This window comes from Chlorocebus sabaeus, chromosome X (genome assembly GCF_047675955.1).
Source record: "Chlorocebus sabaeus isolate Y175 chromosome X, mChlSab1.0.hap1, whole genome shotgun sequence".
Taxonomy (NCBI): Eukaryota; Metazoa; Chordata; class Mammalia; order Primates; family Cercopithecidae; genus Chlorocebus; species Chlorocebus sabaeus.
Window position 1 is genome coordinate 4,849,177 of NC_132933.1, and position 72,089 is coordinate 4,921,265.

Sequence of the window (72,089 nt, forward strand, 5' to 3'; positions counted from 1 at the left end):
TCTTGGGACCTATTTGTAGCCACAATGGAGCTCACCATTGGGTGGAGCTTGACAGAGATAATTTTACTGAGACAAAGTATAAACACAATGATACCAATAGATTCTCAGTAGGATACTTTTTTCCTTTTTTTTTTTCGCTCTGTCGTCCAAGCTGAAGTGTAGTGGTGAAATCTCGGCCACAATCTCGGCTCACTGCAACCTCCGCCTCCCTAGTTCAAGCGATTCTCCCACCTCAGCCTCCCAAGTAGTAGCTGAGATTACAGGCATATGTTACCACACCTGGCTAATTTTTGTATTTTCAGTAGAGACAGGGTTTCACCATATTGGCCAGGCTGGTCTTGAACTCCTGACCTCAGATAATCCGCCCACCTCGGTCTCCCAAAGTGCGGAGATTACAGGCATGAGCCACTGTGCCCAGCCATCAGTAGGATACGTTTTAATAGCATTGCTGTCCTAGGCTGAAGCTTCATAATGTGTAGAACCAAAGTCTCTCTCAACCAGAGGGATTGAGTCCAGCTAGCTCATCCAGTGAAGAATCTTAAGTAAATAGAGCCTTGAGTAAAATCTTTTTGCAACCAGCTGTGTGGAGTGGTGAGTACTAAATGCTGCCAGCCTAATTATATTCACTGACATCTGGGACATAATCCCAAAATTTGGTCTAAGCCCATTTCCCCAATGGCATTCCCTACTGCAGCACTTTCCAAACTTTTTTTTTTTTTTTAGCCATAAAGTCCTTTCTTTAAACAAAATGTTACATGGAGGCAGAAGATGAACTCAGAGCCTGTCCCATTGGAATTGAGTGAGGGTAGTGTGAAGGCCTAAAGCACCTCACACTGACTTTCGGGGGCTCCTAGGAACACAAGCTTAAGACTATCCCACTCCTTCCCAGCTGTATTTGCTGACCTGTCTATCAAATCTGCAGGCCTACCTCTTTTTTGTCTTTAAACTAACTAAACAAATAAATGTTTCAAAATAGTAACAAAATAAAAATTTAAGTAATTTTTTAATGTAGAAAACTTGGTGAGATAGAAGGTATAAGAATGAAATGAAAAATCATCCATAATCCTGGAATCCAGAAATAACCACTATTAGGGCCAGGCACGGTGGCTCACGCCTGTCATCCCAGCACTTTGGGAGGCTGAGGTGGGTGGATCACAAGGTCAAGTGATCAAGATCATCCTGGCAACATGGTGAAACCTCATCTCTACTAAGAATACAAAAATTAGCTGGGCGTGGTGATGCGTGCCTGTAGTCTCAGCTACTTGGGAGGCTGAGGCAGGAGAATCACTTGAATCCAGGAAGTGGAGGTTGCAGTGAGGCAATATCGCACCACTGCACTCCAGCCTGGTGACAGAGCAAGACTAAAGAAATAGCCACTAATAATATTTTTCTGAATATCCTCCTAGTCTTTTTACCAAACAAGTATAGAAAGAGGTAGAGACACACAGATACAGGTACAGATAAGACACAGATACAGGTGTAGACATAGGAAAAGACACAGACGAGGCACAGAAACATAGATACAGATAGAGATGCAAGTAGAAACACAGATACAGATGCAGATACAGATAAAGATAAGATACAGGTATAGAGACAGATGTAAGTAGAGACACAAATACACAAACAAATAGAGATAGAAGTCTAGTCACAGTAATGGATGCAGACAGAGATACAAGTAGAGACACATATACAGATAAATATAGAGAAACAGATACAGATACAGAGAGAGGCACAGATACAAACAGAAACACAGATATAGGCACAGAAAGAGATACAAGTAGATACACAGATACAAATGAGATAGAGGTAGAGAAAGCAATACAGATAGAGATAGAGATACATGTTGAAAACAAAAATAATAAGAGACACAGATACAGATACAGGTGCAGGTGCACAGATAAAGATATATGTGCCATAGATACAGATACAGGTGCAGACAGAGGTACAGGAAGAGTCACAGATACAGAAACAGGTAGAGACAAATGCACAGATACAGACATAGACACAGGTAGAGAGGCACAGATAGAGATAGAAACACAGATATAGAAACAGGTAGAGACGCAGATATAAATATAGATAGGCACGGATACAGGCACAGATAGAGATATAGGATGAGACATAGATACAGATACAGAAAGAGGCCTAAATACAGACAGACACAGATAGCGATACAGACACATGTAGAGCCACAGAGGTACAGATAGAGACACAGATACAGGAAGAGAGAGATACAGGTAGAGACACAAATGCAGAAACAGGTACAGGTAGAGACACGGATACAGATAAAAATACAAATACAGGTAGAGACAAAGATACAAATACACATATAGGAACAAATCAGATATAGATACAGATGGTGACACAGATATGGGTACAGAAAGATATACATATTAAGACACATACAGGCGCAGATACAGATGCAGGTAGAGATACAGATACACATAGAGACACAGGTACTGCTATAGACACAGTTAGACACAGATACAGATACTGGTAAAAACATGAATACGGATAGACACAGACACAGACATAGACACAGGTGGAGCCAAAGATAGAGATACAGAGACGCAGACATAGGAGCAGAGAGATACAGGTAGAGACACTAATGCAGGCACAGATACAGGTAGAGACACAGATAGAGACATAGATACAAGAAGACATAGATACAAATATACATACAGGGATAGATCAGATTAGATACAGATGAAGGCATAGATGCAGGTACAGACAGAGATATATATTGAGACATAGATACAGGTAGAGACACAGGTATAGACTGAGGTAGAAGCACAGGTGGAGATATAGGGAGAAATACACAGACAGTCTACACTATGACCATACCATCCTGAATATACCTGATCTCTTCTGATCTCAGAAACTGAGCAGGGTTGGACCTGGCTAGTACTTGGATGGGAGAAATACACATACAGATACAGATGAAGACACAGATACAGAAACAGATAGGGGTATAAGTAGAGACACAAATGCCAATTCAGATACAGGTAAAGACACAGACCAGGTAGAGATAAAGATAAAGATAGAGACACAGACACAGATATAAATACAATAGAGGCACAGATACTGATACAGATAGAGACAGAAGTAAAGATAGAAACAGAGACACAGATACATATGCAGGGAGAGACACAGTCCAGATGCAAATGGAGACAGGTACAACACAGATACAGATAAAGTTAGATACACTGGTACAGATACAGATAGAAATACAGATTTGGGTACAGAACCTACATGTAGAGATATACATACAAGTAGAGACACAGATACAGACACAGTTAGAGACACAGACACAAAGAGAAACACAGATATCGGTAGAGACACAGATACATATACAGATACAGATATAACTGGAGACACAAATACAAATACGCCTACAGGAAGAGATATTGATAGAGGTAGACAGATACAGATAAACTTACATGTACACACAAAGATCCAGAAAGAGATAGAGACAGAGATAAAGGTAGCAATGCAGATTCTGATATAGAGTCACAGATAAAGGTACAGAGAGAGATATAGGTAAAGGTAGTAACACTAATACAGGAAATTATATAGACACAGTACAGAAAAGATACAGGTGGAGACACAGATGCTGATACACATACAGGCACAGATACAAATACAGAGAGAGGCATAGACGTAGGCATAGATAGAGACAGAAACACAGATTCAGAAACAGACACAGACAAATGGAGAGACAGATACAATACAGATAAAGGTAGAGATACAGATACAGGTATAGACAGATATACAAATAGAGACACAGATACAGATGTAGATAGGGACACAGATACAGACACAGACACATAAACTGATACAGACACAGATACAAGGACAGATACAGGTAAAAACATGGATGTAGATATAGAGACACAAATATAGGTACAGACAGAGATATGGATAGAGACGCAGACACAGATATAGACACAGGTACAGAAGAGATACAGGCAGAGGTACAGATGCAAGTTGAGACACAGATACAGATGCAGATAACTGTGGAGACACAGATACATGTAAAGATGCAGATACAGGTACGGATAGAAACACAGATACAGGTACAGACAGAAATGAAGAGAGAGACATATACATACAGGAAGAGACACAAATATAGGTAGAAATGCAGATGCATGTATAGGTAGAGACATAGATACAGATAAAGACACACATATATGTACAGATACAAATATAGGTTAAGGACATACAGATACATATACAGACACAGATACAGGTGTAGACACAGATACAGGTACAAACAGAGATATAGACACAGATACAGGAACAGACACAGGTAGAAACACAGATACAGATAGACACAGAGAAACAAATACAAGTAGAGGCACAAATACAGGATTAAGTAAAGACACAGATACATGTACAGACAAACATAAGGAAGAGACACAGACAGATGCATAAAGATACAGATACAGATAGATTTAGAGACACATACAGATAGAGGTATAGATACATATACAGATATTTATTCAAGGAAAGACAAAAATACAGATACAGATGCAGGTACAGGTAGAGGCAGAGATTCATAATCAGGTACACATAGATAGACACCAAATACAAATAAGACATAGATACAGATATAGATACAGTAGAGACACAAATATAAGTATAATTGCCTTAGAAGTAATAGCAGAAAAAAAGAGAAAAAAATTTAAAAACAAATACAGGTACTAGTATATAATCATATATAGTTAAAAGTAAAGACACAGATATAGATACAAATAGACTCACAGATACAAATGGAAACGGATACAGATATAAATACAGGTAGAGACATAGACACAGACTTAGATACAGGAACAGACACAGATACAGATAAAGGTAGAGACAGATATAGCCAGAGACACAGATCTATATCTACAGAGAGACACAGATACAGGTATAGGCAGAGAAACAGAGACACAGATACACGTACTGATAGAGACAGATACACATATGGGTGCAGGTAACTACAAGGTAGAGACAGATACAGATACAAATACACAAACAGGTACAGATAGAGCTAGAGGTAGAGACACAGATAGAAATCTAGAGAGAGACACAGAAGCAGATACAGATACAGATACCGGTGGAGACACAGACCAGATACAGAGAGAGACACAAATATAGATACATGCAGAAACACAGATACAGATGCGGATGGAGACACCAACCAGATACACGTAGAGACAGAAAAACACACACATATGGAGAAAGAGAACATCTAGAGACACAGATACAGATAGAGACACAGATGTAGATGCACATAGAGACACCAATGCAGATGTAGACACAGATACAGATCCAGGTAAATACATAGATACAGATACAGATGCCAGCAGAGACATAGACCAGAGACACACATACGGGTATAGACAGATAAAGAGATACAGAAGACATAGGTACAGCTATACTTTTTCCTCAATATTGACTTCCGATCCAAAACTAGGTTTAGTGGCACATGGAAAATACCAACTATTAAGAACTCTCTGGAACCATTAAAGAGATCCTGGTGACTGCCCAGTCTGTGGGCTGTAATGTTAATGGCCACCACCCTCATGACATCATAGATGACATCAACAGTGGTACTGTGGAATGCCCAGCCAGTTAAGCACAAAGGAAAATATTTCAATATTTCAATAAAGGATCGTTTGACACATACACACACACACACACACACACACACAAAGAATTGACAGTTTCATCAACAGCTTTCAAAGATGGCTTTTAGAATTTACTGTTAGCTTCTGCTAAATCACTTGCTTCTGGTAATGGGAATTGTAAAACTAATTGGCTTTCCCATTTTGGTTTGGCAGCCTGGAAATTCAGAGCCAACAATAATCCTTAACAATTACTCTTAACTGTAGCCCTGATGTTCTTCATATTCATACAGTTCTTTACCTGGTCTTGATTTTTCACTGCTGTTTCTATTTTCTTTAGGCCTGATTCTCTTTTCCTCTTCTATTAAATTGTGTTTTATTGTAAGCTGCCTGAAATCCGTTGTGGAATGAGACCAGGTGTCAATCAATGAAATAAAGGCAGCTGTATACTATAGGGGTTTCATCAGACAGACCAGGATTCAAACCCTAGCTCTGCCACTTCCTAGTATGTTACTTTGGGCCTTCATGTTCCCTTGGTAGGCCTCAGTAGGCATCAGTAAAATGGGGATAATAATACCACATTCACAAGGTTGTTTGAATAATTCAATAAAATACCATATCGTATATACATCAAAACACCAAGCCCCATTCCTGAAATACAGCATGCAGTCAATAAAGATTTATATTCCTTTTTTTTTTTATTTTTTATTTTTTTTTTTTATTTTTTATTTTTTTTTTTTTTTTTTTTTTTTGAGGCGGAGTCTCGCTCTGTCGTCCAGGCTGGAGTGCAGTGGCCAGATCTCGGCTCACTGCAAGCTCCGCCTCCCGGGTTTACGCCATTCTCCTGCCTCAGCCTCCCGAGTAGCTGGGACTACAGGCGCCCGCCACCGCGCCCAGCTAGTTTTTTTTTTTGTATTTTTTAGTAGAGACGGGGTTTCACTGTGTTAGCCAGGATAGTCTCGATCTCCTGACCTCGTGATCCGCCCGTCTCGGCCTCCCAAAGTGCTGGGATTACAGGCTTGAGCCACCGCGCCCGGCCTATATTCCTTTAAAGGAGGTATTTCATTTAGAAAAAACTGTTTGCCATGAGCTGCATACTTGAGTGGAAGAAAGAAGATTCCGGGGGAGAGGGCAAAGGTTAAGGCTGATTTGTGATTCCAAGTGTATTAGATAGGGTTCTCCGTAGAAATAAAATAGAATATGCATACATACAAATACATATCTATATGTGTGTATATATATACATACACATACAGTCATGCATCACTTAGCAACAGAGATATGTGCTGAGAAATGCATCATTCGGCGATTTTGTTGTTGCAAAACATCCTAGGGTGCACTTACACAAACCTAAATGATAGAGCTTACCACACGCCTAGGGTGTATGGTATAGCCCATTGCTCCTAGGCTACAGACCTGTACAGCATGTTACTGTACTGAGTACTGTAGGCAACTATACCACAATGGTGAGTACTTGTGTACCTAAACATATCTAAACGTAGAATAGGTATAGTTAGAAAAACAGTATTATAATCTTAAGGAACCACTATTCTATATGCAGTCTATCATTGACCAAAACATCATTATGTGGTACATGACTGTACATATACATACACATAAATATATACATATATGTAGATATAGTATTGATTATATTTCTATAATAAATCTCATTTTATATATGTATATGTGTATGTACATATAATGAGATTTATTATACAAGATTTACTCACAGGATTATGAAGGCAGAGAAGTTCTAACATCTGCCATATGCATGCTGGAGACCCAGAAAGCCAGTGGTATAAATTCTCATCCAACTCCAAAGGCCTGAGAACCAGGAACACCAATGGTGTGAGTCTCAGTCCCAGGGCAGGAAAAAATCAATGTCTCAGCTCAACCAGTCAGGCAGAGAGGAAATTCCTCCTCCTTCTGCCTTTTAGTTCTATTCAGGCCCTCAACAGATTGGATGATGTTCACCTGCATCTGCATCACCCAGTCCACCAATTCAATGAGCCCAGCCACACCTGGCTAATTAAAAAAAAAAAAAAAATTGTCAATGCCGACAATGCAGTCAGTATATAAAAAGCAAAGCCGGCTGGGCGTAGTGGCTCACGCCTGTAATCCCAGCACTTTGGGAGGCTGACGCAGGTGGATCTCCTGAGGTCAGGAGTTCAAGAGCAGTCTGATCAACATGGAGAAATCCCATCTCTACTAAAAATACAAAAATTAGCCAGGCGTGGTGGTGCATGCCTGTAATCCCAGATACTTGGGAGGCTGAGGCAAGAGAATTGCTTGAACCCATGAGGCGGAGGTTGGTGTGAGCCAAGATCGCACCATTGCACTCCAGCCTGGGCAACAAGAGTAAAACCCCATCTCAAAAAAAAAAAAAAAAAAAAAAAATTGTAGAGACAGGTCTTGCTGTGAGGACATAGGCTGGTCTTGAGCTTATGGGTTCAAGCGATCCTCCTGCCTCGGCCTCCCACAGTGATGGGATTACAGGTATTGGCCACCTCGCCTGGCCTTCTTTTTTTCTTAATACTACAAGAAGAAATACATATTTGGCCAGGCGCCGTGGCTCACACCTGTAATCCCAGTACTTTGGGAGGCTGAGGCAGGTGGATCACAAAGTCAGGAGATGGAGACCATCCTGGCCAACATGGTGAAACCCCATCTCTACTAAAAATACAAAAAAGTAGCCGGGTGTAGTGGTGGGTGTCTGTAAGCCCAGTTACTTGGGAGGCTGAGGCATGAGAATAGCTTGAACCCGGGAGGCGGATGTTGCAGTGAGCCGAGATCACACCACTGCACTCCAGCCTGGGCAACAGAGCGAGACTCTGTCTCAAAAAAAAAAGAAGAAATACGTATTTGATGTGCAAGATTTAGAGAATGCAGATGAACAACAACAGCAACAACAACAAAAGTGCCTATCACTCACCAACCACACAGAGCCACAGTTAACATTTTCGATATATCAATATGTACTAATTAAATCACAGGACATGCTGCTTTGGGAAGTCAAAAATGATTAAATATGGCTCATGCTAATCACACATTTAGATGTAAATATAAATACATATATATTAAAATCTAAAATGGGATTATTTATACATATTTATTTATAACATTTTGTTACTTGAAATATATATGAACATAATTCCTTGTTAATATGTATAGAATCTACGTCAGCATTTTTGGTGGCATCTTAGTATTTCAATGTATAGATATCCAATAATTTATTTAACCAATTGTCTATTTTTGATCACTTACTGTTTCAGGTACCTATTTGTGCTAACAAACCACTTCACACCCCAATGCCTTAAAAGAATAGTGATATATTCTGTGTCATGATTTTGCGGGTTGACTGGCTGTCCTGCTGGGCTTTGCTGGGTTCACTCACACAGCTGCTGACATCCCACAGCTGCTGACATCCTACAGCTGCTGACATCCCACAGCTGCTGACATCCTACAGCTTGAATGGGGCTCGAGGGCCCCAGATATTCTCACTCACATGTCTGCCAGTCAGTGTGGGCTGCTAGCTAGGGCTCCTCAGTGCTCTACATGCCTCAGTGTCAGGGGTCTGCAAGACTACCCTCAGGCTTGATGATTCACTAGAAAGACTCACAGGACTCAGAAAAGCCATTATATTCATGGTTAGGGTTTATCATAGTGAAAAGATACTGATCAAAATCAGCAAATGAAAAAGGCCCATGGGACAAATTCCAGGAGACACCACCAGTCACAAGCTTCTAGGTATCTCCTCACAGTGGAATCTCATGGAGACATGCTTAATTCTCCCAGCAGCAATGTGTGAGAACACATGAAAAGTATTACCAAACAGGAAAGCTTACTTGAACCTTAGTGTCCAGGGTTTTTGTTGGGGATTGGTCGTATAGGCATGCAATGCCCACGTTACAGACCTCAGTTACTCAGACTCCAGCCCTCCAGAGGTCAAATTGATACAGCACAGCCCAAAGCATCAGGCATATACAAACACTCTCAGGCAGAAGATTTATATCAAGCAGGCTATTCCAAAGTCTCAGAGGTGTCTTCCCTAGAGCCAAAGGCCAGCCCTTTCTTTGGAGTATGCAGGTTTTGTGCAACTCAAGCCTGATAAATTAACCCTTTATTGAACACTTCTCATCTTCCAGTACTAGGTCTCTTCACAGCATAATCGGCTGGAGATTCCAAGAGGGTAAAAATTGAGACTGCAAGGTTTCTTAAGGCCTAATCTTGGAAGTCACACAATATCACTTCTGATACATTCCATTGGCCAAAGCAAGTCACAAGGCCAATCCAGAGTCAAAGAGGAAGGAGCAGCAGTGTTACATTGCAAAAATAAGACCAGCACGGGGTGGTATAATTCACTGGAGACATTATTGTAACAATCTACCGCACATGTAATTTTTAGAATTATTTACTACTATAAGCAAGGCCATGATAATCATCCTTGTTTGTTTTTCCAGTTTATAATGCATTTACCTTCTTTTTTTGTCTTTTTTTCTTATTGATTTATTTTTGAGACAGGAGCTCGCTTTTAGCCCAGGCTGCAGTGCAGTGGCATGCCCACAGCTCACTGCAGCATCAACCTCCCGGACTCAGGTGATCCTCCCATGTCAGCCTCCTGGGTAGCTGGGACTACAAGCATACATCATCATGCCCAGCTAGTTTTTTGTATTTTTTGTAGAGACAGGGTTTCACCATGTTGCCCAGGCTGATCTCAAACTCCTGAGCTCAAGCAATTCCCCCACCTCGACCTCCCAAAGTACTGGGATTACAGGTATGAGCCACAGTGCCTGATTTTCTTTTTTAAATGTATTATGAAGTATTCCATATACACAAAAAGTATTAAAACAATATAAAAAGCAGGTAGGTATACCAGGTTTAAAGATGTGTAGTCTTATAACTGTGTAGACTTTTACTTTGCAATTATAAGTTTTACATATATAGGATATAGAGCAAATGTATTTATTCTCTACAGAAGTGTCCATTTCTACCACTTAAATATATTTAATATGTAATTTGTATATTTCTACATTCCACAGTAAGGAAATATAAAATGGAAAACCTGTAAATGTTTTACTTGAATAAGTAGTCAGAAGATAAATTAGAAAGAAAATTTTTAACATTAATATAAATGTATTTTTGAATTGGCATATATATATATATATATATATATTTTTTTTTTTTTTTTTTTTTTTGAGAGGGAGTCTCACTCTGTCACCCAGGCTGGAGTGCAGTGGCATGATCTCGGCTCACTGCAACCTCTGCCACCCAGGTCCACATGATCCTCCTGCCTCAGGCTCCCGAGTAGCTGGGATTATAGGCACATGCCACCACACCTGCTTGATTTTTTGTATTTTTAGCAGCAATGGGGTTTCACTATGTTAGCCAGACTGGTCTGGAACTCCTGACCACAGATGATTCACCTGCCTCTGCCTCCCAAAGTTCTGGGATTACAGGCGTGAGCCACTGTGCCCGGCCCTAATTGGTATATTTTTGAAAGCATTATGGAAGCTTGCTTTTAATAAAAATTACCATCTGAATTTTTAAAATTTTTAAAAGAACAATATGATGGTATGCCCTTATATTTTTGCACCTATATGAGTGGCTTTCTTAAAGTACACCCCAAGAGTACAGTATATACACTTTTTTCTTTTCTTTTTCTTTTTTTTTTTTTTTTTGAGACAGTCTCACTCTGTCACTCAGGCTGGAGTGCAGTGGTGCAATCTCAGCTCACTGCAAGCTCCACCTCCCAGGTTCAAGCGATTGTCTTACCTCAGCCTCCCAAGTAGCTGGGATTATAGGCGTGTGCCACCACACCCAGCTAAATTTTGTATTTTTAGTAGAGATGAGGTTTCGCCACATTGACCAGGCTGGTCTCAAACTCCTGATCTCAGGTGATCCACCTGCCTCGGCCCCCCAAAGAACTGGGATTACAGGCGTGAGCTACCATGCCCAGCCGTATATACACTTTTTGAACATTTTTAAACTGCCCTCCAAACACACTATCATAATTTAATGTTGTGCATCCTTCTCAACATTGAGTATCATCATTCTTCTTAACTTTTGCTGCCTTGATAAGTGAAAATATCTTTTCGTTTTAATTTTTATTTCTTTGAATATTGTTTTTTTAATTTATTTAATAATCATCTATATTCCTTATTTTTGTTAACTTTCTTTAAGTTTTTCCCAATTTTATTTCTGCATTTGATCTTTTTCCTATTGCTTTTTGTTTGTTTGTTTGGGTTTTTTTGTTTGTTTGTTTTTTGTTTTTTGTTTTTGAGACAGAGTTTCACTCTTGTTGCCCAGGTTGGGGTGCAATGGCGCAATCTTGGCTCACTGCAACCTCTGTCTCCCAGGTTCAAGTGATTCTCCCGCCTCAGCCTCCCGAGTAGCTGGGGTTACAGGCACGCGCCACCATGCCCAGCTAATTTTGCATTTTTAGTAGAGACAGGATTTCTCCATGTTGGTCAGGCTGGTCTCAAACTCCCAACCTCAGGTGATCCGTCTGCCTCGGCCTCCCAAGGTGCTGGGATTACAGACATGAGCCACCACGCCCATCTCCTATTGCTATTAATAGTTCTTTTTATATCAGGATATTACCTGGTTATCTGCCCATTCAGAACTTTAAAACTACTTTTTCCGTGTAGGATGATGAAGAGAAAAAAGGGGAAAAAAGAACTTTAAAAATACAGTGAGATGCATGATCTGGTACTATCTTCACAAGGCTCCCATGAGAAAGGTATGAAGAGGGTTATTCTTAACTCCATTTTATAAATGTGGAAACTGAGGCTTAGAAAAATATGTGCCAAGAATCGCTTAAACCCGGGAGGCAGAGGTTGCAGTGAGCTGAGATCACGCCACTGCACTCCAACATGGGCAACAGAGCGAGATTTTGTTTAAAAAAAAAAAAAAAAAGAGGAAAGAAAGAAGAAAGAAAGAGAGAGAAAGAGAGAGAAAGAAAGAGAGAAAGAGAGAAAGAGAGAAAGAAAGAAAGAAAGAAAGAAAGAAAGAAAGAAAGAAAGAAAGAAAGAAAGAAAGAAAGAAAGAGAAAGAGAGAAAGAAAGAAAGAGAAAGAAAGAAAGAAAGAAAGAAAGAAAGAAAGAAAGAAAGAAAGAAAGAAGAAAGAAAGAAAGAAAGAAAGAAAGAAAGAAAGAAAGAAAGAAAGAAAGAAAGAAAGAAAGAAAGAAAGAAAGAAAGAAAGAAAGAAAAGGAAGGAAGGAAGGAAGGAAGGAAGGAAGGAAGGAAGGAAGGAAGGAAGGAAGGAAGGAAGGAAGGAAGGAAAAATATGCGCCCATAGTGATAGAGTGAGTTTGTGGAGAAGTTGAGGGCAGAACCCACGCTTCTGATTCCTAGCCCAGAGTGCTTTCTCAACACCACTACACCACTGGGACTAAAGGAGTTGGTTTCCCAAGACCTTCTTGCACCACTGACATTCTAGAAGCAGGGGTGACCTTTTGGAACAATGACTTGCAGCTTTTAGCCCCAACAGGCCCAGTCCTCTAAGTAGAATATGAACAACATCACGGGGAGGGGGCCAGCAGATACTGGCTTTCCCCTCCTGCTGGCCATAGTGAGAGATTGACTTTGAGGAAACAAATGGACTGGCTGAAGGTTAAAGCTTGTAAAACTGAAAAAGAAAAGACCTGTCATTTCTTCCCTCCCCCTAGCAACTTCATTGAGTCTAAGCATGCTTTGCAGCTGGCTTGCAGAGGTCAAAGGGTTTGGAGGAGAGATCCATTTATCTTTATCTTTCTCAAGTGACTGTGGTTAACCTGTCACCAGGGCAGAAGACCTTGCTTGCGCTCCTCAATCAGGACACCTACAACGTGGGAGTGGGGCAGGGGGTGGGTATCAAATCCAGCTTTCAGCGGCTGCAGCCTGTTTGCCCATCAACACCCCACCAGTGTGTGTGGGAGCGTGGTTCTGGCCTCCTTCTTGCCTGAGCAACAGCCAGCAAACATTTGCCCTTCCCCATCAAGACAGCCTTTGCCACATGCTTCCTTGCATGAGAAGAGTATAAAGGGAAGAATGTTCTTCTGTTTTCTCCGTTGTGTGGACAGCAGGACAAGCTCTGCCCTGCCTCCAACTCCACCACTAACATTCTGTGAGACTTCAGGAAGTTCCTGGCCTTCTCCGAACCTCAGTTTTCACCTCTGAATGATAAAGGTTTGGACTGGATACTCTCACAGGACCCTGTCAGTCCTGATATTCTGGGATTCTCTATCTGTTTGCTAACCTGAGTATCCGAGTATCAGATTTGGGTAAAGCCAAGATCCCCTCTGTAGAAAAGTCATGGGCATCAAGAAGGCCTCAGATGGAACAAACAGAGGACAAACACTGTGAGGCAATGCCAGAGGACCCAGTAAGATTTCAGGAATTTGGTAGCAGCAAAGAAACTGACCCAGACAAACCAAAAGGCCTAGGGTAGGGATAAAGTGGGTTCCCAAGGGACCTGGTGGCTGGAATCAAGAACTAGGGCTGAGTTTCATGCTTACCTGCTGAGAGGATCCTGCCTTCCAGGGAGGTGGCAGAGGTGTATTAGAAGGAAAAAGGAGTATTGGACTATATAATGTGGAACAAGTCACTTACCCTCTCTGAGCCTTGATTTCCTTATCAGTAAAATGGAGTCAACAGTCCTGGCCAACAAGTGCATAAAAAGATGCTCAGGGGGCCAGGCATGGGGGCTTAAGCCTATGATCCCAGCACTTTGGGAGGCTAAGGCAGGAGGATCACTTGAGCCCAGGAGTTTGAGACCAACCTAGGCAATAGAGTGAGACCCTATCTACACACACACACACACACACACACACACACAGAGGGGGGGGGGGGTGGAGAGAGAGAGAGAGAGAGAGAATTATAAGGATCACTTTTTAAAAATTTTTTATTTAAAAAAAATTGTAAAAAGTGATTCTCCTGCCTCAGCTTCCTGAATGGTGACATGCACCTGTAGTCCCAGTTACTCAAGAGGCCACAGCAGGATGATCACTTAAGCCCAGGATGTTGAGGCTGCAGTGCACTCCAGTCTGGGCAACAGAGTGAGACCCTGTCTCAAAAAAAAAAAAAAAAAAAACTCATCATTAGGAACATGCAAATTAAAGCCACAATGAGATATCACCTAACACCCAGTAGGATTTAAAAAATAACAAGTGTTGGCAAGAATGTGGAGAAATTGTAACCATCATACATTGCTGACGGGAATATAAAATGATGCAGGCTTTCTGGAAAACAGTTTGGTAGTTCTTCAATAAGTTAAACACAGAATTACCATATGACCCAGCAATTGTAACCTTAGGTATATACAAGACAATTGAAAACATTTGCTACACAAAAACTTGTACACGAATGCTCATAGCAGCACTATTCATAATAGCCCTGATATGGTTTGGCTCTGTGTCCCCATCCAAATCTCACTTTGAGTTGTAATAATCCCCACGTGTCAAGGGTGGAACCAGGTGGAGGTTAAGTGAATGATGGGAGTGGTCTCCCCATGCTGTTCTCCCGATAGTGAGTCTCATGAGATCTGATGGTTTTATAAGCATCTGGCATTTCCCCTGCTTGCACTCATTGTCTCTCATGTGGCCCTATTGTAAGTTTCCTGAGGCACCCCCAGCCATGCAGAACTGTGAGCCAATAAAACCTCTTTTCTTTATAAATTACCCAGCCTCGGGTATTTCTTCATAGCAGCATAAGAATGGTGCAATACAGTAAATTGGTACCAGAAGTGGAGTGCTGCTATAAAAATACCCAAAAATGTGGAAGTGACTTTGGAACTGGGTAACAGGCAGAGATTGAAACAGTTTGGAGGGCTCAGAAGACAAGAAAATGTGGGAAAGTTTGGAACTTCCTAGAGACTTGTTGAATGATTTTGACCAAAATGCTGATAGTGATAAGGACATTGAAGTCCAAGCTGAGGTGTCTCTGATGGAGATGAGAAACTTATTGAGAACTGGAGTAAAGGTTACTCTTACTATGCTTTTGCAAAGAGACTGGCAGTTTTTTGCCCCTGACCTAGAGTTCTGTGAAACTTTGAACTTGAGAGAGATTATATAGGTTATCTAGCAGAAGAAATTTCTAAGCAGCAAAGCATTCAAGAGGTGACAGCATAAAAGTTTGAAAAATTTGCAGCCTGACAACACGGAAGAAAAGGAAAACCCATTTTCTGGAGAGAAATTCAAGCTGGTTGCAGAAATTTGCATAAGTAACAAGGAGCCACATGCTAATCACCAAGACAGTGGGGAAAATGTCTCCAGGGCATGTCAGAGACCTTCGCAGCAGCCCCTACTATCACAGGCCTGGAGGCCTAGGATGGAAAAATGCTTTACTGGGCTGGGCCCAGGGGACTCCTGCTGTTTACAGCCTTGAGACTTGGTGCCCTGCACTCCAGCTGCTCCAGCCTTGGCTAAAAGGAGTCAAGGTACAGCTCAGGCCGTTGCTTCAGAGGGTGAAAGTCCAAAGCCTTGGAAGTCTCCATGTGGTGTTGGTCCTGCAGGTGTGCAGGAAACAAGAATTGAGGTTTGGGAACTTCTGCCTAGATTTCACAGCACATATGGAAATGCCTGGATGTCCAGGCAGAAGTCTGCTGCAGGGGCAGAGCCCTTATGGAGAACCTCTGCTTGGGCAGTGTGGAAGGGAAATGTGGGGTTGGAGCACCCACACAGAGTTCCCACTGGGGCACTGCCAGTGGAGCTGTGAGAAGAGGGCCACCATCCTTTAGACCCCAGAATGGTAGAACCAACAACAACTTGCACTGTGTGCCTGGAAAAGCCATAGACACTCAATGTCAGACGTGAATGCAGAAGGGGGGCACTGTACCCTGCAAAGCCACAGGGGTGGTGCTGCCCTAGGAGGTGAGAGCCCTTCTCTTGCCTCAGCATGACCTGGATATGAGATATAGAGTCAAAGGAGACCATTTTGGAACTTGACTGCTCTTTTGGATTTTGGACTTGCATGGAGCCAGTAGCCCCTTTGTTTTCACCAATTTCTCCCACTTGGAGTGACTGTATTTACCTAACACATGTACCCCATTGTATCTAGGAAGTAACTAACTTGCTTTTGATTTTACAGGCTCCCAGGTGGAAGGGACTTGCCTTGTCTTGGATGAGACTTTGGACTTGGACTTTTGGGTTAATGCTGGAGTGAGTTAAGACTTTGGGGTACTGTTAGAAGGGCATGATTGTGTTTTGAAATGTGGGGACATGAGATTTGGGAGGGGCCAGGCTCAGAATGATATGGTTTGGCTCTGTATCCCCACTCAAATCGTGCTTTGAATTGTAATGATCCTTGTGTGCCAAAGGCGGAACTAGGTGGAGGTAATTGAATGATGGGGGCAGTTTTCCCCATGCTGTTTTCGTGACAGTGAGTGAGCCTCACAAAATATGATAGTTTTATAAGCATCTGGCATTTCCCCTGCTTGTACTCAATCTCTCTCCTGCGGCCCTGTGAAGAGGTGCCGTCCACCATGACTGTAAGTTTCCTGAGGCCTCCCCAGCCATGCAGAACTGTGAGTCAATTAAAACTCTTTTATTTATAAATTATCCAGTCTTGGGTATTTCTTCATAGCAGCATGAGAATGGACAAGCCCCAAAGTGGAAATCGCCCAAATGTCCATCAACTGATGAACAGAAACAGATTGTGGTAAATACACAATCAAAAAAAAAAAAAAATGAAGTACAGATGCATGCTATAACATGGATGAACCTTGAAAACATGATAGTATGTGAAAGGAGACAGAAAAGACCACATGCTGTATGATACCATTTATATGAAATGTCCAGAATATGCAGATCCATAGAGAAAGAAGTCAATTTGTGGTTGCTAGGAGCTGGGGTAAATGGGGGTTTAGGTGAGTGAGAGCTAAATGACAACTAAAGGGTACGGGGTTTTCTTTTTTTCTTAAAATGGAGTCTCTCTCTGTCACCCAGGCTGGAGTGCAGTGGTGCGATCTCGGCTCACTGCAACCTCCGCCTCCCGAGTTCAAGTGATTCTCCTGCCTCAGCCTCCTGAGTAGCTGGGATTACAGGCCTGCACCATCATGCCCTGCTAATTTTTTTGGTATTTTTAGTAGAGACGGGGTTTCACCATGTCGGCCAGTCTGGTCTTGAACTCCTGACCTTGAGTGATCCACCTGCCTTGGCCTCCCAAAGTGCTGAGATTACAGGTGTTAGCCACTGCGCCTGGCCAGGGTTTCTTTTTGAGATGATGAAAATGTTTCAAAATTTACTACAGTGATGATTGCACAACTCTTCATACACCAAAAAGTATTCAGTTGTAAACTTTAAATGGGTGAATTGAATGATATGGAAATTATATCTCAATAAAGATGTTTACTAAGACAAAAGAGTCCTTGCCAAGTCATTCTTACAGGATTGGTCAAGGACTCAATGAAAGCAAAATATTTTTTCCTTGCCCGGACCAAACCATAGTTTTTTTAGTTTGTTTTTTTATTGTGAAATATAACACTTGTACAGAAAAGCGAATAAAGCTGAAATGTACAATTTAACAATTTGTGTTAAAGCAAATGCCACCCTATTCAAGAAATAAAAAATTGGAAGCATCCAGAAGCCTTTCCAAATGCCTTCTTGTATTAGTTTTCTCGTACTTCCATAACAAAGTATTACAGGCTGGGGGGCTTCAACAACAAAAATGCATCATCTCCCAATTCTGGAGACTTTAAGTCCAAGATTAAGGTGTGAGCAGGGTTGGTTCCTCCTGGGGCCTCTCTCCTTGGTTTGTAGATGGTGTCTTCTCCATGTGTCTTCTCATGGTCTTCTCTCTTTGTGTGTGTGTCCTAATCTCCTTTTCTTTCATAAGGACATCAGTCATGTTGGAAAAGGGTCCACCCTAATGACCTCATTTCAATTTAATCAATTATGTAAAGGCTGTCTCTCCAAATACATTCATAGTCTGAGGTACTGGGGATTAGGACTTCAACATATAAATTTGGGGGGGATATGACATAGCTCGTAACACCTCCCACGGTAATAATATCCCTCATCCCCTACCAGGAGTGAACACTACTGTGACTTTTAGAGTAACCACTACTTGCCTTTCTTTATAGTTGAGCCATCTCTGTGTGCATCTCTAAACAACAGAGTTTAATTTTGCCTGTTTATGAACTTTGTATGAACAGAATCATCTGGCTTCTTTCACTTAACATGATGCCTGTGAGATTCATCCATGTTGCTGTGGGTATCTGAAGTTATTCATTTCCACTGTATGAACACACCACAAGTTACTTAGTTATTCTCTTGTTGATAGACATCTGGATTCTTTCCACTTTGGGCCCATAACAAACAGTGCTGCTGTGAAGATGTCTCCTGGACATCACATGCCTACCCCTCTGTAAGGTGCACACTTAACTTGCTAAGTAATGCTAGGCTGTGTTTCAAAGTAGTCATACCAATGTAGATTCCCACGAATTTACGAAGAGCAGCCTGCAAGCTCTCTTTGCTCCTTGTCTTCATCAATGCTTAGAAATGTCAAACTTGTTAATTTTGGTCCTTCTGATGGGTAGCTGATGGTATCTCATTGTGACTAAGTTTTACATTTGTCATTACTGATGAGATTGGACACATTTTCATATGCTTGTTGGCCTTTAGGTATCCTCTTTTGTAAAGTAATTGTTCAAAACCTTTGCCCATTTTTCTACAGGGTTGTCTTTTTCTTATTAATTCTTAGGCACTCTTTATATATTCTGGATGCAAGCTCTTTGCAGTTATATGTTACAAATTTCTCCCACTCGAGGTTGCCTATCACTCTCTTAATGATGTCTTTTAATGAACAGGAGTTCTTAATGTTGATGTAGTACAATTTAGCAGTTTTCCATGGTTAGTACTTGTTTGTGTGTCTTGATTACAAAGCTTTCCCTACCTTATTTTAGGAAGATATCATCCCAACATTACCTTCTAAAAGTGTTCTTGATTTACCTTTAGTCTTGCCTTAGTCTATAAGCCACCTGCAATTTGTTTTTGTGTGTGGTGCCAGGCAGGGCTTTAATTTTTTTTTTTTTATATGACTCTTTAATTGTCCTAGCACTGTTAAAGATTTGAGCACAGTGACACATTTGTCACATGTCAAGTATCCATGCATGCTCTTGGTGGACTCTGGACTGTGACTGTTTGTCCTAACCCCTGGAGGCAGCCACAAGTGAAGCTCAGCCCCTCAGCTGCTTCTTTTCAGGTCAGCAAACCCCAAACAACCCAGGGCAAAGGCATTTCCACTGCCAGGCTCACCTCCCAGGATTCCCTTTTTCTCTCAGATCTTGGTTCGTTATATTTTTGCAACTATCTAGTTAGCTCACTGATGTTTTTAAGGTGATTTTCCCCCAGTTTTTTTAAAAACGGGAGGGTTGGTCCAGATTATCTAGTCTACCATTATCAGAAATTAAAGTATGGAACATGTACATCCTTTTCAATAAAATATGTAACACTTTTATTAAGGGATAACATACATATAGTAATGTATTAGTCCATTCTTAAAGTGCTATAAAATATCTGAGACTGGGTAATTTATAAAGAAAGGTGGTTTAATTGACTTACAGTTCTGCATGGTTGAGGAGACCTCAGGAAACTTACAATCATGACAGAAGGGGAAACAAGGCACCTATTACATGGTGGCAGGAGAGAGCAAGGGGGCAGGGGAAGTGCCACACTTTTAAACCATCAGATCATGTTAGAACTGACTCACTATCGTGAGAACAGCATGGGAGGAACCGCCCCCATGATCCAATCATCTCCCACCAGGTCCCTCCCTTGATAGGTGGGGATTACAATTTGAGATGAGATTTGGGTAGGAACACAGAGCCAAAACCATATCAAGCAAGGCGCATAAAGTTTACTAATCTTAACTGTACACCTAGATGCATTTTATATATGCATACACTCACGTATCCTCTGTTCAGATAAAGACAAAAAATGTTTCAAGCACATCAAAAGATTTCCTCATTCTTTTCCCAGTCAGGACACCACTCCCAGGAATAGCCATTACTGCTATCAATATTTTTTTGTCTGTTTTGAGCTTCATATAAATGGAATCATATCATATGTACTCTTTTTCTAACTTTTATTTAATTTTTGAGATAGGGTATCACTCTGTCTCCTAGGCTGGAGTGCAGTGGTGTGATCATGGTTCATTGCAGACTCAACCTCCCAGGCTCAAATGATCCTCCTGCCTCAGCCTCCCAAGTAGCTGGGACAACAGGTGCATGCCACAGTGTTCAGCAAGTTTTTTTTTTCTTTTTTGTAGAGACAGGGTCACGCTATGTTGCCCAGGCTGGTCTCGAACTCCTCAGTTCAAGTGATCCTCCCACCTCGGCCTCCAAAATTGCTGGAATTACAGGTGTGAGCCACCATACCTGGGCCAGCATGTACTCTTTTTTATTTTTTGAGACAGTGTCTCACTTTGTCGTCCAGGCTGGAGTGCATTGGAACGGTCATGGCTCACTACAGCCTTGACGTCCCAGGCTCAGTTGATCCTCCCACCTCAGCCTCCTGAGTAGCTTAGACTACAGGCCCATTCCACCACACCTGGCCAATTTTTTTTTTTGTTTGTTTGTTTTTTGTTTTGAGGTGGGGTTTCACCACATCCTCAAGCTGGTCTCAAACTCCTGGCCTCAAGCAATCCATCCTCCTCAGCCTCCCAAAGTGCTAGGATTACAGGTCTGAGACACCACGCCCAGCCATGTACTCTTTGTGTCTAGCTTTTTCCATTCAACATTGTGTCTGCAAGATTCACCCATGTTATTGCATATACCTGTATCACATAATCTTTCATTGTTGCACTGTTTTCCACTGTATCAATATACCACAATTTATTTACACTTTGTATTGTTGATTAGCATTTGTATTGTTTGTAGTTTTTGGGCTACTACAAATGTGCCCATTATGACCGTCTTGTTCATGTCTTGTGAGTATGTACCCAATTTCTGTTGGACATAAAAACCTGGGAATGCAATTGCTGCATTATAGGAAATGTAAATGTTGAGTTTTAATAAACACTACCAAGCAGTTTTTCAAAATGAATCTACAATCATACCAGCAGTGTATGAGAGAGAGCTCCACTTGCTCTACATCCTCACCAACATGTGGTGTTGTCTGTCTTTTTTATTTTAGCCATTCTGGTGGGTGTGTAGTGATATCTATTGGAGTTTTAAAATACATTTTCCTATCAGCTAATGAACATCTTTTCACTTGCTTATTGGCCACCCTGGTTTTTTTAAGAGTAGACCTTTAATTTCCTTTCTAATCTGCTAATAATTATTTCTGTCCTCAAGTTTTCTAGTTTTTCTTGGGTCCATATAAGTATTTTATATTTTACCAAGAAATCATACTTCATCTTCTACATTTTAAAATTCATTGCCAAAGAGTTTATAACAGTTTTATCGAGCTATAATACACATACTATAAAATTCACCCATTTTAAATGCATAATTTGATGGTTGTTAGTATACAGAGTTGTGCAATTATCACCACTATCTGATTTTAGGACATTTTAGTCACCTCCCCAAGAAAAACCTGTACTCTTTAGTAGTCACTTTCCATTTTCTCCCCAACTTCAGCACCTTTCAGCTTTAGGCAACTCAAATGCCCATCAGAAAATAAATAATCTATGGTATATATGCACAATGGAATATTATACAGCAGTCAAAATGAATGAACTAAATCAATTCCCACAACATGAATAAATCTTTGATGTAATTTTTTGTGAAAAAATAAACTTTAAAAGGTTGCATATATATATATATATATATGCATATACACACACACACACACACACTGGAATATTATTATTCAGTCTTAAAAATAGGGGAAATCCTGTCATTTGCAACAACATGGATGAATCTGGAGGACATTATGCTAAATGAAATAAGGGAGGTACAAAAAAGACAAATACCACATGATATCACTTATATGTGAAGTCTAATAAAGTTGATCTCATAGAAGCAGAGAGCAGAAGGGTGGTTGCCAGTGGTGGGAGGAATGGGAAGGGAGGGAGGGAATGGAGGTAATCAAAGGTTACAAAGTTTCAGATAGACAGGGGAAATGGATTTTGAGATCTATTGCATCACAGGGTGACTATAGTCAATAACAGGGCATTTTACACTTTAAAATAACTAAGATAGTAAATTTCAAATGTTTCATCATAAAAAATAATAGGTGGCTAGGTGTGGTAACTCACACCTGTAATCCCAGTACTTTGGGAGTCCAAGGTGGGAGGATGGTTTAAAACCAGGAGTTTGAGGCTGCAGTGAGCTATGATTGCAGCACTGCACTCCAGCCTGGAGACAGAGTCTCGCTCTGACACCCAGCCTGGAATACAGTGGCGTGATCTTGGCTCATTGCAACCTCCGCCTCCTGGGTTCAAGCAATTCTCATGCCTCAGCCTCCCAAGAAGCTGGGATTACAGGCGCATGCCACCATGCCTGCCTAATTTTTATATTTTTAGTAGAAACAGAGTTTCCCCATTTGGCCAAGCTGGTCTCAAACTCCTGGCCTCAAGCAATCCACCCACCTTGGCCTCCCAAAGTATGGGATTATAGGAGTGGACCACTGCATCCAGCCAGACCCTGTCTCTTAAAAAACAAAAGATAGGCCGGGCGTGGTGGCTCACGCCTGTAATCCCAGCACTTTGGGAGGCCGGGGGGGGCGGATCATGAGGTCAGGAGTTCGAGACTAGCCTGGCCAATATGGTGAAACCCCATCTCTACTAAAAATACAAAAATCAGCTGGGCATGGTGGTATACACCTGTAGTCCCAGCTACTAGGGAGGCTGAGGCAGAAGAATTGCTTAAACCTGGGAGGCCGAGGTTGCAGTGAGCCGAGATTGCACCACTGGACTCCAGCCTGGGTGACAGAGTGAGACTCTATCTCAAAAAATAATAATAAAATAAAATAAAAAATAAAAAAGATAAATAAGCGAGGTGATGGAGATGATGTGTATATTAATTGACTTGATTTAATCATGCCACATTGTAAACTATATCAAAATATAACATTGTATCCTATAAATGTATACAATTATGACTTGCAAGTCAAAAATAATCTTAATAATACATTCAATTTTTTAAAAATTCAAAGATTGCATATAGAATGGTACCTTTTAATAAAATTAATGTAACAAAAATTGTAAAATGTAGTATTTTGGAAAGTATACAAATGTGTATATATAATACATTTGATAATATTCTATGAAAAGAAAGCAAGAGAATAATAAAGAATTTAGGATGAGGCTTCCCTTGAGTAGAGGCAAACAGGAGGGTAGACTGGTGGGGGAATATCATGTAGGTTATTGTCAAGACCATAGCTTTCCATTTGGTGTGGTAGGGTCATGAGTGCCAATTATATTACTAAAAATACACACATACATAAAGTTGTTCATTTATAGCCTAATGTTGAATGTTTCATGAACCAAAAATTATAAGTAATTCAATTCTGTGTGCTTGAGACTCAATAAAACATAAAATAAAATAGGGAGGGTTAAATAAGGTTAGGTATGTAAAGCACTTACAACCAGGTGTGGCATATAATTAGTGTTCAAAAAAGTGTTTGCTATTGTAAATTTATCTTCTAAAAGCACTTACAAATGCACAAAGATATATGAACAAGGATATTCCCTGAAGAATGTTTAATACGTATTTTTAAAATTTGATACAATCACTGGGCACGGTGGCTCACGCCTGTAATCCCAGCATTTTGGGAGGCCGAGGTAAGTGGATCACAACGTCAGGAATTTGAGACCAGCATGGCCAACATGGTAAAACCCCCTCTCTACTAAAAATACAAAAATTAGCCGGGTGTGGTGGTGCACGCCTGTAGTCCCAGCTACTTGGGAAGCTGAGACAGGAGGATCACTTAAACCCAGGAGGCAGAGGTTGCAGTGAGCTGAGATCACATCGCTGCACTGCAGCCTGGGCGACAGAGCAAGACTCTATCTGAAAAACAAAAACAAAAAAAATCGGTACAACCTAAATATAAGCATGGAGAATTATTTCTAGGCCTTGAAACATAAGCAAGGAACTCCCATTATTTACCTGGCTGAATTTCAGAATTGCTGTGGATCAATGACTCTTTTGTGCCTCCTGTTTTCCCTTCATTTTGAACGGGAATGTCTATAGTGGTTATCCCAACCTATATGACTATTGTATATTGGGAAATAGACAGAAATAACTTGTCTGTAGATGGAGAAGGACTGTACTCCAAGTGCTGTAATTAAGGAACTATAGCCAAGAAGCTTCATCCACACCTGGACCTGGTTAGATAATGAGATTCTGGACTTGGAGCCAATGCTGTAATGGGATGAGAGTTCTAGAGATCTTTGGAGAACTGAATGTATTTTGCTTGTGGAAGGAATGTGAATCATTGCAGGCCAGGTGGCAGCTTCTGACATGGCTTCCAATGACCCCACCTTCTGATGTTTATGACTTTGTGTAGTATTCTCTCCTTGAGCGAGGACTGGACCTAGTAACTTGCTTCTAATGAATAGAATACGGCAAAGGTGATCAGATTTCACTTCTGAGATTAGGTTCCAAAGAGACTGTGACTTCCATCTTGCTCACACACACTCTCTAGATCTTCTCACTTGATCCTTCTGGCTGAATCAAACTGCCATGTTGTGAGATGCCCTACAGAGGGGCCCAAGTGACAAGGAACTGAGGACAGCATCCAATCAACAGCAAGAAACTGAACACTGTATCTGTACATCTACCTCCTGAATCTAAAATGAAAAATAAAATAATCAACAATGAAAAAATAACAATAAAGAAAAAGAAACTGGGCCAGGCATGGTGGCTCACCCCTATAATTCCAGCATTTGGGGAGGCCAAAGTAAGAGGATTGTTTGAGCCCAGGAGTTCAAGATCAGCCTGGGCAACATGGCGAGACCCTGTCTCTACAAAAATAAAAAATAAATTAGCCAGTTGTGGTGACCTGGTCCTGTGGTCCCAGCTCCTCGGGAGACTGAGGCAGGAGGATCTCTTGAGCCCGGAGGTTGAGGCTGCAGCGAGCCGTGATTGCACCACTGCACACCAGGCTGAAAAACAGAGAGAGACCTTGTTGCAAAATAAAAGAGGCTGGGCATGGTGGCTCACGCCTGTTATCCCAGCGCTGTGGGAGGCCAAGACTGGCAGATCACCTGAGGTCAGGAGTTCGAGACCAGCCTGGACAACATGGTGAAACCCCGTCTCTACTAAAAATACAAAAATTAGCTGGGCGAGGTGGTGCACGCCTGTAATCCCAGCTACTTGGAGGCTGAAGCAGGAGAATCACTTTAACTGGGGAGGTAGAGGTTGCAGTGAGCTGAGATCATGCCATTGCACTCCAGCCTGGGTGATAGAGTGAGACTCTGTCTCAAAAGAAAAAAAAAAAAAAAGAAAGAAAAGAAAAAGAAAGAAAGGAAGAAAGAAGAAAGACAAAGAAAGAAAAGAAAGTAAGAAGGCCGGGCGCAGTGGCTCACGCCTGCAATCCGTGCACTTTGGGAGGCTGAGGTGGGCAGATCACGAGGTCAGGAGATCGAGACTATCCTGGCTAACACGGTGAAACCCTGTCTCTACTAAAAATACAAAAGAAAAAAAAATTAGCCTGGTGTGGTGGCGGGCACCTGTAGTTCCAGCTACTTGGGAGGCTGAGGCAGGAGAATGGCGTGAACCCGGGAGGCGGAGCTTGCAGTGAGCTGAGATCACACCACTGCACTCCAGCCTGGGTGACAGTGCAAGATTCTGTCTCAAAGAAAATAAAAGAAAAAGCAAGCAAGAAAGACGGAAGGGAAGGGAAGGGAAGAAGGAAGGAAGGAAGGAAGGAAGGAAGGAAGGAAGGAAGGAAGGAAGGAAGGAAGGAAAGAAAAAGAAAGAAAGAGAGAGAGAGAAAGAAAGAAAGAAAGAAAGAGAGAGAGAGAGAAAGAAAGAAAGAAAGAAAGAAAAAAAGAAAGAAAGAAAAAGAAAGAAAGAAAGAGAAAGAAAGAAAAGAAAAGAAGGAAGGAAGGAAGGAAGGAAGGAAGGAAGGAAGGAAGGAAGGAAGGAAGGAAGGAAGGGAGAAAGATAGAGAAAGAAAGAAGGAGAGAAAGAAAGAAAGAAAGAAAGAAAGAAAGAAAGAAAGAAAGAAAGAGAAAGAAAAAGAAGGAAAGAAGGAAGGAAGGAAGGAAGGAAGGAAGGAAGGAAGGAAGGAAGGGAGAAAGATAGAGAAAGAAAGAAAGGAAAGAGAGAGAGAAAGAAAGAAAGAAAGAAAGAAAGAAAGAAAGAAAGAAAGAAAGAAAGAAAGAAAGAAAGAAAAGAAAGAGAAAGAAAGAAAGAAACTGAACGCTGCCTAGAATCATGTGAGTGAGCTTGAAGCAATCCTCCTCCAGTCAAGCTTTGAGATGACAGCAACCCTGGCCAATACCTTGATTACAGTCTTGTGAAGACCTCAAACCAAGGTCTAAGCTAAGCAATGGATTCCTGACACACACACAGCTGTAAGATAATAAATATTATTTTAAGTCACTAAAATTTGGAGTAATTTGTCACGCAGCAATAAATAACTAATATAGTTTCCAAGAAAGGAAACTACTTGGACTTTCCCGGTAAACACTGTGTTTCTCCTATGTCTTTGTGTGTGCTCTTCCCATTGTTCTTCATTTGGCTAACCCTTCTACCTTTAACAAATAGCTCAGGCATCTCCTCCTCCAGGAAGACTTCCCTAATGGGGCACTGCATAAATTGTTCCACTTCCTTACTATCTAGTTACTATCTAGGAGCCTTGGCTGACTTTTTGTTTGTTTGTTTGTTTGAGACAGAGTTTCGCTCTTGTTGCCCAGGCTGGAGTGCAATGACACAATCTCAGCTCACTGCAACTTCCGCCTCCCAGGTTCAAGTGATTCTCCTGCCTCAGCCTCCTGAGTAGCTGGGATTACAGGTGCCTGCCACCACGCCTGGCTAATTTTTGTATTTTTCGTAGAGACGGGGTTTCACCATGTTGGCCAGGCTAATCTCGAACTCCTGACCTCATGATCCGCCCACCTCAGTCTCCCAAACTGCTGGGATTACAGGCGTGAGCCACTGCACCCAGCCTTGGCTGACTTCTATCAGCACAATTATCACACTGTGTTTTAATTGCCTATTTCACTGCAGCAGTCTATGAATTCCTTGAGGGCCAGGATCATGACACAATGCCACGATTTCCATATCCTTAGCTTCCAGTGGGAGGCTTGGCACGTAGTATGTACTCTATAGACATCGTTCACAGGCTTTGGAGTCAATGGGTATCAGTTTGAATCCTAGCTCTACTCCCAGCTATCTGTGTAACCTTAGACAAGTCACTTAACCTCTGTAGAACCCAGACGTTCTCATTCCTGGAATTGGGAGTTTGGGGTACGAGCAGCATGAGGAAGGGGAATCCATATTCTTGCTCTTCCTGCTTTATAGGCACTGCGCTACTTGATGTTTATTCTACAATCCTGTGGGGCCTCTTAGTCTTAGGATGATCTTCAATATCTAAATTGAGGTAGACGCTTTGGGGATTATGCTCCTCAATCAGCTTCTTTTATTTAAAAAATTAAATATATGCAGAAGAGAGTTATTGACATAGAAATTAAAAGCAGCTACAGCAAAAAAGGATTAAAAAAAATCATGGCTAGCCTAGTATTTTTAAGTGACATATTTCAGCCTTCTGCTAATGTTTCATCACTGAAATATCAGCCCTTTTTCATGTAAACTAGTGAGGGTTTGGAGAGAGGACAAAAGCATCATATGTTCTACACATCTTGCAATGGGAACTGTCAAATTTTGTATTCAACATTGCCACAGTATCGCCGCTGACATGCTTCCAAAAGACTTTTCAAACAAAAACTCACCACAGGCCTGGAACAAAATACGCAGCCTAGAAAAATGTGCATCTCATATTTCCTATGTGGATTGACAAAACCAACTGGGGCCCGGGGCCAATAACAGAAAGGTTATTTGAGCTTTTCCACAAATGCCCCCAGTTTAGAAACAAAAGTGTGAGTGTGGAAGGGGGAATCCCCCTTCTAGCCCAAGGGATTTAATTTCCCTACAGGGAAATTTCTAGCTCTGACACCCTCATAAGATTGTACCATAGCAGACGGATCATACCAGGATGTAGAAGCAGGAGATTTCCCTAGAGGGAAACTCGTGGGAAATAGCCTGAAAATGCACATTCAAATCAAGTCTTAAGAGGGAAAGGGAGATCTGCTTAGACTGACAGCACAAATGGTCTGTGATTCCGAGTTACAAACCTTTCCCTCTGGAGAAGTGTGAACTTGGACCTGCTACTTTTTCTGAACACTGCGCAGCCTGGAGATGATCCCCTCTCAAATCTTCTCCTCTTGGCTCTTTTTTCTTTTTCCGTTTTTTTGTTTTGTTTTGTTTTGTTTTGTTTAAGAAAGAGTCTCGGCCGGGCACGGTGGCTCACGCCTGTAATCCCAGCACTTTGGGAGGCCGAGGCAGGCGGATCACAAGGTCAGGAGACCGAGACCATCCTGGCTAACACAGTGAAACCTCGTCTCTACTAAAAATACAAAAAATTAGCCGGGCGTGGTGGCGGGCGCCTGTAGTCCCAGCTACTCAGGAGGCTGAGGCAGGAGAATGGCATGATCCCAGGAGGCGGAGCTTGCAGTGAGCCGAGATCGTGCCACTGCACTCCAGCCAGGGGGACAGAGCGAGACTCCGTCTCAAAAAAAAAAAAAAAAAAGAAAGAGTCTCACTCTGTCACCCAGGCTCTAGCACAGTGGTGCGATCATAGCTCACTGCAGTCTTGATCTCCTGGGCTCAAGTCATTCTCTCACCCCAGTCTCCCAAGTAGCTGGGACCATAGGCGCATGCTACCATGCCCAACTATTTTTGTTTGTTTGTTTTGTTTTTTGTATTTTTTGTAGAGATGGGGTCTTGCTATGTTGCCCAGGCTGGTCTCAAACTCCTGTGCTCAAGCAATCCTCCCCCCTCGGCCTTCCAAAGTGCTGGGATTACAGGTGTGAGCCACAGCGCCCTGCCAGGGCTTTATCTTTTTGAAAGACTTTACAGGTGAGAAAACTAGACTCTTTTTTTTTTTTTTTTTTTTTTTTGAGACAGAGTTTTGCTCTTGTTGCTCAGGCTGGAGTGCAATGGCTCCATCTCGGCTCACCACAACCTCCGCCTCCCAGGTTCAAGCAATTCCCCTGCCTCATTCTGCAGAGTAGCTGGGACTACAGGCATGCACCACCACGCCCAGCTAATTTTGTATTTTTACTAGAGATGGGGGTTTCTCTATGTTGGTCAGGCTGGTCTCGAACTCCCAACCTCAGGTGATCCACCCACCTCGGCCTCCCAAAGTGCTGGGATTACAGGTGTTAGCCACCGTGCCTGGCCTGGACTCATTTTTAACTTCTCCTTCTTCCTAATCCCCCACATCCAATCCCCCACCAAGTTCTAGTAATCCTTATTTCCTAAATACTCTCTTGCCTTTTTTTCTTTCTGCAGTGTGAATAACTTTTTAAAAATTTTATTATTATTGCACATATTTAAGGTACACAACATGATGTTCTGATACACATATACTTAGTTAAATGATCACCTACACTTAAGCCAATTAACATATCCATCATCTCATATAGTTAACTTTTTTTCCTGGTAAGAACACCTAAAATCTGCTCTCTTGACAACATTCCAGTAAATAATACAATATTATTAACTATAGTCCTTTACTGTACGTTAGCTGCTCTCTAGACATATTCATCCTGTGCAATGCAACCTACTCACCTCACACCTGTTAGGACAGCTATTATCAAAAAGACAAGAGATAACAAGTATTGGGAAGAGCGTGGAGAAACGGGAACCTTTGCAACCTCAATGAGGTATCACCTCGAAATTCTTAGGATCGTTCTTCTCAAAAAAAAACAAGAAACAAGTATTGGCAAGGGTGGAGAAAGGGAACCCTTGTACATTGTTCATGGGAATGTACATTGGCACAGCAGTGATGGATGGAAAACGGCATGGCGCTTCCTCAAAAAATTAAAAATACAGCTATTACATAACCCAGCAATCCCACTTCTAGGCACATACCGAAGGGAAATAAGTCAGTACCTGGTAGGGATGCCTGCACTCCCATGTTCATTGCAGCAGTATTCACAATAACCAAGATATGGAATCAGCCTAAGTGTCCCTTGATCAATGAATGGATAAAGAAAATATGCTGGGTGCAGTGGCTCACGCCTGTAATCCCAGCACTTGGGTGACAGAGAGAGACTCCATCTCAAAAAAAAAAAAAAATGTGGTAAATATACACAATGGAATATTATCCAGTCTTTAAAAAAAGAAAATTCTGTCCTTTGCAACAATATGAATGAAATTGGAGGGCATTATGTTAAGTGAAATAAGCTGGGCACAGAAAGGCAAATACCACATGATCCCACTTATATATGGAGTATTTTTTTTAAATACATAGAAACAGATAATAGAATGGTGGCTACCAGAAGCCGGGGGTGGGGGGTGGGGGGTGGGTAAGTTGCAGTTATGTGGGATGAATAAGCCTCATATCTCTTGAATCTGTCTACTTTTCTGTAACCTCAACGTTGCCATTCTTACACGAGCCCCAGCATCGCTCATCTAGATTCCCACAAATACCCCAATCCCATCTCCCTGAATGGCAGAAACAATGCTATGTGTTCACAAATCCATTTCATTCTCTCCCTAAGCACACAGAATGACCACATCTCCAAATAGCTCTTGCAATTCAGTTGGGGACTATGGGATGTGGGCAAGAGTGATATAATGACATTTCTGGGGCTGGCCCTAAAACCCATTCTACAGTGGCATGAAGGACATGGGTTGAAGATGGTGGCACAACAAAATGGAAGGAGCTGGGATCCCTAAATCACAATGTAAAAGGCTGCCTGCCAAATTTCCTATTGGACTGTAACACTGGTGAGAAGTAAACCTTTTATTGCTTTAAGTCACTTAGAATGAGGATTGTTCTTTGTAGCAGTGGGCTTATCCTGACAGCCTGCTTCCACTCTTGCCCTCCCCATGTCTTCTAATCAATTATCCTCACAGCTACCAGAGTAATTTAACTACAATACATAACTGATCACATCACTATCCACCACTCCTCACATCCCCCCATATGACAATTCTTAAATAAATGCTTTCCGTTGATCATAGGAAAGTGCAAAATTCCTAAGATGGCCTATAATGCCCTGCATGGTCTATAACTGCTGAACTTTCTTTCCCCTGATCTGTCCCTATTTATTCACTCATTTAATCACCTATTCAATAAATATTTCTTGAGCACCAACTGTCAGTAGCTATACTAGTTCTGGGAATAGACTAGTGAAAGGGGAAAACAGGGAAATCATTTGGGAAGCTGTTATATTCATCTGGACAAAAGACAGTAAGGACCTGAGCTATAGTATGTCTCTAGTTGTGACATCCTGGTAAGATGGCACCATAACAGATGTCACCAAGGCATGCATCTAAGCTAGAGATTCCCACGGAGGATAAAAGCCTGAAAATGCAAGTTCTAGTCTATCCCTAAGAAAGCATAAGACGGAGCAAAAAAAAAAGAAGAAGAAGTAATGAAAAAGAAAATAATAAATAAATAAGAAAACATGGGAGCCTGGCTGGGCGCAATGGCTCACACCTGTAATCCCAGCAGTTTGGGAGGTTGAGGCGGGCAGATCACCTGAGGTCAGGAGTTTCAGACCAGCCTGGCCAACATGGTGAAACCCCGTCTCTACTAAAAATACAAAAATTAGCCGGGCATGGTGGCGGGTGCCTGTAATCCCAGCTACTCAGGAGGCTGAGGTAGGAGAATAGCTTGAACCCAGGAGGCAGAGGCTGCAGTGAGCCGAGATCACACCACTGCACTCCAGCCTCATGACAGAACAAGACTCCATCTCAAAGAAAGAAAGAAAGAATGAAAAGAAAGAAAGAAAGAAAGAAAGAAAGAAAGAAAGAAAGAAAGAAAGAAAGAAAGAAAGAAAGAAAGAAAGAAAGAAAGAAAGAAAGAAAGAGAGAGAGAGAAAGAAAGAAAAGAGAGAGAGAAAGAAAGAAAGAAAAAGAAAGAAAGAAAAAAGAAAGAAAGAAAGAAAGAAAGAGAGAGAGAGAGGGAGGGAGGGAGGGAGGGAGGGAGGGAGGAAGGAAGGAAGGAAGGAAGGAAGGAAGGAAGGAAGGAAGGAAGGAAGGAAGGAAGGAAGGAAGGAAGGAAGGAAGGAAGGAAGGAAGGAAAGAAAAGAAAGAAAGCATGGGAGAATTTACAGATGAGGGATTCACCTACACTGACAGCATGAATGAGAGGGGTAGATGCATGATATTTTAGGAAACACAATTGGCAGGGTTTGGGAACTGACTATGAAGGATGAGAAAAGGAAGAGCCAGGCTGGGGTGAAGAAAACATTTGGAAAAAGATGAAGATGATGAGCTTAGGTTTAAACATGTGGTGTTAGAGGTGCCAATGAACCATCCAGGTGGTATGTCAAAGAGGCAATTGGATTTCTGGGTCTGGAGTTCAAGGAAGAGGCCTGGCCTGGCAATGTACAAGTAATGTCCTCACTGATCACAACTCCTAAAGTCTCGGCCATCTTGAAACAAAACCAGGCCATCAACCCCAGCACTTCCAGAGGCCAAGACAGGAGGACCATTTGAGCCTAGGAGTTCATGACCAGCCTAGGCAACATAGTAAGACCCCATCTCTACAAAAAAGTAAAAAAATTAGCCAGGCATGGTGGTTCATGCGTCTAATTCTAGTTACTCAGGAGGCTGAGGTGGGAGGATCTCCTGAGCCCAGGAGGCTGAGGCTGCAGTAACCTGTGATTGTGCCATGTACTCCAGCCTAAGTGACAGCAAGATCCTTTCTCAGAAACAAACACAAAAACAAGAACAAGCAAACAAGCCACCCTGCTTCTGCTCCTCACCCCGTACAGTGCTTCCCCTCCCTCTCTCTCTCTCTTCCACCCCCTTCATGATCATACCTCCTAAAAGTGGTGTCTCCACTCTAGATTTACTCTCCCCATCCCCTCACACTAGAGTCAGGTCTCCATCTCCATATTTTTTTTTTTTTTTTACAAGGCAACACATAATTCACATTCCATAAAATTCACCCATTTAAAGTGTACGATTGTTAGGCCAGACTCGGTGACTCATGCCTGTAATCTCAGCACTCTGGGAGGCCAAGGCAGGTGGATCACTTGAGGTCAGGAGTTTGAGACCAGCCTGGCCAATATGGTAAAACACCGTCACTACTAAAACTACAAAAATTAGCTGGTCATGGTGGCGGGTGCCTGTAATCCCAGACACATGGGAGGCTGAGGCAGCAGAATCACTTGAACTTGGCAGGCAGAGGTTGCAGTGAGCCAAGATCAAACCACTGCACTCCAGACTAGGAGAGAGAGTGAGACTCTATCTCAAATAAATAAATAAACAAACAAACAAACAAACAAACAAGGCTGGGTGTGGTGGCTCACGTCTGTAATCCTAGCATTTTGGGAGGTCAAGGTGGGCAGATCACTTGAGGCCAGGACTTCGAGACCAGCATGGTTAACATGGTGAAACCCCGTCTCTACTAAAAATACAAAAATTAGCCAGGCAATGTGGTACATGCCTGTAGTCCCAGCTACTTGGAAGGCTGAGGCAGGAAAAGAGCTTGAACTCGGGAGGTGGGGGTTGCAGTGAGCCAAGATCATGCCACTGAACTCCAGCCTGGGTGACAGAGTAAGACCCCACATCAAAAAAAAAAAAAAAAAAAATTAATTTAATTTAAAAATGTAAAATTTTTAGAAACTTCAGAGTTGTAAACCATTACCACTAACTATGGAAAATTTTATTATCCACCAAAAAACTCTGTACCTATTAGCAGTCACTCTCCATTTCCCCCCAATTCACTCTCCATTTCCCCCCAATAACTCCAAACCCTAGGTAACCACTAATCTGTTTTTGTTTTTGTTTTTTTGAGACAGTCTCGCTCTGTCACCAGGCTGGAGTGCAGTGGCTCAATCTTGGCTCACTGCAACCTCCGCCTCCCAGGTTCAAGCAATTCTCCTGCCTCAGCCTCCCAAGTAGCTGGGACTACAGGCGCACGCCACCACATCTAGCTAATTTTTGTATTTTTAGTAGAGACGGGGTTTCACTGCCCACCTCTGCCTCCCAAAGTGCTGGGATTACAGGTGTGAGCCACTGCGCCCGGCCTATTTTCTTTCTGTATAGAGAAGTACCTATTATGGACATTTCATATAAATGGAATCATGCAATATGTAATTTTTTGTGACTGGCTTCTTTAGCATAATTATTTCAAAGTTCATCTATGCTGTAGCATGTATCAATACTTCATTCCTTTTTATGGCTGAACAATATTTCTTCATATGGATATACCACATTTTATCCACTCATCATCTGATGGACATTCAGGTTGTTTCCACTTTTTGGCTATTAAGAATTATGTACATGAGCCAGGTGCAGTGGCTCACGCCTGTAATCCCAACACCTTGGGAGGCTGAGGCGGGCAGATCACGAGGTCAGGAGATTGAGACCATCCTGGCTAACATGGTGAAACCCCGTTTCTACTAAAAATACAAAAAATTAGCCTGGCGTGGTGGCAGGCGCCTGTAATCCCAGCTACCCGGGAGACTGAGGCAGGAGAATGGTGCGAACCCGGGAGGCAGAGGTTGCAGTGAGCTGAGATCGCGCCACTGCACTCCAGCCTGGGCAACAGAGCGAGACTCTGTCAAAAAAAAAAAAAAAAAATATGTACATGAGGCCAGACGCGGTGGCTCACGTCTGTAATCCCAGCACTTTGGGAGGCCAAGGCGGGCGGATCACCTGAGGTCAGGAGTTCAAGACCAGCCTGACCAACATGGTGAAACCCTGTCTCTACTAAAGATACAAAAATTAGCCAGGTGTGGTGGCACGCGTTTGTAATCCCAGCAACTCAGGAGGCTGAGGCAGGAGAATCGCTTGAACCTGGAAGGTGGAGGTTGCGGTGAGCCAAGATCTCGCCATTGCATTCCAGCCTGGGCGACAGAGTGAGACTCCGTCTCAAATAATAATAATAATAATAATAATAATAATAATAATTTACATGATATTCATGTACAAGTATTTGTTCGAATACCTGTTTTCAGTTATTTTGGGTGTATACCTAGGAGTGGAACTGATGAGTCATATGGTAATTCTATGTTTAACTTATTGAGAAATCTCCAAGCTGTTTCCCATAGCGATTGCACCATTTTACATTCCCACCTCCAATGTACCAGGACTGTAATTTCTCTACATCCTCACCAATACTAGTTATTTTCCTTTTTTATCTTTTTTTTTTTTTTTTTTTTTTTGGCAAGCAGATAAAGGCTTGTTTTATTTTAATGGCTGATCTATGTAATCACAGAGGTCAGTATGAACAGACAAAAGGGGAGCTTTTATTTCTTGATGTCTTCCTCCTTGGACAAAGTCTCGATGATCTCCTCCATCTTGGCCTGGAGGCGCCTTCACTGCGCTTGCGTGCTTCCTTAGTCTTAGGCCTGCGGGCCTCAGCCTGGTCAGCCAGGAGCTTCTTGTGGGCCTTGTCTGCCTTCAGCTTGTGGCTGTGTTCCATGAGAATCCGCCTGTTTGTGAACACATTCCCCTGCACCTTCAGGTACAGGCTGTGATACATGTAGTGATCAATCTTCTTAGATTCACGGTATCTTCTGAGCAGCCAGCCCAGAATCCTCATTCTCTTCATCCACATGGCCTTCTCTGGCATTCGGGCATTGGCTGTACCCTTTTGCTTATCTATGCCTATGTGCCTGCCCTTCCAAGGGCAGGTGTTTTTCTGGTGTTTTTCTGCCAAGGTGTTTTTCTGGCATCAAGCCCGGGAATGGACCGTCACAGGCTTGGAGATGATCAGCCCATCTTTGATCAGTTTCCGGATCTGCGAATGGAAGTTGGCATTGGCGATTTCATTGGTCTTATTGGGGTCCAACCAGACCTTCTTCTTGCCACAGTGGAGGACACTACAGGGGAGCCTCTTCTGAAGCCTGAGCATACTCATGGCTGTAGTCGCAGCAGCGAAAGGAAAGAGCTCCCTTTTTTATCATTATTATAACCATCCTAGTGGGTGTTCAGTGGTATCTTATTATAGTCTTGATTTAAATTTCTTGATGACTAATGATGCTGAGGATCTTTTCATGTGTTTATTGGCCATTTATACATCTTTTTTTGAGAAATATCTGTTAAGATATTTTGCTCATTTTTAAAATTGGGTTGTCTTTTTATTGCTGAGTTGTAATAGTTCCTTATATATTTTGAATATTAGATCCCTATAGGATATACGATGTGCAAATATTTTCCCCCATTTTGTAAAGGTTGTCTTTTCACTTTCCTGGTGGTACTGTTTGAAGCACAAAAGTTTTTGTTTTAATTTTAGTGAAGTTCAACTTATCTATTGTTTTCTTTAGTTGCACGTGCTTTTGGTGTCCTAAGAAACCATTGCCAAATCCACGGTCATGAAATTCACACTTATGTTTCCTACTAAGAATTTTATAGTTGTAGCTCTTACATTTGGGTCTTTAATCTATTTTGAATTGATTTTTGAATGCACTGTGACGGAAGGGTCAAAATTCATTCCTTTGCACATGGATATCCAGTTGTCCCAACATCATTTGTTGAAAATTATTTCCCCCATTGAATGTTATTTTTATCTCTATTGAAAAATCAGTTGGCCACAAATGTCTGGGTTCATTTCTGGACTCACAATTGTATTGGCCTATATGTCTGCCCTTATGCTGGTACTACACCGTCTTGATTACTGTAGCCTTGTTGTAAGTTTTGGTTTTTGTTTTTTGAGACAGAGTCTCACTCACTCTGTTGCCCAGACTGGAGTGCAGTGGCCATAGTCTTGGCTCACCACAACCTCTGCTTCCTGGGTTCAAGTGATTCTCCTGCCTTGGCCTCTGGCCAGAGTAGCTGGGACTACAGGCATGCACCACCATGCCCGGAATTTTTTTTTTTTTTTTTTTTTTTTTTAGTAGAGATGGGGTTTCATCATATTGGCCAGGCTGGTCTCAAACACTTGACCCTAAGTGACCCACCTGCCTTGGCCTCTCAAAGTGCTGGGATTACAGGCGTGAGCCACCGCACCTGGCTTTGTTACAAGTTTTCAAATCAGGCCAGGTGTGGTGGCTCAGAGGTGTGCTGTAATCCCTACACTTTGGGAGGTCAAGGCAGGAGGATCAATTGAGTTCAGAAGTTTGTGACCAGCCTGGGCAACATAGTGAGACCCTGTCTCTAAAAATAAATAAATAAATAAATTAGCCAGGTGCAGTGGTGCACACTTGTAGTCCCAGTTACCTGGGAGGATGAGGTGAAGGATCCCTTGAGCCTGGGTGGTTGAGGCTGCAATGAGCTGTGATTGTGCCACTGCACAACAGCCTGGGCAACAGAGCAAGACTCCGTCTCAAAAAAAAAAAAAAGTTTTAATAAAGTAGTTTTGAAATCAAGAAATGTGAATCCTCCAACTGTTTTCAAAATTGATCTGGGTATCTCCTGCATCTCTTGAATTTCTATATGACATTTAGAATCAGCCTGATTTCTACTAGAGGAAGCCAGCTGGGATTCTGATAGGATTGCGTTAGATCAATTTCAGTATTGCCATCTCAACAATATTAACCCTTCCCATTCACGAACGTGGAATGTCTATTTCCTTAATATTTTGTACTTTTCCCCATGTAAGTTTTGCACTTATATTGTTCATCCCTAAATATTTTATTCTTTTTGATGTTATTGTAGATATTTAAGAGAATTGTTTGCTTAATTTCATATTGTTCGTGACTGGTATATAGCACTACTAGTTTTTGTATGTTAATCTTGTATACTGCAGCTGATGAATTCATTTTTTAGCAGTTTTATTTGGAGATTCTTTATGGTTATCTGTATACAAGATCATATCATCTACATATAGACATAGCTTTGTCTTCTCAATTTCAGTCTGGATGCTTTCTTTTTCTCTTGCCTAATTGCCCTGGCTAGAACTCCTAATACAACGATGAATAAACCCATGGGTTTTCCTAAACGTCCTATATCAGGTAGAGGAAGTTCCCTTCTACTTGTTTTTGTCATGAAAGTGTTTGTCAAGGTTTTTGTGTCTATTGAGATGATCAAGTGTCTTTTTCCTTTTATTGATATGGTATTCCAGCTTCTTTTGAAAGCTGAAATCGTAGGATGCCCCACATATAAAACAGCAGGGGAGGCTGCTCTGGTTGAAGCAGTAAGGGAAGCTTGGGGCTACCAAGCTGGCTCAATGGCCTTTCCTTCCCAGGTAGCCTTGGGCTCCACAGAAAACTGAGCTGGGAGCCAAGAACAGCAAGCAGTCCCCATAGCTCTCATCCAGAACTCCTTGTTGGGCATGGCTGAGTCAGCCAACTAAGCTCAGACCCTTGGCCTCGAGGAGCCCTGGTGGTCAGGGCTGGCTGATTACAAGTACTCAACCACTTTATCAAACAGTAGCTCGTCAGCATCCTGCAAATTGCCTATTTATCCTGGTCCAGGGCTTCAGAGCCAACTCCTCCTTATGCCTCTGGCCAGGAGGTTGATCTTGGGGCTTTGGAGTCCTTAACACTTGCGTCATTTTGATGGTATCATTCCACTAAATGTTAGCAGTTCAGATCTATGGTTACCACAAAGTTTGTACTTCTAAAACCTTGATAATCAACCAAAAAGTACAGAGGTTCAGTATCTCAAACAGATTGCAGACAGCCCACTGATTACTTTTTGGGAAGTGATTAAGAAACTTTATTACAGAAAATGAATGCATCCAACGTCCCCAAATACATTTGTGACAAGAACAGACACACAGAGACACAGACAATAGTCACTACATCACAGCCTTGTTCTTTCCGAAGGATAAAACGTCATTCAAGAATGGGGTGAGGTGGTTAGAGGGAGTAGGTACTATCCTTTTAAATGGAGAAAGAAAAAAAAAAAAAAGCAACAGGTTGGCATCTTAAGAACACATATAGTGGGCCCAGAAATCAAGCTAAGCCTAAGCCTTAGGTAACATCATGCCACTTACCGCATCTCAGAGAAACTAGGGCATTATTCCATTAGAGGAGCAATCTTGTGACAGTGTGAAAACGTTGAGTAGTGATCTTGCTGCATCAGCTAATGGACCAAGTGGCCTCAACTTGATGGCCTCTTTAAAACTCAATGTTTGCCTAATCAAAGATCATTTGGCCAAACTGCTTCCCCACTTCTGCTTAGCTACTTTGGAAGCACAAAAGTTACCCCTTTCCATCCTTTGGCCTTCCCTGCTTGGTACATGTAGATACGAGATAGACAGACACCACTTAACAAATCACTCCCTTTTGACTACAGGTTGTTTCTCTTCCATATTTGACGAGGCTGGCAACAGCTCCCGAATCTTGGCCCAGCACATCATGAATTGGGAAGCTAAAGCTTTAGCTTAGAATGCCAAGTGACAAGGACATGGCTGAAGCAGGAGGGGCAATTCTGGAGCAAGCGCTTCTGGGCAAACCTCACAACCGAGTTTTTTAAATTAGTGTTCATTTTCTAGAACTAGAGCACACATTCAGGACAAACAGTTCTGATGGGAGAGGGAATGGCTATGAATACATAGAGATCAGGCTGTGACCATGACCATAACTTGTACTCATCCAGGACCCGACAGGGTGGAGAGGACACTACCTCCAGACATGCAAGTTTCTGAACAGTGAATTTTAAGAAAAAGCTGCTTTCTCTTAAAATTAATACCACAAAAACACTCCTGCGTGTCTCATAGCCTCAAACATACACGCCCAAATATTAATGCTGGGCAATAGCAACACTCACCCACAACACAGTACTGTATCTTTCATTGCTACAGACAGTAATGATGTATATACATATCAGCCTTCAAAATGGTAGTGTCACCGCTTGCTACTGTGGCCATCTCCCCGCACCCCAACCTGGATAAAATGTTACACTACCCACTAATATATCTACTGACACACAAACCAAGCTTCTTCCAGTTTAACATTGAACATCAATCTACATTTCCAGTGAATGAGCTAAAATTTATGAGTAGGCCATTCAACTTTTCATGATACATTTAGTGTTTAGAAATGTTTGATTCCATTAGCCTGCCCCATAGCTCAGGTGGCCCAAGATGGAGCCTGTAATCTTCCCTGGGGTGTTTGGTGTTTTGAAGGAGTAAAGTAGGAGCAAAAAAATGGATACTGTCCCCTACGCCCCCACCCCCATCCCACATACCCTCACTGGCATCCAGGAGACCAGCAGCAGGCTCAAGATCCCAAATGTTGGGCACCACAAATAATGTGGTATGTGCCAGGAGCACGGCGGAGGGGGGGGGATAGGGGTGAACGAGAAAAAAAAAATCAGGCCTGAATTTTTGACACACCATACACTCTGAAATTGCTGTTTAGCAATACATTTGGCCCCACAAAATAGGGGGTAGAAGTGGGACAACAGTTAAACCTAGATAGCCTTAGTCCTAATCACCCACGTTCCTATACCTTGGAAGGCTACTGACCCTTGCCTATGTCCTTTTCTTAGCTCCTCCAGACTTCATCTGAATGCCACTCAGACACAAACAAAACCACACAGTAGCTTCAAGTAGCCCTCTCCATCTCAGCCCTAAGTGAGCTGGCCACTGAGTAATAAAAGCAGCTACCACATTTATAGGGAGGCCAGTCTCCAAATACAATGGAATGGGGGTTTGTTCACTGCTGAGTCAGAAATTGACTGTTATAATAGAGAACAGTTTTAAAAATGTAACTGTTTATTTAACTTCAAAAACATTTCAGCATTCTAAACATACAAAAAAAAATAACAGAACGTTGCAAATCATGTTTAAGTACAGGAGGTTCTTGAACTTTCATTGATGCAGTGGCTCTTTGCTTTGCTGACAATGAAGAGTTCTACAGTTTGTTTAAAAACAAACAGTTTAAAAACTACCGCACTTAAAAAAAAAATTCTCATGCCAGCTGACCTCTCTGTCCACAGCTAAGATGGCAGCAGAATGCTATGTCACTATATACAGAAACAAGACAACCTGAAGCTAAATGGATGCCCCCTGCAGAGTCAACAGGTCCAGCCTCACAGTGCACGCCCTGAGCTACAGCCCCTCCAAAAGGCATCTTCCCCACAGCCTCAACGCCGAGCAAGGAGCATCAAGAGTTTGTCTCGGTTGTTTTGTTCTTTTTACAAACTATAGATATATACAGTTGAAAACTCAGGATTTCTAGCCAATAACCATAGTTAACACCACCTTACAAATTAAAAAAAAGCCAGAAACATCTTTAAATGCCTTGTCACACCAACAGCAAAGTGCACAGAGTGAGGAGAACACGAAGAGTGCCTTTTCATTTTAAAAATGTTTGGAAATATGTACAACTTTGATACAGTTTCAGGGTGCTCCAGACACCCATGGCCACTTCATGTAAACCAATGACAATTTCTAGAGCACTTTGAGAGACTACAATATGATCGTGATCAAATTTTGTAATTAAACCTAATGAGGGCAACAGACACTTCTCAAATAAGAGATGAGTCAATTACGGCGCTCCCCTACTCTAAGTATTCACAAGGAGACAGATAAACAGTTTCTTTATTCATCCTCCTCCTCCTCCTCCTCCTCTTCTTCCTCCTCCTCTTCTTCATCTTCCTCTTCCACCTTTTTCCGGGCAACTTTAGCAGGACCCTTTGCACCATCAAACTTTCCTTTTGACTTATAGTCAGCAACATCCTAGAGGAACAGGGACACATTTCAAATGAGTATGCGGCTGTTTTAACAGAAAGCAGAAACATGCAATCTTCATCTCAGGTAAGAGGACAGGAATAGAAATCAAGTTAAGACAGTGCTGCTACCATATATATTTGAAGTATGTTTCCATATATGAATTCGGTTCTTAGCCATTCGAATTTAAAAGTTAATGGGTGTTCAAGGTCCTTCAAGTTACATTAGTAGCACTATCAAATCCTCTGTTATCGGTTTTTTTTCTCTTAAAGAGTAAGCAAAATTTTTCAAGCCTGAAGTTGTTCCCAAAACAAAGACCTGTCAAAAAAAAAAGCATGAACACCAGCACCCAGAGCTACCTTGCAGGGGGTGGGCCCTTGAGTGCTATGCTAAGTACTCAGCCCAGCAAAGCTGCAACATGCCCTGCAACCTACTGATACCAGAGTCACTGCCTGTTCGCCAGTCCAGGTTACCAGCCCCACCTTACCTTCTCATATTTCTCCTTCAGCTTTGCTGCCTTAGTGATGTAAGGCTGCTTTTCACTGTCATTTAAATTATTCCACATCTCACCCAGCTTTTTTGCCACATCTCCAATAGAGATGCCGGGGTTTGTGGATTTGATCTTGGGACGGAATTCTGAACAGAACAGGAAGAATCCAGACCTTGGAAGAATTACATAAATTACATGAGAAACCACAAAAATGTGAGTTTAAGTTGAAATCCCACATTCCTGAGTAGCACTCCCTCCTACCACTATGACTTCTCCCTAAAGTGAAGTAATCTATGATACCATATACAATGCTACAAAGTTGTAGGTTCTCAAATGTATAAGGTTAGAAAAATATATGGTGCTAGGCCAGGTGCAGTGGCTCACACTTGTAATTCCAGCACTTTGGGAGGCCGAGGCGGGCGGATCACCTGAGGTTCGGAGTTTCAGACCAGCCTGACCAACATGGAGAAACCCCGTCTCTGCTAAAAATATTAAAAAATTAGCCGGGCATGGTGGTGCATGCCTGTAATCCCAGCTACTCAGGAGGCTGAGGCAGGAGAATCACTTGAACCCAGGAGGCAGAGGTTGCAGTGAGCCGAGATCACACCTTGCACTCCAGCCTCAGCAACAAGAGCGAAACTGCATCTCAAATACATATATGTGTGTGTGTATGTGTGTATATATGCATATATAATATATATGCGTATATATACGCGCATATATATATATATATATAGTACTGTCTCAGTCCTTCAATTACTGGGAAAGGCATAAAGAACATACTTCAAGGACCCTGACAACCAAAACTGGGGTGTCTCCTTCACAATGGAAAGGCCAATAGACAACCACTGTGAATGTGCACGCACAGCCCACAAACACTTCAGCCTTAACCACAGACAACGCTGGCACTGCATCGTAAAGCCCAAGTACAGAATGGTTTGCAGAGGTATCGCCATCTTTTAAGTATCTTTTAAAAAATATTTCATTTTGAAATGAAATACAGGACGACCAAAAAACCAAATCCTCCAAGCAGAAGAAAAGGTATTAATTGTTATCCTGAATCCTATAGTCACTTACGGTGGCCTTTTGGGAGCATTAGGATCCTTCTTCTTCTTGCCTCCCTTAGCTGGTCCATAATCCTTCATTTCCCGATCATAGCGCACTTTATCTGCCTTTGCCATTTCATCAAATTTAGATTTCTCTTTCCCGGACATCGTCTGCAAAGAACAGGACTCGTTAAATCCCTCGATGCAGTGACATATACCTATTCAGTTTCTTGTGATTTAAGTGGCAGTTGCTAGAACCACTTGCAAAAGGGGGTAAGTAAAGGCCTGAAACCTGTGCAGGGCCTTAAAGAAATAAAAGCACACACACAAAATTCTTAAGCAAAATGATTCTAAGTAAAAGTAAAAGAGGAAGCAAGCAGCCATCTGGGAGAAACTCTGAAGGTAAGTAACCCCAAAGTGAGAAATCCAACTAAGACTAGTTTGAAGGGTACAAAAGAAAAATACCTTCCACCTCTCAGAGCACTTCTTGGAAAATTCTGCAAAATTGACAGGGACCTCTGGGTTTTTCTTCTTATGTTCTTCTCTGCACGTCTGCACAAAGAAGGCATAAGCAGACATCTTGCCCTTTGGTTTCTTCGGGTCACCTTTAGCCATCCTGACTGTGACAGAAGAGAAACAAAGAAATACAATGAGGAAAAGTAAGGAGGAATTGACAAGAACTACAAGATGTACCAAAGGCAGAGCAAAATTAAAACTACACTTGCTGTTAGGAAGTCCCCTTCCCCCAGTGCCCGACACCAGTGGCAGAAGGCAGAGTGGGAAAGAAATCAGCTTCACTGTCGCTTGTCATTTAACTTTTGACCAGCACGAAGCGCGCTGGTTTGCGAGTTACTTCTCAAGAGCGATCAAGTTCTCCAAATGGAGCCGACCCAAGTAGGATACTCAGCGTTACATTTACAGAACTGCTACGTTTTGGAAACTACAATCACAAAGTGGGAAGGACACGGAGAGGACACATTTGGTGGGGGTGATAGAAGCTTGAAATCTATGACTTAAGACTATCTGGTCATCTGCTGTTGCGCAATTAAAAACAACACTCTTACCACTGCTGAACACAAGACCAAAGCAGGAGAACTATATGTAGGGGATATCTGAAATTGTCACTATTTTTGATGCGTTTTGGCTTATTAAAAAATGGCTTTACAACACGGGAGATCTGGAAAGTGAGCAGGTATCCCCGTATTATTAGTTCAATTCATCACTTCATCACTATCTAAAGGCGGAGGCTGTATCAAAAGGGCTAGTCGTGCTCATCTGTAACCCAGAACGCAGGTCCAGCCCAGAACACTTTCTCCAAAGTTTCCAAATAAAAATTCAGCTGCGGCATGTCATCGTCCCTGTCCCACCCCCCCAGCTTCCCGCCATCTTTTCCTTTTCCCACACCCAAGGTCATCATGTAAAACTAAAGCGCTCCCCTTGGCAGCAGCCGCCCGCGAGGCTGCCCAACAGAGCCCCGCAGCGGCGGCCCGGGCGGGGCGGGACCGGGAGCCGGGGAGTCCCGGCCGGCAGCAGGCAGCCCGCCTCGCCCCCCGTGCCGGGTCACCGGGACACCCGTAATTCACCTTCCATTTTGTCAAAAGCCTCCTGATGAAAGAAAGTGCCCCTGAAATCCGCCGCTGTCATCCCCGGGGAACGCGCGGGGCCGGGGGCGGCGGCGGTGGTGGCGCGCGGGGGGTGTGCGGCCGGGCCGGCGGCAGCCGCGGCACTGGTGGCGGCGTCCGCCGCGCCTCGGAGTCCCACTCGCTAAAATGGCTGATCCGCGCGCGGCCGGCGCGGGCGGCGGCGACGGCGGCGAACAAAGCGGCCCGGGCCCCGCCGCCGCCGCCCGCCCGTCGGCCCCCACCCCGCCCCGCCCCGCCCCGCCCGGGCCGCCCGGGGGCTCGGGGGCCCGGGCCGGACCTCCCCGCCCCCCGGCGCGGGGCGCACTCCTCGGGATAACAAAGGCGCCCGTGCAGCCATGACGTTCGGCCGCTCCAGGGCCCGCGGCGGCGCCCCCGGCCCTCCGCGCCGCCCACCCCTGGCCGCGGGCGCCGGGGCCGAGGCCGGAGCCCGCCGGGCGCCCCGCCGCCCGCTCCGCCCGCCTCCCCTGCCCTCGCCGGAGGCCAGCGCCGTGCCAGCCATGTTAGCGGCGGCGGCGGCGCCCGGCGGGCGGGAGGTGAACGCTGGGCGGCCGGCCCGCGCCCCCCAGGGCCGCCGGGCGCTCCGCGACGGCCATGTTAACGCAGAGCCAGCGGCGTAGCCTGCGGGCCCGCGCGGCGCCGGCCCGGGAGCGAAGTTTGCCCGCGCGGCGGCCCCCGGCCGCGGCGGGCACCGGCCGCCCGCCCCCCAGCGGAGTCCGTCGCGGGCCGGGAAGCTCCCGGCCCCCTTCCCGCTGCCGCCGCCCAGCGCCGGGACGCGCGCCGCCCGAGCCCATGAGCCCACAGCCCGCAGCCGCCCCTCTTCTCGCCCCGCTGCCGCAGCCGCAGCTGCCGGAACATCTGGCCTAGGGGGCCGTGGGTTCCCGGCTGCGGCCCCTGGGGCCGACACGGGCTGGCGCCCGCCGAGGGCACCGACCCCCGAAAGCAGGGAGCTTGGGGAACGCGTTGGAAAAGTTGAAACACCTGAATTGCTTCTTCCTTCCCGGCCGCCTAGCAGGAGGGAAGGTGGAGGGGGCGGGAAGGGAGCGGGGAGTAGAGGCAGGGGGAGGCAGCGGCAGGGCGCGCTCGCGGCGGCGCGGGCCGGAAAGTTGTGCGGGCGCTGCGGCGGCGGCGGCGGCGGCGGCGGCGGCGGGAGCGGGCGGTGCGAGACGTACCTGTATTGTTCGCTAGTCTGGGCAGCGCAGGGCACGACGCGCGGCTCAGCGCTCCCCAGCCTCGCGCTAGCTGCCTCCACGAGAGCCGCCTGATTGGCCAGCGGGCTCTGCCGTTTAAAACAGCCTCCTCGCCTGGCCATTGGCTGCGGGCCTCATGCATATTAAGCAGGCGCGGACGCCCATTGGGCGCGGCTGCTGGGATCATTCATTCAAACAGAACGACCCGCCGGCGCCGGCTACGGAGGCCAAACAGGGAAAGACCTAGTCTCGCCTGCCCGCCCCGCCCACCTCGCCAGCCCCCTCCGCGGACAGAGCTGGGATCGCCAAGGGCTTTGAAGAGGTGGCCCTGCGATTCCCGGAGGCCTCGGCCTCTGGCGTGGGAAGGTGAAGTCCAGCGCCTTTGCGCTGCCCTCTGCTCCCGCCGCACCGCGGCCTGGGCGCCCCTGGCCTCCAGTCAGCTCCCCTGCCCGGGGAAACACCTCCGGGCCCACCACGGAGGAACGATGGTAGACCACCTCTACCCGGTTCGGCTGCGGCGCCGCGAGAGAGACGCGGCTGCAGCTCGCTCCTCGATGCCTGGCGGAGGGCAGCTGCTTCCTCGCCAAGACCTCGGGATTTGGCCCTCGGATCCCGCTGCCCACCCGAAAGGCACCTGATTCCGCTTCTGCGGATCGTGCTCAACTAGGCTCTTTCCACTAAATGCCAGAAAGTCTTTATTTGCGCCCGAAATTGCGGAACCGACGGGCTAAAAGAGGAAAACAAAATTTGGCAAGAGCAGAGAATTTGTGAGAAATTGTAGTTTTGTGGGCAAAGAATAATACTTTTCTTCTTACCCTCTTCTCTGCCTCGGTTCAGGCCTTCATTCCCTCTACTCTCCTGACACACCCTAGAGCGAAGAATTAAAGCTTCGCGAATGAATGAGCGAATGAATGAATGAATGGGATTTGACTTGATCTCCACTTTGCCACTAGCTGGTGGTATGACCTTGAGCTAGTCACTTCTTTGGGGATTCAGGCAATGTTTTTCAAAGTGTAGGAGCCGTAGTGTCACTTCTGTAAGGGATGTTCTGAAATTAGTGGGGCCTGTGCCTGGATGACTGGCAGGTGTTGCTGGAATTCAGTAAGAGGAAGAAACGGCCAGGGATACTAAATATCCTACATCGCATAGGACAATCCCACGCAAGGAAGAAATATTCCACTTCGAATACAAGTATCAGCCCTATTTGGAAAGAAAGTATCTGAGGGCTCTTGCCTGGAAAGAATGAAAGGGTGAGAAAAAGAGCAGTTTAAAGATTGAAGGTTGGAGAAAATAATGCAAAGGAAGAGATGTCATGAGTTTGGTTTTTCTTTTCTTTGAAAGGCCAAGAAATCCAGCTATTTATGGGTCCTATATTCAGAAATAAGCCCCACCAGAACATGAATTTTCCAAATGCTGCTTCCAGAAACCGTGGCTGAGTTTGAGGTGTCCAAAGGATCTGGCCTCACAGGGCACCTGCCTCTTCACCCCTAACCCCCTCTTGCCAACTCCTCTGAGCCTCCCAGCCAAGCCTGAGCCCCTGCAGCTGGTGCTGTTGGCTCCCATCATCGGGGTTCCAATCCAGATTAAAAGGCAAAGATAGAGGCCAAGCGCCGTGGCTCATGCCTGTAATTCCAGTACTTTGGGAGGCTGAGGCAGGCGGATCATGAGGTCAGGAGTTCGAGACCAGCCTGGCCAATCTGATGAAGCCCAGTCTCTACTAAAAATACAAAAAAAAATTAGCCGGGTGTGGTGATGCGCGCCTGTAGTCCCAGCTACTCAGGAGGCTGAGGCAGGAGAATCGCTTTAACTTGGGAGGTGGAGGTTGCAGTGAGCCAAGATCGTGCTACTGCACTCCAGCCTGGGCAACAGAGCAAGACTCCATCAAAAAAAAAAAAACAGGCAAAGATAGTGCTGCTTTTGACAAGAGCAGGCAGGTATTGTGTCACTAACCCAGGTCCCCACTACAGACTCAGGAATTCAGAGATCTTAAGGCCACCTCATCCATCCCTCTATCCTGTTAGAACCAGCTGAGTGGTTGCCTGCCTTCTGCTTGCATACCACCAGTCATAGGGAGCTTACCATCTTCCTTCATGGCAGTTCCTTCCATCTTCAGCCACCTCTGAGCCTTAAGGTCAACATCGCCACACAGGGTAATCCCTCACCCTTCAGAGAGTTCATGGCAGGCCAGGCCTTTTCTCCAGACAGCCCCTCCCTGCTCCTTCTACAACCAGGTTTCCAGGGCCTGACCTGCCCGAGCCACTCCCTCTTCCCCTGTCTCCACAAGGCCTAGAGGGGAGCAGGGTTTCCACAAGTGATCTGACCAATACCTGCCCTCTGCCAGAGCACCCTAGCCTCTCAAGGTTGCCAGGCCTTTCTAGACCAGGGATCCAAGTTGGGGTCCAGCTACTGCCCAGCAACTGCCCACGGTGGCAAGTGACACTTGGCACAGTTGGCAGGCACCATGGTGGGGGAATCAGGGTGGTGCGCCCTTGGATGGATGACAAGGGTCACACAAGCCCATGCCAACTCACAAGCAGCACATGTATGCTCGTACTCATGTATGGGTACACCCAGGGCATTCCCAGAGGCAGCAGCTTCAAGGACAAACCAGAGAAATAAGAGCATCTCTCAACCCAAACTGGCACCCAGATACCACCCTCAAGACCCATGCTTCCCCGCCCCACTGCCCCAAAGCTGCCCATTGATCATCTATTTCTCCCCACATACTTCGAATGATGAAAGGATTGCGCTTAAGCGCAGGAAGTATTTCCATCCTCTGCATAGGAAATATTTCGATCTCTGCTCTCGAGAAAGCTACCTCTTATATGGAGCTGAAGCACTTGGTCTGAAGCTAAACTCCAAACTGGTCATTGTCAGAACATGAGCTCATAGAACATGACTATGACATCGCTGAGTGACAGAGATCCAAGATGGCTCCCTGCTCCTCCCCATCCCCCCAGCCACCTACTCACCAATGGAGGTTCCTCACAGCCAGATTTTCTCCTTAATACCCACCTATGTGCGGCAACATGCCTGAGCAGGGCCTGTGGTCCAGTGGGCTCCTGCCTCAGCAGAAACTTTCATGTACATGTATTGCATGTCTACTAATAAGTAACAGAAGGGAGATGAGATGGAGTGGGAGGTAAGGCTGGAAGAAAGGGACAAGATAGAGGCTTTGGGCTCTGTCACTGACTTCCTGGTATGCCTTTTCACATGTCACCTGAGGGCTCCGAGCTTCAGTGTCCTCTATCAAAGGTGATTCCACCTGCCTCATCCACCCAGACCACTGCCAGTCTTGGTGGTGAGGGAGACTGAATGAAAACAGTCTGCTTGTCACCAAAGGCCAACCAGGAAAGGCCTAAAGACTAGTCTGGAAGGTGTAAAAAAAAAAAAAAAAAAAAAAAGAAAGAAAGAAAGAAAGAAAAGAAAAAGTGACAGAAAGCCAGGGATGCCTGGGCACACCCTGGACTCAGGGAGCCCAAGGCAGGCTACCTTCTCTGCAGCAAAGCTCAATGCCCATTGGCTTGAGGGTACCTCCAGCAGCAGCACCCAGGTCAGCGCGCAAGGGCTTGAGGGAAGGAAGGATACTCTAGGCCTCTGCCCTGGCCCTACCTGGAAACAGGCAAAGTCCATCCACATAGGAGAACCTCAAACCAGAATCCCGTAAGCTGCTTGGCTGCTTAGAGAAGTTACGAAAACATTAGAAGTAAATAAGAAATGGGATGAAATGTGGCAAATGCTATTTAAAGAGGTTTTCAGTTCCTGTCAGTTCAAGGCCCCTAAAAGACTAAGGGAAATCCTCATCGTTCAACAAAGATGAAACCCTGGTCCCCTGGCCCACCCCCTACCCACTCCACCCACCCTCCCATAGTCCCCAAAGTCTTCATTTGGGTACCTTGGGCCAGCCCAGCCTCCTTTTAAGAATCATGCCTGGCCAGGCACGGTGGGTCACACCTGTAATCCCACCACTTTGGGAGGCCAAGGTGGATGGATCACCTGAGGTCAAGAGTTCAAGACCAGCCTGGCCAACATGGCGAAACCCCATCTCTACTAAAAATACAAAAATTAGCTGGGCGTGGTGGCAGGCACCTGTAATCCTGGCTACTCAGGAGGCTGAGGCAGAGAATTGCTTGAACCCAGGAGGCAGAGTTTGCAGTGAGCCAAGATCGTACCACTGCACTCCAGCTTGTATGACAGAGTGAGATTCCATCTCGGGGGGCGGGCGGAAGAATCACACCTATAATCCCAGCACTTTGGGAGGCCAAGGCAGGAGGATCACCTGAGGCCAGGAGTTTGAGACCAGCCTGGGAAACATAGTGAGACCCCCATCTAAAAAAATCAATGGAAGTGTAGCCAGAGTGGATATGGGGGGGTAGGGGTGGAATGGGATTGTTGAATAATTTAAAATATATTAAGGGAAGCCAGATGTAGTGGCACCCACTTGTAGTCTCAGCTACTTGAGAGGCTGAAGTGGGAGGACTGGTTGAGCCCAGGAGCTCAAGACCAGCCTGGGCAACACAGTGCGATCTCATCTCAAATATATATATATATATGTGTGTGTGTGTGTGTGTATATATGTATATGTATATATGTATGTTTATATATGTGTATATATATTTATATATGTATATATATTTGTATATATTTATATATGTGTGTATATATTTTTATATATGTATATATATTTATATGTGTGTGTGTGTATATATGTGTGTATATATATATCCCAGATGCAGTGGCTTACATCGGTAATCCCAGCAGTTTGGGAGGCTGAAGCGGGAGGATCACTTGAGGCCAGGAGTTCCAGACCAGCCTGGGCAATATGGTGAGACCTTGTCTCAAAACAAAGAAATAGTCTGGACGAGGTGGTTCATGCCTGTAATCCTAGCACTTTGGGAGGCCGAGGTGGGGTGGCTGAAGCACGAGAATCGCTTGAACCCAGTAGGCGGAGGTTGCAGTGAGTCGAGATCATGCCACTGCACTCCAGCCTGGGGTAGAGTGAGACTCTGTCTCCAAAAACAAACAAGCAAAACAAAACAACAACAACACAACAAAAACCGAAGAAATAAAATAAAATTGTGTATATAAGCATTAAGGGAACTTGCTGTGAAGACCCTACAATGAAACAAGATTTTTCCATCTAGGAACCTTTGTAAATTCGGAGTCCTTGTAAGTGCAGATCTTCAGGGATAGGGGGTCTTTACTGGCTTCCAGGCCTTCTCAGGAACCCTGCCGCACACCGCTTAGCCTCCTGTGAACTACTTCACCACCAGGTGCCTCCCCTCGCCCCTCCCTGTTACCACACCCCTGGTCACCTCCTCTCCCCATCTGCTCTTTGGTGGAAATTACATTCCAGCTCTACTGTTTTTCCCGTAGAGGGGAAAACCTTCTCAGAGGTGGTTCTGTATTAGAATGGATCCGTAGAGCGGCACCGCTGGGAAGACTCTTCCAGGCCCTCCAACCCAGCCTCCTCGTGGCACAGAGGGCCCAGCGGCCTGGAGATTTGCCCAAGTCCCCACATGGGTCAGTGGCTGAGCCAGGGCGGGAACTCTGGTCTCTTGACCTTTACTAAGTGCCACATTTGTCCTCTCTTGATAGCTTAGCTCCACTGTGGGTGCCGCGGCCTTTGGTGAGCTGGCGAGAGCAGCCAGCGCCCTCCAGAAGAGGTTTTCTGGTTCCAAACAGCGGCGAGAGAGACCCGCGGGGAACCTGGCGGCTGAAACCGGCCTCCACTACCTCTCCTGCCCACATCACACAGTTCAGGCCGCGGGTGCCTAAAGCCCCGACAGCGCCTCGGGCCCCAGGCGGCGCGCCCACCACCACGCCGGGGTACCATTTTTTTTTTTTTTTTTTTTTTTTTTTTTGAGACGGAGTCTTGCTCTGTCACCCAGGCTGGAGTGCAATGGTGCGATCTCGGCTCGTTGCAACCTCCACCTCCCAAGTTCAAGCGATTCTCCTGCCTCTCGAGTAGCCACCACGTCCAGCTAATTTTTGTATTTTTAGTAGAGACGGGATTTCACCATGTTGACCAGGTTGGTTTGAACTCCTGGCCTCGTGATCCACCCGCCTCGGCCTCTCAAAGCGCTAGGATTACAGGTGTGAGCCACCGCGCCCGGCCTAATTTTTGTACTTTTAGTAGAGACGGAGTTTCGCCATGTTGGCCAGGCTGGTCTCGAACTCCTGACCTCAGGTGATCCACCCACTTCGGCCTCCTAAAGTGCCAGGATTACAGGCGTGAGCCACGGCGCCGGACCGGGCGTCTGCATTTCACCAGATGGCTGCAAGTCCGTTGCCACTCCCGACTTCCCTCACCCCCTCCCCACCAGACCCCCAAGGCGGCCGGGACGGTGGGAAAGGAGCCACCGGGCGGCTCCCTCCCACAGCACTGCTCTTGCCCAGGGCTGGGACAAACAGGCCGCCGAGTCAGCAAGAGAAAGGAGCGCGCGGAAGCCAGGGCTGATCAGAATGACGCAGGCCTCTTTAGCAGCACCAGCGCCACCACGTCCCTGCTCCGGGCTCCTTTCATACTGAATGAAAAGCGGGAAGTGGGTCAGTGACCAAAGGATTTCCTACGTTTTACTCTCCACGCCAGTGCCTTGTGGGAATACAATCTTAATCTACAAAAGCCCATCAAGGGCCAGTGACGTTCCAGGCCGGCCGGGGCCTGTGGGGAAGATGGAGATGAAACTGAAGGGCCCTTAACCTTCTAGGCACCGGTCTCCTTCAGAGGAGGGGAAGGGAGCAGAAGGGAGGGGACGCTCCAATGGGATATCTCCCACTGGCCACCGCATTACCGAACAGCCCTGCCTTGTCCCGCCTTGAAGTCTTCACCATGCTGCTGGGTTACCCAGTCTAGATTCTCACCTCCAAGCCCCATCCCATCCAGAAGGCCTGCACATGCAGCAGTCTGTAGTCCCCACCCTCCACCCACACAAAGTTTCCGACTGGTTAGTGACTGAGGCCCTTCTGTGTCTACCCCCTGTAATGTGTAATGTAAAGGTACAAGCTGTTTCTCTTTACCTGAACCGAAAGGATTCCTGCGGTGGGGAGAGGAGGAGCCACTCTCTAAATGGGATTGCAGTTGCCATTTTTATTTATTTATTTATTTATTTATTTATTTATTTATTTATTTATTTTTGAGACAGAGTCTCGCTCCTGTTGCCCAGGCTGGAGTGCAATAGCAGCAATCTTTGCTCACTGCAACCTCCGCCTCCCGGGTTCAGGCGATTCTCCTGTCTCAGCCTCCCAAGTAGCTGAGATTATGGAAGTGTGCCACCACGCCTAGCTAATTTTTATATTTTCAGTAGAGGCAGGGTTTCTCCACGTTGACCAGGCTGGTCTCGAACTCCTGACCCAAGTGATTCGCCTACCTCGGCTTCCCAAAGTGGTGGGATTACAGGCATAAGCCACTGCGCCCGGACTATTTTTTTTTTTTTTTTTTTTGAGATGGAGTTTCACTCTTATTGCCCAGGCTGGAGTGCAATGGTATGATCTTGGCTCACTTCAACCTCTTGCTTCCTGGGTTCAAGCGATTCTCCTCCTGGGTAGCTGGGACTACAGGCACCTGCCACCATGCCCAGTTCATTTCGTATTTTTCGGAGAGACAGGGTTTCTCCATGTTGGTCAGGCTAGTCTCAAACTCTGGAGCTCCGGTGATCCACCCGCCTCGGCCTCCCAAAGTGCTAGGATTACAGGTGTGAACCACCATGCCTGGCCTGCAGTTGCCATTTTTAATTCTGGTTTTTTTTTTGTTTTTTTTTGTTTTTTTGAGACGGAGTCTCACACTGTCGCCCAGACTGGAATGCAGTGTCGCAGTCTCGGCTCACTGCAACCTCCACCTCCTGGGTTCAAGCAATTCTTCTGCCTTAGCCTCCAGAATAGCTGAGATTACAGGCGCCCACCACCACGCTCGGCTAATTTTTTTTTTTTTTTTTTTGTATTTTTAGTAGAGACAGGATTTTACCATGTTAGTCAGGCTGGTCTCGAACTCCTAACCTCGTGATCTGCAACAGTTGCCATTTTTAAAATGCTCCTCATTCCCTCTTTCTGGGCCTGATTCCTTTTTTTGTTTTGTTTTGTTTTTGTTTCCCTTTTTTGGAGAAGGAGTCTCCCTCTGTCTCCTATGCTGGAGTGCAATGGTATGATCTCACTCACTGCAACCTCCACCTCCTGGGTTCAAGTGATTCTCCTGCCTCAGCCTCCCGAGTAGCTGGGATTACAGGCATCCGCCACCACACCCTAATACTTTTTGTATTTTTAGTAGAGATGGGGTTTCTCCATGTTGGTCAGGCTGGTCTCGAACTCCTGACCTCAGGTGATCCACCGCCTCGGCCTCCCAAAGTGCTGGGATTACAGGCATGAGCCACTGCGCTCCACCTGGGCCTGGTTGTTATCAATAAAAGGGGAGCAGAAACTACTCTCTGTGGTCTCTTACAGCATCAACATTCCTTTTTTTTTTTTTTTTTTTTTTTTTTTTTTTTTGAGATGGAGTCTGGCTCTGTCGCCCAGGATAGAGTGCAGTGGTGCGATCTCAGCTCACTGCAACCTCCACCTCCCAGGTTCAAGCAATTCTCCTGCCTCAGCCTCCTGAGTAGCTGGGATTACAGATGCCCACCACCACACTAGGCTAATTTTTGTATTTTTAGTAGAGTTGGGGTTTCACCATGTTGGCCAGGCTGGTCTCGATCTCCTGACCTCAGGTGATCCACCTGCCTCGGCCTCCCAAAGTGCTGATATTACAGGTGTGAGACACTGCGCCGGCCGCATCAACATTCTTCACATTGCTGGTGGGGCTTCACAAAGGTACCCCCAAGGCAACATGCCAGTCCTGCCTCTGCCCACCTCCCTCCTCCCCCCCACCAAAATAAACCCCACAAACAGCAAACAAGTCTGAAAGGTGGCCTTGCAAAGGTCCTTTATGTGTGACTCTAAAAAGGATGGCATTTGTCATGACCATGAGTGTCAATCCCTCTTCCCCAATTTCACTCTGTCCTGGGCACAGTAGTCAGACGGGTCCTGCTAAATCAAACCTTGTCCCTCCTCAGGGGGCTGGGATGAAGGAAGTCCGGAGTGGACCCAGGGCACAGCTATCTGGTGAAATGCAGATGCCTCGCCCTGGGGCCCGAGGTGCTCTGGGGACACAGAGGCAGGGCTCAGGACACTTTGGGGGCTCCCCATCTCCTCAGGGGAAGCCCCCATCTTTCCAATGGCCCTCAAGGGTTTGCACAGGTTGCCCTCCCCTCTCCGCCACCACCCAGCACACACAAGTGATTCTATCTCTCCTCACCCTGCTGTCAACCTCACTCAGGAACAGCCACCTCAGGACCTTGCTACCTACCTTGCTGCTTGCTCTGCCCTCTACCTGGGACACTCTCCCACACATCTACCAGGATCCTGCCCTCACCTCCCTTCCATCTTTGCTCAAATGTGTCACCTTCCCTGAGCACCCTACTGCGAATCAAAATCCCCAGCTCCACATTGCCTGCCTCTCTTTTGCTTGCTTGGTTTTTCCACACCCAATTCACGCCCGCTGTGGTACAGCACCTTCACACTGGCTCCCCAGGAGACAGTGAGCGCCATGGGGGCAAGGACCTCAGTCTGCTGTTTTCCACTGTGTCCCCCTATGTGGCACAGAACAGGCATTCCATTATAATTTGTTGAACAAGTGAATGTGTTTTCCATTGACCTTGACCACTCCTTTACCATGTTCTAAGTAGGCCCCAACGCAAGAGGACTTCCACAGATTCCCAAGGAAGACTCCCCACCCTCAAGAAACTTGCAATGGAGGGAGGGCAGACACACCTGCAATGGAGTGTGCATGAAATAAATGCCAATGCCAAATAGAGGGACAAGCAGGCAGAGCCAGCAAAGGCTGAGAGGAAGGCTTTATGTCTGATTGTGGGTGGCGTGGGGTCCGGAAAGGCTGTATGAACAAAAGAGGTAATTTTGAAATAGATGCAGAGAGTTAGTGAGGTTTCCATGGGCAGTAAATGAGCCAATTACCGCAGGCTGTGGGCAAGTTTACTGTGAACTGGTGGGAGGACCGGAAGGCTGGGATGTCAGGGGAGGGGTGCAGTGAGGGCTGCTCTGGGGACATAGAGGTGGGGCACAGCCTGGACAGACCAAGGCTGTTCATGGCAGAGGTTGTCATCCACTGCTTCTCACCAGCAGGCAATGGGAAGCCATGACAGGATTTTTCTTTGAGAGAGACAGGATCTCAGGCTGGGCACGGTGGTTCATGCCTGTAATCCCAGCACTTTGGGAGGCTGAAGTGGGTGGATCACTTGAGGTCAGAAGTTGGAGACCAGCCTGGCCAACATGGTAAAACTCTGTCTCTACCAAAAACGCAAAAATTAGTTGGGTGTGGTGGCATGCGCCTGTAATCTCGGGTACTCAGGAGGCTCAGGCATGAGATTCTTTGAACCCGGGAGGCAGAGATTGCAGTGAGCCAAGATCACATCACTGCACTCCAGCCTGGGTGACAGAGCAAGACTCCAACTCAAAAATAAATAAATACACCAACAAATAAAAATAATAAAAAGGTGGCCAGGTGCCGTGGCTCACACCTGTAATCCCAGCACTTTGGGAGGCCGAGGCAGGCGGATCACCTGAGGTTGGGAGTTCGAGACCAGCCTGAACAACATGGAGAAACTGTCTCTACTAAAAATACAAAATTAGCCAGGCGTGGTGGTGCATGCCTGTAATCCCAGCTACTCGGGAGGCTGAGGTAGGAGAATCTCTTGAACCCGGGAGGCAGAGGTTGCAGTGAGCAGAGATCGTGTCATTGCACTCTAGCCTGGGCAACAAGAGCGAAACTCCATCTCAAAATAATAATAACAATAATAATAATAATAATAATAATAATAAAAGACACAGGATATCGCTGTGTTGCCCAGCCTGCAGTGCAGTGGTATGATCATAGCTCACTGCAGCCTCCCACTCCCAGGCTCAAGAGATCCTCCCGCATAGCTGGGACCACAGGTATGCCCGGCTTTGCTTTTTGTTTTTTTTTTTTAATCAGCTGAATTTAAGACTCTTCTTTTTTTTAACTTTGAAGTTCAGGGGTACATGTGTAGCTTTGTTACATAGGTAAACTTGTGTCATGAGGGTCTGTTGTACAGAGTATTTTCATCACTGAGGAATTAAGCCTAGTACCCATTACTTATTTTTCCTGTTTCTCTCCCTCCTCCTGCTCTCCACCGTCCAGTAGGCCCCAGTGTGTGCTGTTTCCCGCTTTGTGTCCATATGTTCTCATCATTTAGCTCCCACTTACATGTGAGAACCTGCAGAGTTTGGTTTTTGGTTCCCGTGTTAGTTTGCTAAGGATAAGGGCCTCCAGCTCCATCTATGTCCCTGCAAAGGACAAGATCTCATTCTTGTCTGTGGCTGCATAGTATTCCATTGTGTATAGGTACCACATTTTATTTTCTTTTCTTTTTTTTTTTTTTTTTTTTTTTTTTTTTTTGAGACAGAGTCTCACTCTTTCACCCAGGCTGGAGTGCAGTGGTGAGTTCTCGGCTCACTGCAACCTCCACCTCCCGAGGTCACGACATTCTCCTGCCTCAGCCTCCCGAGTAGCTGGGACTACAGGCGCCCGCCACCTTGCCCAGCTAATTTTTTGTATTTTTAGTAGAGACGGGGTTTCACCGTGTTAGCCAGGATGGTCTCGTTCTCCTGACCTCGTGATCCACCTGCCTCGGCCTCCCAAAGTGCTGAGATTACAGGCGTGAGCCACCGCGCCCAGCCCATGATGGGATTTTGAGTAAGGATGTGACCCAGTCAAGACTATATTTGAGAAAGCTCTCCCTGCTGCTGTAGGGGATGGGCCAGAGGCCAGAGATCCTTTAGGAGAGGTTGCAGGCCAAAGCTGGTGTGCGCTTAGATTTGGGATATTGGTAGTGAGGGTGGGGAAAAGTAATTGAATTTGTACCCCACCTACCTCCCAGTCACCCTCCAGCCAATAGCAAGCACGACCTTTCTTCAAATTGTAATTCTGAGCATCATGTCAGTTTTCCAATGGCTTCTCCTCTCACTGCGGTAAGGACCCCAGACACGGCCCTTCCCATCTCTGTAGCCTCCTGTTCACCTTTTTTTTTTGAGATGGAGTCTTGCTTTGCCGCCCAGGCTGGAGTACAGTGGTGCGATCTCGGCTCACTGCAACCTCTGCCTCCTGGGTTCAAGCGATTCTCCTGCCTGAGCTTCCCAAGTAGCTGGGATTACAGGTGGGCACCACCATGGCCAGCTAATTTTGTATCTTTTGTAAAGACAGGATTTTGCCATGTTGGACAGGCTGGTCTCGAACTGCTGACCTCAGGTGATCCACCTGCCTTGGCCTCCCAAAGTGCTGGAATTACTGCACGTGGCCTCTTTTTCACTCTTTTTTTTTTTTTTTTTTTTTTTTTTGAGACTGAATCTCGCTCTGTCTCTAGGCTGAATTGCAGTGGCACAATCTCAGCTCACTGCCACCTCCACCCCCTTGGTTCAAGTGATTCTCCCACCTCAGCCTCCCGAGTAGCTGGAATTACACCACGCCCAGCTAATTCTTGTATTTTTAGTAGAGACAGGGTTTCACCATGTTGGCCAGGATGACCTTGATCTCTTGACCTCCTGATCCTCCCGCCTTAGCCTCCCAAAGTGCTGGGATTACAGGCATGAGCCACCGCACCCAGCCTCTTTTTCACTCTAAATACCAACTCGGCCTTCTCTCCTTTCCCTCATTGGGGGCGCATACCTACTGTTCCCACTGCCTCAGAACCTCTCCCTCCTCTCTTATGCCTAAAGAAGTACCACTCACCCTCCGGACCTCAGCCCAGTCCCCAACACCTTCCTTGGGAGACTCCCCGACTTCTGGCCTACATTTTCCTTTCTCCCTCTGGTCCTCTTTGTGGTGCTTCTCACAGCCACAGCCACTGTCTGGGTGATTACTTGAGTGTCTCACGTGGGCTTCCTTGCAACTAGCACAGGGCCTGGGGCCCAGGAGACACCAGGAAACATCTGCTGAATGAAGACCTGAGCAAGTAAAGGAAAGTCTGCGTTCTTGGATGCTAGGCGTGGAGGGCACACCCTCTCAGAAGGAGGCAAGCACTTTGTGGGCTGTTTCAGCCAAACAAGGAAGAGGACCTGGCTGAGGAGAGGGGGAATGAGGAAAAGAGAGGACTTAATTCAGTCAAGCAGTGGATTCACTGCATATCCATCTCCTTCCTAGAGGGAGTGCCCCCTTTGGCTGCCACAGGGCCCAGCTGGGGACCTGGAGGGAGGAGGGTTCCAGGAACACCCTCCTCTTTATTTCTAAGCACTAAAATCCTATGACCGATATGCAGTGCTAGCCATGGCTTTGACTTGCAAAGGGAGCACTAAAGTCCGGAAGAGCACTGCCTGTAGGTCAGGCGGGCGTGGTGAGGAAGAGCAGTAGTTGGCTCTGTATCCTGTCACTTGCCAGCTATGTGACTTTGGCAAGTGACTTCACCTCTCTCCACCCCAGTGTCTTCTTCTTCTTCTTTTTTTTTTTTTGAGTTGGAGTCTTGCTCTTGTCGACCAGGCTGGAGTGCAGTGGCATGATCTTGGCTCACTGCAACCTCCACCTCCCGGGTTCCAGCTATTCTCCTGCCTCAGCCTCCCAAGTAACTGGTACTACAGGTGTGCGCCACCATGCTCAGATAATTTTTGTATTTTTAGTAGAGACGAGGTTTCACCATGTTGGCCAGGCTGGTCTCAAACTCCAGACCTCAAGTGATCCACCCATCTCAGCCTCCCAAAGGGCTGGGATTACAGGCATGAGCCACCGCGCCTGGCTAGTTTTTCCATTTCCACAATGAACCTTGTAATGGTACCTACCTCATAAACGATGGGGATTAAATAAATTAATACACATGAAGTATTTAGAGCAATGCTTGGCACAAAAATAAGTGCCCAAGAAGGGTTCACTGTTCTAACAAAGTCATCTTTGATTTTACTCTTAATTCTTCAGACAGTGCAGAAGAGCAGCCACTGAAGGAAAATGCGAACCTCAGTGGCACAAGCTTTCAACTGTGCTTTTCTACAACCAAGAGAGTTGCCTTTGCTGGGAATTGCATCTGTCTGTGACCTGAGCTATGGAATCAAGGCACCATGGCTGCATGCATCTGAACACACACACCCACACCTACGCTAGCCCTACTTCAACAAATATTCATGCTGCAACACCTGGTGGGGTGCTGGTCCTGTGTATCTTGTCCTATGCGGGAAGCGGGGAGGGGGCACTTGGGCCATAGCGCTGCCAGGGTCTGGCAGCAGCTCCTCCAGAGCAAGGACTGAGTTCCATTCATCTCTCAACAGCTCCACCTCCACAGTGCCCTGCCCAAGGCCTGGCACAAAGTACAAGCTGGGTGAGTGCTTGCTGTGTGGGAGAGTTTTGTCTCCAGCAGAACGGACCTGCATTTGGGAAGTGGACAGGTGGGGGTCACCTTGCATTCTGGCTGGACAGGTGATATCACTCCATGAAGTATTGGGCAAATAGCTATGTTGCCAAAACCAAACCAAGAAAGGTACAGTAGAAAGGCTAATAACCCAGGAGCCATAGGATGTGGCTCTGCTCTCTGCTCTTCTACAGCTTTAAGAGGCTTTGGCAAATTCCTGAGCTTCACTGGTCCTCAGTTTCCCGTTCTGTACAGTCAGCAAGTCTCACTAGATCCTGGATCATCTCCAGGGGCCTTTCTTGTACTAATAGCCACTGGAGCATAAGCTCCTTAAAAGAGGGCAGAAATTTTGTTTTGTTTTGATTTGATTTTCCTCCTGATGTTTCCCAGATGCCTTGAAGAAAGTCCATTGTATATGCCCAGTGAATAGTTGCTGAATGAATGGATGAAGATGCTGTGATTCTAGGTATGGTTTGTTTTTGTTTGGGGGTTTTTGGCTTTCTTGAGATTAGGTCTCACTCTCTCACCCAGGCTGAAAGTGTAGTGGTGTGATCGCAGCTCACTGCAACCTCAAACTCCTGGGCCCAAGTGATCTTCCTACCTCAGGATCTGGGACTACAGGGGCGTGACACTACACCTGGCTAATTTGAAAAGATATGTTTGTATTCATAAACAGATCCCCTTTGTTTGGTAATCATCTTTTCTAGCGATTCTGGACAGCTTGGTGTCAGATTCACTGTGCCTCTCAGATCAGCCTGCCTCAAGATGTTTCAAGTAAAAATCTTTCTTTTAAACATGATTTATCTAGACTATCATCTCAACTTTCCATTTACTTTTGGTTATGTTTTTACCTGGTCTGCATGATTCACTGGTTATCAGAGAAAAGGACAATCAGATAAAATGATAAGAGTAAGGAACTATAAACAGAAACAGCAAATGGCCCAATTCAAAGCAGAGAACATGATGTGAATGGTAATGATGCCACCTTGCATTTTGTTCCTTAACAGTTTGCCTGGTGCTTGCGTATCTACTGTCTGACTTGCACCCCCTAATGATCATGTGGGATGTTTTGGCATATTTCGGAAAAACTGAAACCCAGAGGAGGCAACTGTTTTGTCCAAGTATACCAGGCCATCTGTGAGAAAACTGGAACTCTGCCTGTCTTTTTATTTTTATTCTTTTGAGACAGGATCTCACTCTTTTGCTCAGGCAGGAGTGCAGTGGTGCAATCATAGCTCACAGCAGCCTCGAGCTCCTGAGTTCCAGTGATCCTCGCCTCTCAGTCTTTGTAACAGGCTTTACTGCCTGCTTGTTTTCAGTGAGCAAACAAACAAGGAGAGGGTTGGATGCACAGAGGGCATTTCCGGTGTCAGTGACCATTCAGGACTCTTCTGCCTGCAGATAGCCAGAGAAAAGGGCAGCAAAGGTGAAAGGGCCTGAGGGCAATTGCTGAAGTCATCAGTTACGTGACCTGCCACTACCTCACCTCAGTGAGTCCCAAACTAAATTCCCCAACCTCGGCCCCTGCACCCATATCCATGCTTAGAGAATGGCACCATCATCCCCACAGCATCCCGCCTGGCTCTTCCCTCTCCCTCACTTCCCATATCCAGGCTACCAGCGAATCCTAAACACGTCCGAATCCATCTGCTCCTCCCCACCTCTCACTACCAAGCAGTGATCGTCTATCTGTCTCTCCCTTAACTGGTCTCCCTGCTCAGCCATCTCCTATCATCTGGAGGGAACTTTTTATTTTTAAAAATTTTTTATTATTTTTAATTTTTTTGTAGTGACAGGGTATCCCTTTGCTGCTCAGTTTGGCCTCAAATCGCCTGGCTTCAAGCGAACCACCCACCTTGGCCTCCCAAAGTGCTGAGATTACAGGTATGAACCCCCACACCTGGCTAAATTTTTATGAATACACGTTTTTCTGTCTTGTTTAAAATTCTGGCCCGGCGCAGTGGCTCACGCCTGTAATCCCAGCACTTTGGGAGGCCGAGGCGGGTGGATCACCTGAGGTCAGGAGTTCGAGACCCGCCTGGCCAACATGGTGATTGTCTCTACTAAAAATACAAAAATTAGCCGGGTATGGTGGCCAGCGCTTGTAGTCTCAGCTACTTGGGAGGCTGAGGCAAGAGAATCACTTGAACCCAGGAGGCACAGGTTGCAGTGAGCTGAGATCACACCATTGCACTCCAACATGGGCAACAAGAGTTTTATTTTTTGAAACTCCATCTCAAAAAATAAAATAAATTAAAATAAAATAAAATCCTTCATGACTCTTCATTACCTTGAGAGAAAGCCACAGAAAGACCCTTCAAGGCAGGGCACAGTGGCTCATGCCTGTAATCCCAGCATTAGGAGGCTAAGGTGAGATGATCACTTGAGCCCAGGAGTTCAAGACCAGCCTGGGCAACATGGCAAAACCTCATTTCCAGAAAAAATAAAATAATTAGCTAAGTGTGGTGGTACATGCTTATAGTCCTGGCTCCTTGGAGGCTGAGGCAGGAGGATCACTTGAGCCTGGAAGATTGAGGCTGCAGTGAGCTATGATTGCACCACTGCACTCCAGTTAGGGCAACAGAGTGAGACATTGTCTCAGAAAAAAAACAAAAAACAAAAAACAAAACCTCCAAGATTCAGTTCCAGCCAGGTTCCTGCCACCAACCTCCCTCGCCCACCAATTGCATACACAGATTTCATGAACCCTCTCAGCACTTCTCTGTCTCCAAGCATTTTGCTCACACTATTCCTGAGGACCAGAATGCCCTTTCTCCTTTATCTCTATGGAGATTCTGCTTACTCTTCAATCTCAAACAGCACCTTCCTCCTGAGGCCTCCTTGATGCCGACGCCTGCCTTAGATTGAAATGAGCCAGCACAGCAACACAGCGCTTGATTGGCAGCTCTGCAAGAGCCCAGAGCTGAGGGCAGGCTGGGCATTCCAGGTGGTTTGGTACCTGCCGGGCTCTTCCACCAGACCTGGAGCGCCCCCAGGGTGGGAACTCCCTCCCAGAGCTCTGTAGACCACCCATTGCCCTGCAGAGGGTTTGGTCCTTACTAGGAACTCCCGGTAAAATTGGAAGAGAATTAAATTAGCTTGCCGGTGTTCAGGGATGAGGGGCAGCATCATTTGGTAATAAGTGCAGCAACCTAAAAACTCTGAGGGAAAGAAAGGATGAAGAGAGAGAAAGATCCGCAGTGGCCTTGCTGCTGCTGCTGCCGCTGCTGCGGTGGCCTCTGGAAAGTGTCTCCCACCAGCTTTCTGCCTTTAATCTTCAGAACTGGGTGATGCCAGCCCGGGCGTGGTAGCTCACGCCTGTAATTCCAGCACTTTGGGAGGGCGAGGTGGGTTGATCACGAAGTCAGGAAATCAAAACCATTCTGGCCAACTTGGTGAAACCCCATCTCTACTAAAAATACAAAAATTAGCCAGGCCTGGTGGCACGGGCCTGTAGTCCCAGCTACTCGGGAGGCTGAGGCACCAGAATTGCTTGAACCCGGGAGGCAGAGGTTGCAGTGAGCCGAGATCGCACCACTGCATTCTGGCCTGGTGACAGAGCGAGACTTGGTCTCAAAAAAAAAAAAACTGAGTGCTGCTAATGATGATGATAAGTTAAGGATTCCACAGAAATCCAGCTTCTGGAACACTTGACTGGGGGATCTGGAGGAAAGTGAGTACCAAATCAGGCATTGCCCTCTCTCCTCTGGATCTTGCTCCACTAACGTGACACCTGATTATGTGATGAGCTAGGATATGTTGCTAGTTAATTTAAATATTTATGGTTGGTTTTCAAATCAGCTCTTAACATACCAGAGTGTTGAGACTCTATAAATCATATAACTTTCCAAGTGGAAGGACCATTAGCATCTAATGTAAACTTTTCCTTTTCTAGATGGGGAACTGAGTCCCAGGGAGGGCCAGGCGTTGGCTCAAGGTCACATGAATGTTAGTGGCGGAGCTGGACCCAGAACCCAGGGCTCCTGCCTCATGGCCCAGGGCTCTGCCCACTGCACCACACTGCCTGACTCTTTCACCAAAATGAAAACTGGAAAACTTCGGAGCAAACTCCAAACTCCTTGATGCCAATGCCTGCCTTAGATTGAAATGAGCCACCACATCAACACAGCGTTTGATTGATTGGCAAGCATGCTGGTGTGTTAGTTGTGAGCTGTGCTGGTTGTGAGCTGTATTTATACAGCATCAGGGGAAAAGGAGGCACGTCATTCTCTAGGAAAGGAAATAAAGAAAGTGGATGTACATGGCAAGATAGTTCACTTAAGCCTGAGAGAAGTGTAAGTGATCTCCCACCATCTGACCTGTCTCCTACCCCAGCAAAACCACTCCATAGAGGTGGTGCCATTCCTGTTGACCTGAGTGTATGAACTGGCCTTTGGAATATACCACTCTGGCCCTCCCTCCAAATGGCAAGGGTGGGGACAGACTTCTCAGGCCCCGCGGATGGATCTTGTTTTACCCAAGCCTCTATTTTTGCTTTGTTTTGGAGAGATGGGGTCTCACTTTGTTGTCCAGGCTGGTCTCCAACTCCTAGGCTCAAGTGATCCTCCCACCTCAACCTCCCAAACTTCTGGGATTATGGGTGTGAACCACAGCACTTGGCCTCCCAAACCTCTTGATTATTTTGTATCCAGATGAGTACCCCACCAACTGCACTTCACCTCCAGAAACTCAAATGGTACAATAGCCTTGCAGAATGAGACTTTGAGCAGGCGGGAATATAACTGAGTCCTGGTGAGGATACGTGCTGATGGGGGTACATCCTAGTGGGCATATAGTCTTGCTGTCATATTGTCTTGAGAGCTTTGAATACAAAATTGTACGAGGGCATGTGGTGGGTGCAGAGGTCAAAAGCACAGGTTTCCAGCCCGCACAACATAGTGAGATCCTGCCTCTGCAAAAGATGAAAAAATTAGCTGGGTGTGGTGGTGCACATTGTAGCTGTAGTTCCAGCTACTCAGGAGGCTGAGGTGGGAGGATTACTTGAGCCCAACAGGTCAAAGCTGCAGTGAGCCACTATTACAGGATTGCACTCCAGCCTGGGCAACAGAGCAGAGACCCTGTCAAAAAAAAAAAAAAAATTTTTTTTAAAAATGAAAACACACAGGCTTTGGAGTCAGAGAGACCTGGGTTTATGCCTCAACTCTGTCTGTTCCTAGCTGAGCATCCTTGGGCTGGTTGCTGACCCTCTCTGTATCTCAGTTTCCTCACTGGTAAAATGGGTCTAATAATACCCACTTCATAGGATTATTGTGACAATTGTAGGGAAAAAGTATGGCGTGCACTGTATGGAGGTCCAGGCACATAGGAAGCGTTCAATAAATGTGATTGTCCTAGAAAGGTGAATAACGGGCAATTTCTTTTTTTTTTTTTTTTTAGATGGAGTCTAGCTTTGTCGCCCAGGCTGGAGTGCCATGGCGCGATCTCGGCTCACTGCAACCTCTGCCTCCCAGGTTCAAGCGAGTCTCCTGTCTCAGCCTCCTGAGTAGCTGGGACTATAGGCGCCCGCCACCACGCCCAGCTAATTTTTTGTGTTTTTGGTAGAGATGAGGTTTCACTCTGTTGGCCAGGCTGGTCTCGAACTCCTGACCTCATGATCCACCCGCCTCAGCCTCGCAAAGTGTTGGGATCACAGGCGTGAGCCACCATACCTGGCCCAACGGGTGATCTTTCATTCTATTTCTTTCTTTTTTTTTTTGGAGGTAGAGTCTCTTAAAAAATTCTATTTCTTTATACTATTTGATACTAATTAAGGAATTACTTTTATGACCAGAAAAAACAGAGTATAAAGGGAGAAAAAAAAAAAAAAAACTCTGCAACAAAGCATTTTTCAAATAGATCCTAGAAGGTACAAGTACCTGTGAGGTAATTCTGAGGATCTGAGAGTCCTCACAGATGTTATCCCCACTATCAGAGGGTGGATAGGATGTTGCCAGGTCACAGGGCAAAGGAAAGAGCTTAAGCTGGGAAGCAGGTACCAAAACCTGTGGTCCTAACCTGTGCCCTGGGGCCAGCATTTGGTGTTTCTCTTTATATTGCCCTGTGGTTATGCATGGCAGGAAAGCCAACCAAAGCAAAACGAAAACCAACTCATAATTTCCACTAGACTTTTTGTTGTTGTTGTTGTTGTTGTTGTTGAGACAGGGTCTCAATCTGTTGCCCAGACTAGAGTGTGGTGGTGCAATCTCAGCTCACTGCAGCCTCCACCTAGGTTCAAGCAATTCTTGTGCCTCAGCTTCCCAAGTAGCTGGAATTACAGGTGCATACCACCATGCCTGGCTAACTTTTGTATTTTTAGTAGAGACAGGATTTTGCCATGTTGGCCAGGCTGGTCTCAAACTTCTGTCCTCAAGTGATCTGTTTGCCCCAGTCACCCAAATTGCTGGGATTACAGGGATGAACTGCTGTACTGCTGTGCCCAGCCTCCACTAGACTTTAACCGAAATAAAAACATCTCAGTTCAGGCAGGGCTCTCAAATCTACAGTCTTTCATGATGAAGGAGCCAAGTTTGGGTTCCCTATTCCTGAGTTAAATAAAAAGTAATGCTGAACTTTTCGTTTTTTTTTTTTTTTTTTTTTTTTTTTTTGAGACAGAGTCTCACTCTGTTGTCCAGGCTGGAGTGCAGTGGTGTGATCCCGGCTCACTGCAACCTCCGCCTCCTGGGTTTGAGCAATTCTCTGCCTCAGCCTCCCAAGTAGCTGGGATTACCAGCACCTGCCACCACGTCCAGCTAATTTTTTTATTTTTAGTAGAGACAGGGGTTTCACCATGTTGGCCAGGCTGGTCTTGAACTCCTGACCTCGTGATCCACCTGTGTTGACCTCCCAAAGTGCTGGGATTACCTCCAAACAAAAATAAAAAGAAACAGAATAAATAGAATAAAAGAAGACACCTGGCCTTCTTTTAGGTTCTTTAAGACATGAGAAGGTAGAGAAAGCTACTGAGATAGGAATTATCTGGGGGAAAGGGGATCTTAGAACCTTATTTTTGAAAGGGCCTGTGGTAGGCTACAAATTGGTCCCCCAATAGAGATCCACATTCTTATCACCAAAACCTGTGAGTGTTAACTTACTTGTTTTTTTTCCCTCTCTCTCTTATTACCCACGAGAATGTTAATTTAAATGGCAAAAGTAAATAAATAAATAAATAAATAAATAAATAAATAAATAAATGAGATTTATGTAGATGTGGTCATGTTTAGGATTTTTAGATGGAGACACTATTCTGGATTATCTGGGTAGGTCCTAAATGCAACCCCATATATCCTTATGAGGGAGGCAGAGAAAGATCTGATGCACAGATGAGAAGGTGATGTGAAGCTGGAGCAGAGACAGATTTGAAGATGCTAGTCTTAAAGATTGGAGTGATGCAACCTTAAGCCAAGAAATGCAGGAAGTTGCCAGAGCTGGAAGAGACAAGGAACGGATTCTGCCTTAGAGCTTCCAGAGGAAACAGGGCCCTGCCAGCACCTTGGTTTCAACCCAGTGATACTGATTTTAGATTTCCAGCCTCCAGAACTGTGAAAGACTAAATATTCCTGTTGTTTAAAGCCCCCTAGTTTGTACTGCTTTGTTATGGCAGCCCAGGAAAATAACACAGAGTCCTTAGAGTTCATCCAGTCCAAGGTATGGGTTTTCTTGTTTGTTTGTTTTGAGACAGGCTCTCCCTCTGTTGCCCAGGCTGAAGTACAGTGATGCAGTCATGGCTCACTGAAGCCTCGACCTCCCAGGCTCAAGCAATCCTCCCACCTCAGCCTCTCAAGTAGCTGGGACCACAGATGGGCACCACCATGCCCAGCTAATTTTGTTTTGTTTTTCGTAAAGACAGGGTCCCAGTATGTTACCCAGGCTGGTCTCAAACTCCTGGGCTCAAGCAATCCTCCTCAGCCTCCCAAAGTGTTGGGATTACAGGCATGAACCACCATGCTCAATCTCGAATGATTTTCTCAGCACCAAAATAATTACTTTTCAAATGAAATTATTGCCTATAAAAACAACAGAGGAGTGATGATTGAAAAAGGAGGTCCAGATCCCCACCTGCTAAATCCCCTCGATGGTGGCTCTTGAAGCATCTCCCAGGACCTTCCACCAACAGCGTGTGAAAACACTTGTCTAGTTCCAACCTCATTGTACAGATGAATAACTGGAGCCTCTAGGGGCTGAGTGATTGGCTGAAGGCCTCCCTTAGCAGGCAGCAAGGGACATTTATGGGGAGGAAAGCAAGGCAAGTTACTCCCGCCTGCTCTCTCATCTTCCCTTGCCTGGTTTGGCCAAATCCCTGTCTCCCAAGCAAACAACTAAGAATATGTTGCTGTCTCTAGATGAATTTTGTTTTTAGCACTAGTTTCAGTTTTGAACAGGGACTGCCAACTGTGTCAAATATGGCGAGTCTCAAATGAAATATTTGCTCATGAAGAGCACAGACCTGGAGCAGGCTGTTAAGGCATCTTCGGAGTTGAAAAACTATTGCCCGATTCCTCACCTCTATTTGCAAATTGAGTCTCATGGGTATGACTGCAACAGTGGGTGTGAGGAGGTGGGCAGGAATGAATAGCAAAGTTAAGCAGCTGTCAGTGAACCCAGAAATATGAATCCCTAAGTGGATCAAGAAGAGCCCAGTCAAGAGCACAGCTGAATGCCACATCACATTTTTCTTGTTGTTGTTAGATTTTAAAACACTTAAGGTCAGTTCTGCTAAAAGGCCTTTGTGGAGTATAAAGCAAAGGTTACAATAAAATATTACTCCCCTTTTCTCTCTGGCCTTGGTACTAACAGACAAGACATTAAAAGTCAGGTTCTCTTTCCTTCCCAAGCATAGTCAACACAGGATGACATTTTCTTTTTCCTTCCTTCCTTCCCTCCTTCCTTCCTTCCTTCCTTCCTTCCTTCCTTCCTTCCTTCCTTCCTTCCTCCCTCCCTCCCTCCCTCCCTCTCTTCCTCCCTCCCTTCCTTCCTTCCTTCTTTCCTTCCTTTCTCTCTCTCTCTCTCTCTCTCTCTCTCTCTGAGATGGAGTCTCACTCTGTCACCCAGGCTGGAGTGCAATGGTGTGATCTTGGCTCACTGCAACCTCCACCTCCCGAGTTCAAGCCATTCTCGTGTCTCAGCCTCCGGAGTAGCTGGGATTACAGGCGTGTGCCATCATGTCTGGCTAATTTTTGTATTTTTAGAGGAGACGGGGTTTCACCATGTTGGCCAGGCTGGTCTTGAACTCCTGACCTCAGATAATCCTCCTGCCTTAGCCTGCCAAAGTGCTGGGATTACAGACGTGAGTCGCCGTACCCGATAGGACGGCATTTTCAAAGGGAACTTTACAAGGAACTATGAGCAGCCCAATGGGGCATTAAACAAACAAGATCCAAACCCTCTCTGGGGGTTAAAAATGGCTGACCGTTTACCAAGCTGATTCAGAATTCACGACCGTTTAGATGCCTGTTTCCAGGGCCACTGGACTTATCCCTGCTACTTGACCAAGTGACACTGAGAGAAGTATTGCATCTGGAAAGAGGAAGGCCAGGGTGTGTTCTGAGAATGAATAAAATAATGGGAAGCCTAACCAAGACCAGTGGGTGAGCCAACAATGCCAGCTGCCTGCTCAAGGCTGCTGGGAGGGAACACTCAGTGCAGCAGATGGAACACAACTGGCAGGCAACAGCAAATGGCATTAGTGTGGCTTCCTTTGTTCCTTGGTGTTGCTAGTGAGCATGTCCTCTCTCCACTCTGGAGGCCACATGGTTCCACCCTCCCCAAACAGTAGGGAAGGATGAAGGTCCCTAGCTGCCACCTACTGCTGCTACAACTGAAGGAACAATGTGTCTTTTTTATTTATTATTCATTTATTTATTTATATTTATTCATTTATTTTTGAGACAGGGTATGGCTCTGTTGCCCACACTGGAGTGCGGTGGCACCATCATGGCTCACTGCAGCCTCCACCTCCTGGGTTCAAGAGATCCTCCCACCTCAGCCTCCTGGGTAGCTGGGACTTCAGGCATGGACTGCCATGCCTGGAATTTTTTTTTTTCTTTTTCCGAGATGGAGTCTTGCTCTGTCGCCTAGGCTGGAGTGCAGTGGCACGATCTCTGCTCACTGCAACCTCCACCTCCCAAGTTCAAGCGATTCTCCTGTCTCAGCCTCTGGAGTAGCTGGAACTACAGTCGCTCACCACCACTCCCAGCTAATTTTTATATATTTAGTAGAAATGGGGTTTCACCATCTTGACCAGGCTGGTCTCGAACTCCTGACCTCAGGTGATCCACCCGCCTCACCCTCCCAAAGTACTGGGATTACAGGTGTGAGCCACGATGCCCGGCCTATGCCCAGATAATTTTTAATTTTTTTTTTTTTTTATAGATACAAGTTGTTACCTGCTATGTTGCCCAGGCTGGGGGACAATATGTCTTTGTGCAAAACACACCAGGCACTTCCAGAGGTGGCCAGCTTTCCCCAGAAAGGACCTTTCACAGACTTTTTCTTTCCATTTGTTTGTTTGTTTGTTTGTTTGTTTGTTTTTCGGGTAATGTTGCTTCTCAATTCATGATATCACCATCATTGGTCTGTGAGATTCTTCTCTGGCTGAATCAATCTATCCATCTCTCCAGTCCTTTTAATTACTGTTTTCCACTCCAACTCTCCTCCCCTCAGTGGCAGCCACTCAAGTGTGTGCTCTGTCAAACTGTGTAGAGGTGTGTGTGTGTGTGTGTGTGTGTGTGTGTGTGTGTGTGTGTGTGTTTTCAGTAAACATAAGAGGTAGCGGCCTGGAGACTGTGTGTTCAGTCTCTTACTGGGTGCTTTTCCACTGAGCCCTGAGTGTGTTAACTATCCATGCTGCTGTGTGCTCCTGAGTTGCTTGTAACCACTCACTTGCTTCTCTTTTTCCCCAGTGGTGGACACCTGGATTGCCTCCAATTCTGTCTTAGCACAAGCACTGTACAATAAACATCCTTGCATGGGTCCCTATAGCAGGCTCAAGATAGACCCCCAAAGGTATCAAGTCCTAATGCTTGGAGCCTGTGAATGGTGCCTT

The 72,089-nt window shown here is 45.3% G+C and overlaps 1 protein-coding gene and 1 pseudogene across 3 annotated transcripts; both read right to left on the reverse strand.

Moving 5' to 3' along the window:
* Window positions 1-35,975: 35,975 nt before the first annotated feature.
* Window positions 35,976-36,589, reverse strand: LOC103232743 (large ribosomal subunit protein eL19-like; annotated as a pseudogene).
* A 2,714-nt stretch (window positions 36,590-39,303) lies between these two features.
* Window positions 39,304-46,722, reverse strand: HMGB3 (high mobility group box 3). Of its 3 annotated transcripts, none has more exons than XM_037989288.2 (5): window positions 46,638-46,722; window positions 44,291-44,445; window positions 43,857-43,996; window positions 42,777-42,951; window positions 39,304-42,298 (listed from the first exon to the last, which is right to left on the reverse strand). In XM_037989288.2, exons 2-5 carry the CDS (start codon window positions 44,438-44,440, stop codon window positions 42,161-42,163), a joined length of 603 nt encoding a protein of 200 aa, XP_037845216.1. In that variant the 5' UTR covers window positions 44,441-44,445; window positions 46,638-46,722; the 3' UTR covers window positions 39,304-42,160. The 3 variants fall into 3 exon arrangements, with proteins under 3 accessions (XP_037845216.1, XP_037845215.1, XP_037845217.1); XM_037989287.2 differs by having other exon boundaries at window positions 46,447-46,680; XM_037989289.2 differs by lacking the exon at window positions 46,638-46,722 and adding an exon at window positions 45,409-45,507.
* Between the last annotated feature and the right edge of the window lie 25,367 nt (window positions 46,723-72,089).

Coding starts and splice junctions, on each gene's coding strand:
- HMGB3 (XM_037989289.2), bottom strand. CDS start 45,469: ATGACAGCGGCGGATTTCAGGGGCACTTTCTTTCATCAGGAGGCTTTT. Junction 42,952..43,856: donor AATGCTCCCAAAAGGCCACC/GTAAGTGACTAT, acceptor AATTCTTCCAAG/GTCTGGATTCTTCCTGTTCT. Junction 42,299..42,776: donor TGAAGGAGAAATATGAGAAG/GTAAGGTGGGGC, acceptor CTGTTCCTCTAG/GATGTTGCTGACTATAAGTC.